The 55,437-nt window shown below is 41.3% G+C and overlaps 1 protein-coding gene across 6 annotated transcripts; it reads left to right on the forward strand.

The window, feature by feature from the left end:
• The first annotated feature begins 658 nt into the window (after positions 1–658).
• On the forward strand, positions 659–28,564 carry LOC139752938 (ras and EF-hand domain-containing protein homolog). 6 transcript variants are annotated; one of them, XM_071669022.1, is made up of 17 exons: positions 659–772; positions 6,225–6,526; positions 7,002–7,200; positions 7,590–7,724; positions 12,985–13,137; positions 14,152–14,338; positions 14,973–15,172; positions 15,380–15,448; positions 17,146–17,289; positions 19,646–19,737; positions 20,448–20,539; positions 21,335–21,549; positions 23,575–23,744; positions 24,610–24,681; positions 26,652–26,776; positions 27,105–27,301; positions 27,935–28,564. In XM_071669022.1, the coding sequence occupies exons 2-17, from the start codon at positions 6,448–6,450 to the stop codon at positions 28,035–28,037; spliced, it is 2,232 nt and encodes a 743-aa protein (XP_071525123.1). In that variant the 5' UTR covers positions 659–772; positions 6,225–6,447; the 3' UTR covers positions 28,038–28,564. The 6 variants fall into 6 exon arrangements, with proteins under 6 accessions (XP_071525123.1, XP_071525121.1, XP_071525126.1 ...); XM_071669020.1 differs by having other exon boundaries at positions 672–842; XM_071669025.1 differs by having other exon boundaries at positions 672–842; positions 20,472–20,539.
• The last annotated feature ends 26,873 nt before the right edge of the window (positions 28,565–55,437 follow it).

Here is a 55,437-nt window from a genome sequence, read left to right on the forward strand (position 1 = left end):
GCAAGAATGATCCTGGTTGCAAATCTCACAAGATTAGGAAAACCTTTGAGGAATTTTTACTGCACAGAAGAATCATTACTTCACGAATATCGTCGAATCTCAGTGGAGAGTATTACACCAATTGTGAAACACCTGAAGTACGTAAATCAAACGCTTCTTGCACGATAGCAAAACAAAGCATAGATTCCACGGTTTCCGTCCAGTTCCACTTCACCACTTAACATTCATCAGAACCACTATACTCCTTACCTATCCAGGTGGTGGTTCTTCACCCATCTTCAAACCCTCCAGTAACTCACCAATCCATCAGTCTTATCCACCCTTATCAACCCTCTTCTCCATCTATATCCACTCCAACAGTATAAGATTTTTGTTTTCCCTACATCCCCCTACATCCATATTTTACCACATCTCCATCAACTCGCACCTCCTCTTCCTTCCCCCTATTCTTTCTTTCCTTCTTACGAGCTAACTCCACCTCAGTCATCGGTTCCCTTTCCACAACCCATCCCTAACTCCTCCTCCTCCTCCTCCTCCTCCTCCTTCCCTTCCACCCCTTCCGCCAGAGCACCTGGGGCGCCACCTGTGCACCTACGTCACCTCCCACCTGTTATTGAGCAACGCCTCACCTGTCGAACCCAGGGCGACTCCCTCCGCCAGTATCGCTCCGTCGAGCGCGTGTACAAGTTGCAATTTGTGGCGCCATCGCGCGTTCTACTTCGCCAACACTGTGCCTTCCCGACCCACTGCGGATATAGACAGTGGCATATGTGTGTGTGTGTGTGTGTCTATGTATGTACGACGCTGTGGCAGGAAGTGGACCAGACATTTCTACCATACAGGTTTTCATTAAGTGGTTCATTCTCATTGGTTAAATGTTACAGGGAAGTCGTCAAAATTTAAAGTCAAGTGTTCACCGACTTAGATCATAATGAACAAGAGGAATATTGAACACAGAAGCATCTAAATCAGAAACATCTGTACATTCATGACTAAGACAGGATCTGTGAACAAGATGAACGTCATACATCTTGTTCTTAATGACCTGTAGTGAACAGTTATAACAATATCGGACATGATGAACGGTAAGTCGGACGCGTTGGTGTAAAAAAATGGGAATACTTGATATTTGGACCGTTTTCTGAAATAGAAAAAAAAAAAGAAGTATGGATAATGAAGACAAACTGTAAATTGTAAACGAGAAGGCTTTGATAAGACTTTAGAACATGCTTTACGAGAAATGAATGAAAAAAGAGTAATATGAATAAGACCAATGGCAAAACCTGTTTCAGAGGAACAAGAAGTTTGACATATGTGAAAACAGTGAAACAAAATGTAAACGCGATATAAGAACTGTAAAAGAAAGTCAACAGGAGTTGCTACAGTGTCTGAACAGTGAAATGATGAGTTGCAACGGTGAAGGTTTTGACTCATAAGTGAGCCACAGGGTACAGTGCCTTTGTGGGGATTGGCTCTGAGGTTATCACTCAAAAGTGACAGTATCAAAAACCTATGATTCATAATGTGATAAGGATGTGTGTGTGTGTGTGTGTGTGTGTGTGTGTGTGTGTGTGTGTGTGTGTGTGTTATTGTAACTATGCCATGTGGGGTCCCATCTCTTGAACAGTCTCTGCTTTCATACATCCTTTCATACTTCTCTTCCTTGTCCGCTTTACCAAGTCCTCGGTGGATTTCTTCCATTCGTCCACCATATACTTTAAGTATATCACTTTATATCATTTTTTTAAGCGATTCTGGCTCAAAGCCACGGTTGCTCTATCCTCAGTATCTTCCGAAGAAGTGTTCATCGTCTACGTCATCAAATTGGTTTAAGAGAAATTTCTCTTTGTAGTATCCCCTGATGATGTGATCATTGGAGAAATACTTCTGGTCGTGATGTGATCATGATCGCTGTCACTTTTGTTGTTGTTATCTTTCATATGATAACAAAAAAATGGGACTGAGGTCGTCTCGATCACCGGCGACCCTGATTCAGTGGTCGAGTGGGAGATATATAGAGAGAAAAAGCTGGTAAAACGAAGGTATTTTCTTTACAGCAAAGCTTCCATTTTTACAGTAATTAAATCACTTTTGGAGATTATTTTAGGATTATACTTTTTCAGGGAACACCCACACACACACACCCACACACACACACACACACACACACATACACTCACACACACAGGAGATGGGGCCCCACCGTAGAAATAGGTAATTACATATAGGTAATTACACTGATACCGGTGCTGTAAAGGTGACATGTTCATAGATTCTCACACTGTAAAAAAAAAATAAATGCCACGTGTATGTGTTTTGCCACGTGTATATGTGTGACACCATTTGATAAATAATTATCTCGTTCGACATATGAACGACTTTGATGCTTACAAAAAAAGATATATATATATATATATATATATATATATATATATATATATATATATATATATATATATATATATATATATATATATCCCCCACGGTCCTCGTCGCCTCATGACGAGTGATGGACATCATCGTCCTTGCTGTGCATGGCAGCCAGACATGAACTAACATCAGTGCTGAAATTCGTCATAGTTTCGAAAAGAAAAAAAAAAGTGGGAAATGGGCAACGTTCAAGCTGTTGGTAACGCTGTCAACGTGAGGAAGTGTGGGTTGTGGTGTCAGTGTTACAAGCGTTTTAAGTGATCCTCAATTGTTTTCGCAGTCGTGCCCAAGACTCACACAGGTCGTACACAAGGGTCGTACCGTCGTGTACAAGGGTCTTAACGTCGTACACAAGGGTCGTACCATCATACCCAGGGTCTTAACGTCGTACTCAGGGGTCGTACCGTCATAACCAGGGTCTTAACGTCGTACACAAGGGTCGTACCGTCACCCTCAGGGTCTTCAGGTCGTACTCAGGGGTCGTGCGTGGTGGTGGTGGTAGCAGGTGTGGGAGTGTTGCGTCATGCAAATTGGGGGGCCAGCATGCACACGACCCGCATGCCGCTACCACAGGCGTTTCTCTTTGTGTTTGTCTGTCTTCTTGTTAGACACACACACACACACACACACACACACACACACACACACATACTATTCATATTAGTACTCTCAATATATAAACAAATATACACTTAAACATATCTCTCTCTCTCTCTCTCTCTCTCTCTCTCTCTCTCTCTCTCTCTCTCTCTCTCTCTCTCTCTCCCAAATGTTCGTATGTATGAATCTGTCTATCTATATATCTACCTATCTATTCATATATATACCCTTTTTTTTCTTTCTCCAAAAATTATGTCTGTAGTTCTTATTCTTTCTCTTATCCACGTTCCCATTTTCTCATCATTCACACGCTTGAACCTTTACTAACTGTTGCTCGAACTGCTTATCATGCTACTTGGTGCTTTGCATGATCAATGAGGCAAGATAATGAGTGGTACAAGCACTGCAAAGCATAATACAATAAGCCGTTCAATCCCCAAGTTTTAATCGTAGAACAGCATTGTTATATACAAGTTTGGGGTAAATCATTATATCTGAATTATCTTTCAGCATTGGGTTATTTTTGGATTATTTTCTAATTACCTTTCTAGTAATGGGTTATTTTTGGATTATTTTAGAATACTTTTTAATCATTTTTGTTTTTTTTTCATGATTCCTCAACATTTTCATTTGCATGTGATTTTTCTATGACTATGAGCTTGTGATAAAATATTTTTCTAATGGAAATTGAATAGGTCATAGAAAATAGTATATAAGAAAGGGGGACGAAGAGACATGCCTCACAGATGAAGAGAAAAAAGAAAGACACTGGAATATTTAAGAAATAAAAAGAATCGAAGACAAATTTTAAGACAGAAAACTAACCCTAAATTGGGAAGTAGAAAAATGAATTCAACTAAGACTTAATACTTGAAAATGACAAACCATTGAATCTCTTCTATGATCACCAGGCTTTTTTTACAAAACATCATTCTTTTTTTTTTTCGTAATATCAGCTCATTCACTGTAAATTATAAGGATTTTGCATCTATTGCTTCTTAAAAGTATAGATATATTGAGATGTCTTAGAAACAGGAGCTGAGAAGATTTAGATAGAAATCTATATAGTAATTTTGCATCTATATTTTTTCTGCAATGCGACCTATGCTATATTTCTTATATTACTCTAAATTTGAAGGATTGTAACAGAAGCTGTTGTAAATCAATGCTGAATCTTAGTTCATGTCTGATAACTCTATATCTACAGTGAATCATGACGATCCAGCTTATCCTTTAGTAAATCACAGTAAATATTGGAATGATATAACGTTTGTGTTTACAAGTGAATATCACTCGCAGTGAGAGAGAGAGAGAGACTCATTTACATGCGAGTGTACCACTGTAAATGTTGCAAAATATAATTTTCAGACCACGGAACCTTGAGAATACTTCTAGCATCGACTCAACAAGGCTTTTGCGCACTACAGTTCAAGAAATACACAAGTTCGTGATTTTACCACACAAAACGATGGAGAAAGATGTTTGATGATTGAACTAACAATCCACACTTACAGATTCTGGAAGACCCGTTAGTCATGCCAACAAGACACTAGACCTACATAACATATAGGAGGTAAAAATAAATAGGATTTTTATTTTTTTTTCAGAAAATAGCCATCTAATCGCCAACAATGCAGGGGGAAATGTAATGAAACCCGACCAGTGAAAATTATGGTCACATTTCACTCTCCCAAAACGGGATTATTCCCTGCAACCTCCAGATGTGGCTGCCATCACCACTTTTTTCCCCCGCTAATGCCATATTTTTTCCCCTCCCCTCCTCGCCATTTCTGCCTCGGAACGCGAGATAGATAAATATACATTCATATGTATTTGTAACCCAGCGCAAACCTTTATAGGAAAAAGACATATATATCTCGGAGATTCTTCGTGTAATATAGGATTTATCCTCACTGTGTGAGTCATAGAAACATATGACTTTGTTCGAGGTATTTACCTCTGTATATAGCTCTCTGACAGCGACCCATATACTATATGTAACGAGGTCACATATGACTTTGTTGAGCAATGGCTAGAATGACGCTGTCTCGCTTCCACACACACACACACACACACACACACACACACACACACAGAAGCAAAAACGAACAGCTTCTTGATGATTAGCTTGTTATAAGCTCGTTGTGTGTGTGTGTGTGTGTGCGCGCGCGCGTGTGTGTGAGCGTGTGTGTGTTGTGTGTGTGTGTGTGTGTGTGTGTCCACTGACTTAGGAAACAATGTGTTGCAACATCTCGCGTCGTTGCAAAGCTCAGGTGGTGACGTGTGAAGTGGCTCGGCCTTTGATTCCGTGACAAAAGTTTGTAAATACTGATTGACGTGGTTGATTGTGGATTCTCTCTCTCTCTCTCTCTCTCTCTCTCTCTCTCTCTCTCTCTCTCTCTCTCTGGCTGGTCTTTTCAACTCTCTCTTTACAACAAAACTTACTACAAATTTGTGTTAAATTGCTTCACGAAAGTTGTGGTCCAATCGTGTGTCAGAACCCCACCTTCAGGCCCCCTCCTTCAGGCCCCCTCCTTCAGACCCCACCTTCAGGCCCCCACCTTCAGGCCCCACCTTCATGACCCCACCTTCAGAACCCCACCTTCAGAACCCCACCTTCAGAACACCACCTTCAGGCCCCCTCCTTCAGGCCCCCTCCTTGGCGTGTTCCCGACTCACCTGGTGACCTCACCTGTTCCTGGTTTAATTACCTGAACACGCAAGTGTTCCACGAGGTGTCACGTGACAGTGGTACTGTGTTCTTCTCTCCCTCACACACACACACACACACACACACACACACACACACACACACCACTCTCCCAGTCACTCTCACTCTGGCGCAAAAATGAAACACTTGTTCATATCTCACGGATCTCTCTCTCTCTCTCTCTCTCTCTCTCTCTCTCTCTCTCTCTCTCTCTCTCTCTCTCTCTCTCTCTCTCTCTCTCTCTCTCTCTCAACACCGTCATACACTTTGACGTTATGACATGGTAAGGCTGATGATATCTGCTCTAGCTGCTAATACTGACCCATATTGCATCTGTGTGTGTGTGTGTGTGTGTGTGTGTGTGTGTGTGTATGTGTGTGTGTGTGTGTGTGTATGTGTGTGTGTATGTCTTTATCGTATAACAACAAGTGTTTCAACATTAACCTGATTAATTATAACGTCAGTGTATTTCTTAACAATACAGATGATGAAAATGACCGTAAAAGCAAATATCACTTAGTCATATTACACCAAGTGATAACAGAAAGATAAACAAGGATATATGTATATACATATATACATACCAGACATGAATATCCCGTATACACTTTACGTTGAAGGGAATTCAAATTGAGTGTAAAACCCTGCGCGTGTGATGTAGACATTGGGAAATATATGAGAGGCGAAGACCAGAAGACGAAGATAATATGAGTGCAGTTACAGTCACTCGCCAGAACGGAGGAAGTAGCCAGTTACAGCAGCTCTTCAGCGCATGTGATAAAAATGGTAAGTTACAGTTACAAAAAAAATAATTCAAGTATCGCTTATGGCGAGAGTATGATCAGTGAGTGAGATGAGGAATAATGAGTCACTTTGAGTGAGAAGGCAGGAGGGTAACATGACGGGTTAAATAGATTCACATGTTTTGTGGATGTTTGATTAATTCATCAACAGATAAAGATAAGGGGATTTATGGAGACAGATACACGTATAACACACACACACACACACACACACACACACACACATATGTATGTGTGGGTGTGGGTGTGTGCGTGTGTCTGTGTGTATGCATGTTTATATAAATATGAATCTTAGTTATATTCCTGAAATGTATCTAAAGTATAGATCCTATGAGAGACGCAGAGAATATAGTAATCCCCCTTTTACCATCTCTGAACTACATACAAATGTCACATTTCCAACATGGCAATATACAGTAGTGATGATCCTAACTGTCTGATTCCGTGCGTGGGCTCAGGCAAGGGCTACATCGTCGCCGATGAGCTACGAGAGCTTTGTCTGACACTTGGCATCTCAGCAGAGGATTCGGACGTCATATACAATGACCTCGACCAAGATAAGGACGGAAAGATTAGCTATTCCGACTTCTCGAAGGGCTTTGTTGAGTTCCTGAGTCCCGAAGCCGAAGCCCAGACCAGCAAGAGGTTCTCGACAGGGTGAGAATTTCATTCGGATATTCTTTAGATTGGCTGAATCATGATTCATTTCAGTGTAGGATCTCAGTCTTCTATTTTTCCAGTGTTTACAAACCGTATCCTAATAGTCTGACAAGAGCTCCAGGTATTCCTGTACCTCGAGGTATTGTGTGAATGATGATTTAAGAGAAACTAACGACTTTTATTAATTCTCGTATATTTCCTAATCATTTAGATAACCTTTTAGCTCATTCTGAAGCTATGATATGTGTACAGATCACATCACCCTTCTCGTCTTCATGGTTTTAAGCTGTGACTCTAATGAATCTATCTTTATCTCTAGTTTTAAAGGAAATTTATAGTATTTTCATGTCTTTTAAGAGACTATAGATTGAGTCTGAACATTGCAGGAACAACGGTGAAGATGAGACGAGGACTGGCCTGGGGGAGAAGGAGCTGAAGAGGAGGGAAAGTGTGTATCAAGCTTGGACCCACCTGACCTCCAGCCTGTCCGAGCTTACCAGAACATCCCTGGGAGCTGAGAGGTGAGGGAGAGGCGAGGGAGAGTAGGGAGAGAGTGTAGAAGGGAGTGGGTAGGGAGGAGGGAGAGGAGAGGTGAGGGAGAGTAGGGAGAGAGTGTAGAAGGGAGTGGGGAGGGAGGAGGGAGAGGAGAGGTGAGGGAGAGTAGGGAGAGAGTGTAGAAGGGAGTGGGGAGGGAGGAGGGAGAGGAGAGGTGAGGGAGAGTAGGGAGAGAGTCTAGAAGGGAGCAGGGAGGGAGTAAGAAAAAGAGGTGAGAGAGGAAATAGAATTATCGGTAAAGATGCAAGATCAATTGTATGAAACAGTCGACTTACTATGAATCACTAGTCATAACTACCTTTAACAACGTGGTAAATGATTTAGTAATATTCATGATTATTGATTACAACTTAATGTGATTTGTCGATGATGATTACACGCTGAGGGAACTGTGTAAACTTTGATACGTGTCTACATCTACCACATTAACAGTCACATGTACACAACTCTGCCTGCAATCATGTGTTTGATACTTGTAAAACTTTCGCCCCCGTAACGTGCATGTGTTTGATACTTGTAAAACTTTCGCCCCCGTAACGTGCATGTAGCAATCATGATAGTAATTACACACACACACACACACACACACACACACACCCAAACACATACCACAAGCCTACACACATATACCACACCACATCCAAACACACATTTACCACACACCCTACACATATGCCATACTTCCACGCAGACACCGCGCCGCTACATATGCAACACAGACCACACAACATTAATACCACATACACACACACACACACACACACACACACATAACGCACCCCCCACACACACGCACATACCGCACCCCCACACACACGCACATACCGCACCCCCACACACACATACTGCGCTCCCACACACACACATACCACGCCCCCCTACACACATATACACCATACTCCCCACACACACATACCACGCCCCCGCACACACACATACACCATACTCCCCACACACACACACCACGCCCCCACACACACATACCACGCCCCCACACACACATGCTACTCCCCCTCCCCCACACACACACCACGCGCCCACGCATACCATCCCACAACCACTTCACTTGGCAAGACCTGGGCAGTGAAGTCCTTCGAACCGCACACGAGGGCGGGAACCAATATGTCACAGGTGGTCACGCGAACCACGGATAAATCTGGTCGTGTCTGAAACCTGTAGAGGTTGACAGACGTGGACTGGGGCAGACAGGCGGGCAGACAAACTGACAGACAGACAGACGAAAGGAAAGACAAACGACCACACGGATGCTGTAAAACCAATCAAGTAAAGTATTAGATACAGACACACGAACTGAGATGGGTGCATGGAAGAGGATTCGAGGAGCGAAATCAATTCACAGACAGATAGACAGACAAAAAGACAGACGTTTGAGCAAGGTCACACGATCGATGAAGGAAAGAGGCACTCAAAGATTTCTTTCTCTTTTTTTTTTTTCTCTCTCTCTAGCTTTCTTCAGCTGACTTGAGCGGACTCGCGTTCACTTTGGCTGCAAAGGCTATTCACTTGACGAATGTACGAATGGAATGTTCAAATCACAGGAATACCTTCGCTTCCCGGCTGGAACGTATTTGGAATCGTAAAGTTTGCTGTATCGCTTCACACACTTCATCTGGTAAAGAAATACCACTAATGGACTAGCGAATAATCTATGGTTTGTGAGTCGGTGTGTGATATTGACGGCATCTTCCTGATGTTATCAATAAGACATAAGGACATAGAACACCTCGAGAGATGATAAGAAAGACCCTATCTAATATTCCAATTACAAATCACCATCAGAGATAAACCCAAACTCTATATATATGATTTGTTGGCATAAAAATCAGAGGACAAGAGTTAATATGAACAAATCAATGTTGAAGTTGGACTTGAATGATTTTCTTCAATTTTTACACCATCAGCAAATAAAAAAAACTTGGTATCTGAGTACGAAAGCAACAAGTGTGACCCGATTATTGTGGTGTCTTTGACATCAAAATATGTTAATGGTGTGTGTGTGTGTGTGTGTGTGTGTGTGTGTGTGTGTGTGTGTGACTGTGTCACATGTGCGTTGAAACGTGTGGTGTGGATTAGGTAAAGATGTATTGGCTAATGGTGAGGGGGCGTTGGAGAGAGAGAGAGAGAGAGAGAGAGAGAGAGAGAGAGAGAGAGAGAGAGAGAGAGAGAGAGAGAGAGAGAGAGAGAGAGTTTCAAGTTCCTTCTAGAGTAATATTTTCTCACAGACATTGATCGCCAGTTCCGTGAGATTTCTTATGTCTTAGATTCATTGTGATTTGTACCTCGATTTCTATCTATCTATTCATCTATGTACCTATCGATCTGCCTCACCGTCTATCTATCTATCGACCATCATCGACGATAGATGTAAATCATCTTACGAGGATCCTGTGCAGGATCCTTGTGATGGATACATGTATATGTAAATGAAGGACATCCAGACGAGAAGGATTCCCTCTCTTGGTATCCAGGGAGAATATTGAGGCCAGGTATAGCTATATTTAAGACTATAGAGGGCGGGTATAGCTATATTTAAGATTATAGAGGGCGGGTATAGCTATATTTAAGACTATAGAGGGCGGGTATAGCTATATTTAAGACTATAGAGGGCGGGTATAGCTATATTTAAGATTATAGAGGGCGGGTATAGCTATATTTAAGATTATAGAGGGCGGGTATAGCTATATTTAAGACTATAGAGGGCGGGTATAGCTATATTTAAGATTATAGAGGGCGGGTATAGCTATATTTAAGATTATAGAGGGCGGGTATAGCTATATTTAAGATTATAGAGGGCGGGTATAGCTATATCTAAGATTATAGAGGGCGGGTATAGCTATATTTAAGACTATAGAGGGCGGGTATAGCTATATTTAAGACTATAGAGGGCGGGTATAGCTATATTTAAGACTATAGAGGGCGGGTATAGCTATATTTAAGATTATAGAGGGCGGGTATAGCTATATCTAAGATTATAGAGGGCGGGTATAGCTATATTTAAGACTATAGAGGGCGGGTATAGCTATATTTAAGACTATAGAGGGCGGGTATAGCTATATTTAAGACTATAGAGGGCGGGTATAGCTATATTTACGATAGATGTTGCAAGTTGTCTTTCGTGTGATATTAGAAGTCTAAAGGTTTGCCAGCGTTACCAATGAAGGGCAACAGTTTACAACGTCTGAGGGTTCTGTAGTCAAGAGAGAGAGAGAGAGAGAGAGAGAGAGTTATCTCTCTCTCTCTCTCTCTCTCTCTCTCAACAAACATTCATCCCAACCCCACATCTCCTCTCTCTTCCGTTCTGTACTCCAGCTAACCCCTCATGCAACCCCAGGTCATCCCTTCCCCCACCCACCCCCGCACCTTTCCCCCCACTAAATACTCAAACACCCCCTCTCTCCCCCCCCCTCCCCCTCCCCCCCACCTTACTCACACCTGTGCTCTGAATGAGTCACCCACATCATGCACCACACATGTGATCACAAATTTCGATGATGTGTTCAGACTTCCACGGTGAATTACCTTGAATTGGTAAACTGCTGATTCCCCTCTGAAATGTTCCTTGGAAATTAAACATACACAAGTAATATTGATTTCCTGGATGTGCATTCGCACCATAGGAAACTTTCAGACGAAATTCTCTTCTGTTTCTTTTAAGATTACGATTCCTATGTCCACATTGCTGTGGTCATATGTGTATAGACAGTTTCCTAAACGGGGAAATGCAAGACGAGAAGAAATTCAGCCTTGATTGAACGAGTCTTATGATTTCAACCAGACTTATGTGAGTCTTGAGGTTCAACCAGGCTTGTGTCAGACTTAAGGCTTCAACAAGAGAGTTTCAGAAACCTCAACATGTTTTTCCCTGGGGAGGGGGGGGGGGGGGAGGAGGGAGGGGGGGAGGTGGGGTTGTTCCTTCCTTGCTTTCCCATAGCGGACAGGTGAAGGCTTCCACAACAACCTGGAAATAAAAACAGGTAATGTTCCATCGCTGAAGATCGGAGCAAGAGGGACTCAACCCCCCCAGCGAGGAATGACTCAACGGAAGCGACCTTGTGCCAGATGGACGCAAGGGCGTTTATATGCCCTTCGTACTTGTCTTCCTGTTTTCCATTCTGTTTTGTTTTATTCGTAATTTTTGGATTTGTTCTTCTTGATTTTCTTTAATGCCTCTTCCTCCCTTACTTTATTTTCTTGTTAAATTTTATTCTTGTCTGTCTGTCTGTCTGTGTAATTGCCTGATTGTAATGTCCAATGACGGAATTTCATACTCGTGTGTATGTATGTGTATGTATTTTCATGTATTTATAAACACATGCATATAACATACATACATACATACATATACACGTACGTATACATACATAGAGCATACATACATAAATACATACATACATACGCACGTACATACGTGCATACATACACACAAACTAATTACGCACCACTTAACATCAGCCCACATCTTGGTTGTTTATCCTAGAATTAAAACTGGTCATGAAGGATCACATCCAGTACAATCCCGTCCTATATAGCCACGCCCTTGACATGGATACAGCAGTAAGAACAACATTTGTTTGACCTACATAACACCTGCGACACAGCTGTTGGCCAGCAATTGTGCGTAGTTCCCCCCTAACACACATATTGAAGAGGGAATATATATATATTTTGTGTATACGGGGAACACCTGCTGCCAGCCAGTATCGATGTCTCACCAGCCAACCAGAGCGCCCCATCCGTGACGTCACGCACTGAAAGCTCGCTGATTGGTTTAAAGTGTGAGTATATATATATATATATATATATATATATATATATATATATATATATATATATATATATATATATATATATATCGGAAGAGATCACAAATGCGCGCGTCACCAAATAAATTCTGTCCTTACCACAGGGAAATACAACACGGTATGTTCCCAAGTGCACTATCGTGAAATGATCACATCATCAGGGAGGGATACAGGAAAGAAATATGACAGGCAGTTAATATACAGCGAAGAGACGTAGCTAGAACGCCATTTGACAAACAAATATATATACATATATAAATATATATATATATATATATATATATATATATATATATATATATATATATATATATATATATATATATATATATATATATATATTCCTAGCCCACACCTCAGCGTAGGAATTGAACTCGAAGGATTGACATTTCTTCTTCTCCAGCGGAGCCCAGATTCGGGAGCTCCTTCAGGACCTGGAAAGTACTTCAGCGCCTCCTGACGTAGCCGCGCGGGTCAGCACGGTCCTGGCGACGCTGCTGAAGGAGATCCAACAGTTGCAGTCCCACCAGCAGAGCCTGGAGAGCCTCTACAAGAAGTAGGTAGCAGGCTACCCGCGTCCCGTGCTCTTCTTTTCCCCCATTCCCCGTTCTCTCTTTACCTTGTATCTTTTTTTATGGTTCCCTTTTTTCTTTCTTTTCTGCCCATATAAACTCTCAGATTTGTTTAGATATTTTCTGTTTACATCATGCCTTCACTATGGGTATTTCTTGTATGAGACATTCCGTTTGTTTGTTTGCGTATTTGTATGTGTGTATTCTTTATCATATATTTCTTTTCCTCCTTATTTCTGCACCATATTAGCAGTGTATCTTTTCTCCACGCTTTAGTATAGTTCACTACCGATATATTTCGCCGTTGCTGGATCTATATCCTTCCTCTGGTATTTGATTTTTCTAACATAATCTTTTCCTTTCTTGTATATCTCTTTCGGTCTTCTCATTCATACTGTGTAGTTTGTTTCTCCCATTAGATCTTTTTTTTTTTTGTATATGTAATTCACGTATGTCCTATTTCTCATTTTTTTTTCTTTGTATATCTGCTATACAAGTTTTGACCTTGTGTGGTGTGTGTATGAGTGTGTGTGTGTGTGTGTGTGTGTGTGTGTGTGTGTGTGTGTGTGTGTGTGTGTGTGTGTGTGTGTGTGTGTGTGTTTTATACTATTATTGTGTATTTCTCTGACCTTCTTGGTGCATTGGATCTTATCTTTATCAGTTCAGTTAAGATGTATCATGATTTTTAATCTTTTCTATATTCATCGTTCATGAATCTTAATATTACGAAAGATTAACTGTGGACGATAAGGCTCCTTATCCATCTTTCATCCCACGAATATGAACTGAACTGACTTCTTATCTTTTTAAAACACCTTTAATCCAAAATAATTGGGACATTATCAATGTCATTGACAAAGCACATGAAAATATCTTTATTTTTATATGGATCAGCACGGGAATCGAACCACTGTTCTTCAGATACTATAGCTGTGGTTTGAGACCATCTTACCACAACACCCACCTTCCACTGACTTCCCCCTTTCCCACCCTGGCAGGGAGCGGGAACACCACGCCACGGCCCTCAAGTCCCTCGAGAATGAGCTGGAGGACCAGGTGGCCAAGGTCGAGGAGAAAGCCAAGCAGCAAGCGAGGCAGGAGAGCGAGGAAGAGAAGCGACAGCTGCAGGACCAGATGGAACAGGAGATGGCAGAGTTGCAGACCCACCTGAAGATCTTCCAGAAGGTGAGGTGGTGGGAGGGGAGACACAGGGTTAAGATGGGATGGTAAGGGAGGAAGAGGATGGGAAAGATGATGACAAGGAAAGATACGGAATGGTGTAACTTACGATGGTCTACAGGGATAGAGGGAGAAGGACTAAGGATTAGGGATTAGTGATAAGGAATGAAAGTTTGGTAACAAGAGGAAGAGTTAGCATCGTGTCCGGGGTATAGACTAGCTATAAAGGGGTCTGTAAGGTGGTCAGAGGTAGGTAGTGTGGCGTGACGGTGGAAGCTGAAGAGCTGGTTTAAGCTCAGAGGTGAGATAGCTTATCATGCGGTGTGAAAATTAAGGCACAGTTCTGTCTCTGGTCCGCTTCATACCTCTGTTCTTCTTTGAGATGTTTCCGGTCACTGAGGCTCGCTTTAGTCATACCAGGAGTGATCTTGGTCCTGAAGAAAGGCCCTCCCGTTCCTCCTGCAGTAGGTCTGGAAGGAACAGAAATGGTAAATGGGGAGTCTTATGATCCTACGACCTCCTGAAGCTGTATCCAGCTGCGGGAGAGGGTGAGGAAGACGAAGACGTGACGAGTAGAAGGAGGAACAACTTGACGAAGAATGACGGCGTGGTTTTACTTCTCTCTCCTCTTCTTCTGCAGGTGGATTCGTGGCTGAAGAAGGAGGAGGGCGATGGAGGAGACAGGATCCAGGAGGTGAAGAGGAAGCTTGAGGAAGCCTACCATGATAACCGCACCTTGAACATGACCCTTCACGAGACGACTGCCAACCTGGGTCTCATGCGCTCTGACCTGGCCCAGATGAGGCTACAGTACGAGGAGAAGTGTCGCGAACTACACAAGTGGGTCTTCATCTTCCGTTTTCTCCCTCTCCTGGCCGTTTTCTTCCCTTCATGCCTCCCTCTTATAACAACCCCTCCTGCAACACAGCTAAACCCTAAATGAAATGACTGATCATTACAATGTTATTCCTCCTCTTGTTGCCTTGTTATGTAAACAAACTGTAACCCATTTCTAAGTCGTGTCTCTCGTTTTCTTTTCCCCCACAGTGAACGGGAGACTGTGTTAGAATACATGCATCAGTATGACCATATGAAGAGACAATTGGAGCTATTGCAGTGAGTATGGCACTTCGGTCTACCATATCCTTGAATTTGTTTAGGAAAGAACTGAATATATAATGAAGTTATAGATGAAGAAATATGTTACTTATGCCATTTTGTTATGAATTTAGAGAGAGAGGAGAGAGAGAGAGAGAGAGAGAGAGAGAGAGAGAGAGAGAGAGAGAGAGAGAGAGAGAGGCGGTTGGAATACAGGCAAGAGTCTTTGTTGGGTAGAGAGAGCCTGTGCTTTTAATCGTAGCGTATCAATTCTTTTATTTTTTTTACCTGACTTGTAAAGATAAAAACCATAGAAAAATATTTCATTGTTACCTTATATTAAGGAAAACACGAAGCAAAGTGAAACTGTGTCAGTGCATAACATTTCAACCGCAGTCGCGTGCGTTCGTATGTTCGTACATTTGCATTTCATATTCCCAAAAATGACGCAGAAACCCAGTCTACCACAACCATATTTTCAAGAGTTTATTCACACCGTCCATATGCAGTTTTCCTTCCACGTGAATACAGACGCCCGGATGTAAGTGCAATTGAACGCATACAAGCTCTCGCACGCGCGTGTGTGACCGTGTATTGCGTGAGCAGGTATTGATATTCTGTCTTTGTGGTTCGTTTTGTCAACGAAGCAAACGATGAATGTATTGATCTGGCCATCACTGCTTCACGAACCTCCTCGGAAATTCGTTCATTGAATCGCTGGGACTGGGGTAAGTGAATCACTCGGAAGTCCAGTGAAGAATTCATCCAATCGCTGGATTATGTGGGTTATAGACCGAGGGATTCGTTTGCTCAGTGATTCATTTAGTGTTCCAGCGAGGGTTTCGATTACCCGCTGAAATATTTGGGATTCGTTTGAGGGTTTTATTGACTCGGTGAATCATTTAGGAATCTCGTTTCCTCAGGGGAAACATTCAGGACTCGAACGAGGGTATCACTTTCCCAATGAATCATCTGGGATTCGATGGAGGCTTTCGTGTCCGCAGCAAATCAATGGGATTCTGAGAGACGTTCTATAAAACAAGATTCAAACTTTGAAAGTTTATTTGAGATTTTGTCGAGCCATGGTTCCAACTTTTGCAGTTTACTCGATCAAAATATCGTAAATTCAACCAAATGATTGACACTGCAAGGTTCCAGTCACCGGAACCAAGTATGGAATTCTTATAGCCAGTTCCTGGAATCGATGACGCCTTTGAAGCATGACTTGTAAACAGACGTCTTGAAGTTCAGTGTTCACAGTCGAAGGTTTGGTGCTTTATACAACTAGTACTGAATCAGAAACTAACATCATACACTCAAAGATTTGGGTATCGTATGAATTTTGATAATAAAGGGATTAGAGTGTATCTGTAGGTATCAATAAAGAATAGATGATATTTGTATAAATATCCTTAGTTTAGATAATGAGATGAAGCAGATGTTTTCATATATATACAGTCATATCTGGTTAATTGCATGAGTGTCTAGTGTATAGATTTCAAACTGGTACACATAGACAAAATCGATGATTGTAAATCAGGAATGTAAACTTAGTAGAGAGAGAGAGAGAGAGAGAGAGAGAGAGAGAGAGAGAGAGAGAGAGAGAGAGAGAGAGAGAGAGTTAATCAATGTAGGACGAGTGTGACGAGCAGTGAGAGCTGATCTGTGCAGTAGTGTGAGCAGTGTGAGGTAATAATGTGTCGCCTCCCGAGCAGTGAAGCCAACAAGCGACTGCAGGATACTAACGACAGCATGAGGGACGCAATGGAGTACGAGTGGAGGAGGTCCCCCGTGGGCTCCAAGTGTTCCAGTACGAGGTCCTCCTTACACAGGTCCAAGGAACGAAGGAGGAGTCACAGGTGAGACGGAGAGGAGGGTCGAGAGACGCGGGAAGGGGACAAAGGGTAAGAAGGAACGAGGAACATGATGAAGGATGAGAGAGAGAGAGAGAGAGAGAGAGAGAGAGAGAGAGAGAGAGAGAGAGAGAGAGAGAGAGAGACAGACAGACAGACAGACAGACAGACAGACAGACAGAGATGAAGAAGAGACAGACACGAGGAACAGAGAGACAGGGAAGGAAAGATGAAAGAAATATCAAAATCAGAGAGGTATACAGGTGAAGAAAGAAGGGGAAGGAATAAACATAGAGAGATGGAACTTGATCAATTTCGAAGACCTTGTCTTATACCTCACAAGAGAGATCCCTTGATTTGTGGCGAGATCAGGAGACGCATGAGAGAGATTAGCGACTGAGGGTGGTTGAGAACCAGCGAGGAAGTGAAGAATGGCTATTAGACTTTATGAGAAAGAGAAAGAATGATGCCTTGAAGAAGCACTTGTTATTAGAGAACTTGTCTTATACCTCACAAGAGAGATCCCTTGATTTGTGGCGAGATCAGGAGACGCATGAGAGAGATTAGCGACTGAGGGTGGTTGAGGACCAGCGAGGAAGTGAAGAATGGCTATTAGACTTTGTGAGAAAGAGAAAGAATGATGCCTTGAAGAAGCACTTGTTATTAGAGAACTTGAAACGTGGTAGCTTCAGAGTTGAACCATGATGTCATATGTGGTCTCTCATCTTTAGATGTTTGTAGTTTTGCTCTCATATCCTCTAGTTAGTCTCTTGCTCTGTTTGAGATCCTTGCAACAATCGAAATCATTCTTTCCCTTCGTTCTCGTCACATATATTCGCTGCTTTGATCTATGAGTTTGTTCCTACATTTCCAACCCATGATGAATACCCACAATTTTTCATTCAGTTACTCAGCCAGGGCCTCCACCTGCCTCAAAGAGACTGGCACAACCGCCAATTCATTGACTCAGTCAAGGTGACTTACAACCTAGTCAGAGATACATGCTCGCCCTCTTGCCTTATTAGTAAGAGCCTCTGAAACGTCTGTTCAAAGTCATTTTCTACAAGTCCCACCGATCCTCCTTGTTCTTACAATTTCCATTATCTTCCTCAGGTCTTACTCTATCTCCAGTTGTAACTCAAGGTGAGGATATATATATATATATATATATATATATATAATATATATATATATATATATATATATATATATATATATATATATATATATATATATATATATATATATATAATGTTTATTCATATTCTGCTTCAGTTGAACAGTGATGTAGGATTAATAGTCGTCTGTTCATCATTGATAAACACTAGTCCAAGTATATGATCAACAAGATTATAAGGAGTTTTATCAGTACAGTGTTATACTGTTAACAATCGTGATCAGTGGAGCTGAATGCTGAAGAATTTCAGCTCACAGCTCAGAGCATTTAAGACAGGTATTTCATTACACACACACACACACACACACACACACACACACACACACACACACACACACACTAGTGGGAAGTTCTTCAAAGTTTACAAAGGATCTAACAGCCAGAGGCCATTACATGAAATTTAAGCAAGAACGTGAGAGAAAGTATATAAAGAAATACTTTTTACTATATGAAAATAGTGGATGAACGTGATGAACTGATTGGTGAAAATATGTTGATAGAATGAAAAAGTTTTAACAGAAGTATGATAAAGTTTAAGAGATGGGGCCCTACGAGTGTAGAACTCCTTCCCTCTACAGTACAAATATGTAATTACAAAATCCTCAATTTGAAAATGAGGTTAACAAATTCTCAGTAAATCCAAATTGCTGTTTAAGGTTAGGAACTACACCACTTAGTGCCAGCTCATGTATTAACACATCTCTTAGCTATAACATATATATGATCCAACGCAAATTGGCTGATCTTAACCACTCAAGAGCTGTGTTTTTCATGCTACATAGATACTTTTGTAAAACTCATATTTCTGAACACAGACTTGATTATATATTCATAAACCAATAACAAAAAGAAAAGGATTATGTCATTGCAATTGTAGTCTCATTCATGCCATTGTAGTCTCTGAAATACAATTCTTTCAGAACTCACACACTACGACCTGCATTACAATTACTTTTAACTCACAGCTATATATCTGTATCTTACATTCACATGGAAATATTTCAAATATAATTGTCTTTTAAAACCATGTATCACTTTTTATGTGTGATACTTTCAGTCCTCTATCTACATCACCATGATTACAATATTATCAAAATATTCGCCCCACACTCTAGTATACCCGACCTGTCTTTAGCAAGCACCCATAAGCCATGGTTCCCCTCTAATATTCCCGTTTTCTCTCAGCCGTTCCCGTTCTCCTCATCCACCCATTCTCTCGTCCTATGACGGTGATGGGGGACTCAAGTTTGGCATCAGACGCCTCATGGATGACCTCGGTAGGCCCACAGACGTATTATCTTCACTGTATAATCAAATACAACTTTCGTATTTTCTTGTCATCTTAATGAAGAAAACTGTAGTGTTTTATCATGATATAAAACTTGTAGGTTTTCTTTGTATATGTCTCTACTGAAGACATGATGACATGCCCAATGAATATTCCAATATGCATAAAAAAAAATAATGTGCCTTTTGTAGTCTCTTTAAGTTGCTTTTCTCTTTTTGCTCTTTTGAATTAAAGGGTCTCTGTTTTCCCATACGACTGAGATTCATAAAATCCAAGTTCCTTAATGAGACTTTCATCATAATGTCTAATGGTTCCATAATTGACCAAAACATTCAGAAATTAATAGTGCCTTTGCTCATGGGAAAATAAAGCAGTTGATTTATGAAGTAAACTGGTAGAAATCTATAGTAACTTTTATATGCTTCCTATCCCACAGCTGAGAGGAAATCCCAAACAAAATCAGAAGCTAAGCTTAATTTCCTGGTAATTTTGAAAATATTCAACTCCCCATAAAAGTAAAAAGAATATGTATGACAATATATTTTTTTCTACTCAACGTGCAGATCGCAACCAGCCTTGATATACTTCTTGATATATTTAGTCATAGTGACCTAGTATACTGTAGTTAACCCGTGCTATGATGATATTGTCCCCTTCCTTATAGTCGTAAAAAAAAGTACAAAATAGTGCATCCTACAGACTCCGGGTTGTCGACGCTGCCAGATACGAACGAGGAGGGTTGTACAACCCAGGACGAACTGAAACTCTCTGAGAACGAAGGACCAACCTCGGTAAGCCACCAGTGTTGGAGGAGGAGGAGGAGGAGATAAGTGAACTTTAAGACGAAAGTTGCAAATACTGAAGGACAAATGACTCTTGCATGAGGATATAAACAGGAGGGTTGAACGTATGGTATTAGTTCTACACCTCAGGGGTAAATTGATGTAGATAGAACGTGATATAGTGTTGGAAATTCTTAATCAGTTTGGAATTGATAAATTGTTCTATGTGTAAGTTGTTCTACAGGGTGGGTAATATGCAATAGACGAGCAGTATTGAATGTCGGGATCCATAATGGCATAAGAAGTTGGTATTAGTATGGAAGGCTGTTGTGTGTTGAGGTGTTGGAAGGGATAAGGCTATGGAACAATACCAGTATTTATGGTGTCAAATGTTGGACTCCAAATGAATGCTGCAGATGGTGTCTTTTGATATGAGAAATGTCTTACGACGTCTCAGGTTGAGACTGTTAATGGTGTAGGTAAATAGCCGCGTCCTCTTGTGAGTAAGAAAGACACTGACAGATATCAAGGTCTCAAAAAAAGAACTCGCACCCAAACCAAGAGAATCTTTCACCTTCCTTGAGAAGTAGTGAGGTAATGCAACAACACTGTATATTAAGAGGATGTTGCTGTCTATCTTAGAGAGGAATACAAGCTGAATGATTTCAGTGCAAGGAAATTAGAATGGTTGTATTAGCTCACTAGAACAGTATTCACCTTATTTAAAGTTGTCCTTTTCCATGAATTCCCATTGTGAACCTTCGCCTTCTTTCGTTCTCGACTTCCATGCTATGTCTCCGCCAGCTGGAGGAGGAGCTACTGAGTCTGGAGTCCCACTCGTCCCCGACGAGGACGACGAAGCAGCATGTGGCAGAGGTGGCCACCCAGCGACCAGCCGACCCGCTCTCCCCGAAGTCCAGCCCAGGGTCGCCCACACGATCGCCCACCCTGACAGTCGCTACGCCACCCTTAAAGCCCCGTAGGGTCACTCAGCTCGCCTCGAACTCCAATAGTGCCAGGTGAGGAGGTGCTCCTGGTCAAGATATGGAGAGAGAGAGAGAGAGAGAGAGAGAGAGAGAGAGAGAGAGAGAGAGAGAGAGAGAGAGAGAGAGAGAGAGAGAGAGAGAGAGAGAGATTCAGACAGTAGTAGTACTGGTCCCTCCCATGACCTTTGACTAATTGATAAGACCTGCCTCTTTTACTGCTCACAGCACCAACATTTGTGGTCTTTCTTCTGTTGAACACCATCAGTGTAGCATCTTTCCGAATATATTTTACTTTTTTCTCAGTACCAATTGTTTAAGGATGTCCTCACTATCCTCTTTTTCATATCCAGTTATAATCTCAACTCACGATTCCGACTGAGATGTTGTGTTTGTGGTTATTCCAACATCAACACACCCGTTGCACGCCTCAAGGACTTTGAAACCCCAGACTCTAATGTTATCTGGCATAGTGTCTGTCTCTAAGCTCCCACACTTTTCCTTTGTTTCGCTTTCTGCTCTGCTATTTCTCTTTTCTTTTATGTCTTTCTTCGCCTGTCTAGACTCCTTCCACAAGACTGTGGCATCCTCTTGCCCACAAGCCGAGATCCCTTACTCAGGGGATTTCAACATTATCAGCAGCAGAGGTGTCAATCAAGGTCCTGTCATGTCTTCTACGCTTTTACTTCTTTCTATCAACGATCTCCTTTCTTCCACAAATAACTAAGTGCACTCATACGCTGGCGACTCCACACTGCATTCCTCCCACATCCTTCCAATTCGTATCTTCTTCTCTGACTCGATCTGCATCTCGGCTCGACACAACGTCCTCAGAAAACTCAGATGTGTTGAGGACATCTCAGCGAGGTAGATGAAATCTCGTGAAGTTTGATAATTCCAAGATCCAGTTCCTGCTCATCTCCCTATCGACAGTTCCTCATGCCTTTTCTCTCTCTCATCTGAAGTTTCTGTCATTCAGTTTCTTGACTCAATGAAGATACCTGGTAGTACTGTAACATCCACCCTATCTGGGAAACCCCACATGACGGAAATAGCTCAGTTGCTGCGTTTATGTAAAGTATTGCTCTGTCCTTGTATGGAGTATTGCTCTTACATCTGGGGCGGTTCTAGCTCTGCATCCTTACTTGACAAGGTCGAAAAAGCGGTCCAACATATAAACACTTCCAGGTTAACTTCAGAACTTGACCGGCTTGCCCTATGCCGCGATGTTGGCTCACTTTCCCTCTTCTGTAGCTATTACTTTGGATTTAACTCCCGAGAGCTGGCTGTCTGTGTGCCCCCACCACTAGCTAGACCACACACTACTGTGCAAATTACTGCGTTCCATGATTTCTGTGTGTCCATTGGCAACTAAAGGGTAGTCCGTTTTGATAACTGTTTCTTTCCTTGCTCCTTGAAGCTTTGGAACTCTCTACCTTCTCATGTCTTTCCCAATAACTGTGACCTAACACATTGTAACAGACAGGCTTTTCACTTCCTCCAAAATTCGTAAATGCTTTCCTTTGTCTTCTTTCTTTTTATGATTCAATTAAGGCCAGGCCTTGATGTGGATTTTCATCGGTTACTGAAGGTTCCAACGTAAACAAAGAAAATATACTATGGACATATCTTGCAGGTACGCCGTGGAATATTGCGGTATAACTAGGGAAGGAAATCTCTTTTTATATCCGGACTGTTTGTTGATCACGACAGACAACCAACATGTAGCAGAATAAAGTACTGTAGATCCTATTTATTAGGATTCAATCCTCCGCTCTTAGCCCCCATAAGTTCCACAGCTTCTAACATGGAATTTTTCAGTCTGCCTTATTAAGGGTTTCCATTCTCATCCACTCCTGTCTTCCTCGTTTAACCCATACACTTCCGAATAGTCTGCTCCCACGCAACGTTCTTAGTCCATATTGAACGGATTTTTTAATCATATGGCAACTCAGTTTTCTATCTCGTCTTGCCACTGCATTATCCAGTCATCCTTATCTTCTCCCGTTCTCTTCCTTTCGTCCATAATTGATCCTTCGTCTGTCTTTCCCCCCCCTTCAGTCCCCAGTTCCAGCCTCACGTGGGTGCCCTCCCTGGAAACTTCGAGGCTGCCGGACCTCCTGAGAGAACGTATAAGGTGGTGTTCGCCGGCGATGCTGCAGTCGGCAAGTCGACCTTCATCGTGAGGCTCTGCAAGGGCTACTTCGTCAACAACATCGCCTCCACACTGGGTAGGTCCTCGACCGATACTGCAGGAGTTACCTGGTTAAGAGCATCCACTTCACAGTCGCAAAGCCCTCGTTCAACACACCCTGCAGGAGTTACCTTAAGAAACATCGTCTACGTAGTCGCTAAGGACGTCTTCCAAGTTCTGCGTCTTGAATGAAACCTGGGGACGAAGTAGGAAGCTATGAATGATCTATGACGAGAAGTCAGGATGAGATAAGGAGAGAAATGTAGGAGGAAGGAAGGAAGCTGAGAGGAGATCTTTGGTTTAGCTAGTGGTAAGGAGGAGTTTCGTCGGATTCTTGAGGATCTTAGTATAGACGTGAAGACAATGGAAGAATGAGGATAGAATAAGGTGAGAGGGGAAAGGGAAGAGAGGAAAATGTTGGGGAGTGTAGGGAGGATGAGTCTGAAAACAAACTTTCTATGGAAGAATAAATTAAAAGAAGAATTTATGAGAAGGCCAGAAAGATGTAGATGAAACAGAATAATCTAAGAAGACAGAAGAGAAGGAGAGAGATAGGGAGACATCTAAGAGACGGCAGGAGAAGGGAGGAGAGTAATTCTTAGCAAGTGAGGGAGACGGTCATTACAGGTTCCCAAGGGAGAAGTATACAGGAGCCACATGGTGGCCTTGGCGTAGGTCCAGGAGGGAGAGAATGGTTTATACTCCCTCCTGGGTAAGGGAAGGGAGCTCTCACTGGCACCTCCTTCAAGGGAGTGTGCCATGATCAACCCGGGTAAAACATGTGAGGGATTATATATGTGAGGAAATAAAGACAGTGAGTACTTTCGTTTATTACATAGAATGAATTAGATTGTCCAATCCTCTAATATCTCGGGACATGATGATGCAATTCTCTCTTGCAGGTGTGGACTATAAGGTGAAAACCCTTAGGGTTGACGAGAAGAATGTGGCCATACAGCTATGGGATACTGCAGGTGAGTGTGTGTGTGTGTGTGTGTGTGTGTGTGTGTGTGTGTGTGTGTGTGTGTGTGTGTGTGTGTATGTGTGTGTGTGTACTTGATTTAGTACTTTAGTACCTTCGACGAGATTTTTGCCAAAAGGCTTGGCGTGGATGGGCGCGTAGTGCTTACCACAGGAAAAAAACTAGAGTTACGAGGAACCAGCCGTGTGTGTTGCTTGTTACGTGTGAGATGTTTGTTCACTGAGAGCCAGCAGCCCACGTGTGGGGTGAGGCAGAAGGAGACACGGCAGCCACCTGGATCAAAGGAGTGAAACTTGACAGTCGCACAAAGCGCTAGCTCGCTGCTCAGGCGTCGCTCGCAATTATGATAGCCAGGCGGGTAGTCCCGGCAACAGAGTACCTTCCTGGGGTCGGTGGCTGGAGAGAGAGAGAGAGAGAGAGAGAGAGAGAGAGAGAGTTATGCACACACGGACAATCATTTCCTCTGATGGTTTCAAAGGGGGCGCCTCACCTTCCCTAGTTGTGGTGTAAACGTTCAATTAGATGGAATGAGTTACCTGGAGTCACTTGCCTCACGTTCGTCTTCCACACATCCATCCTCTTCCTCCTCCCTCCTTCCTCCTCCCTCCTTCCTCCTCCCTCCTTCCTCCTCCCTCCTCCTACGTGGGAATCACCGACCCATCATCTCCTGTCTCTCCTTTCTCCTTAACCTAAGCCGTGCCTTCCCTGGAGACGCCTATCTGTGGGAGAGGAAATGGAATCCCTTTTATTCTAAAAGCCATCTCTCTTCTCTTCCTCCTCCTCCTCCTCCACCCTAACCCATCCACACCTCCCTACCCCCCTGATGTGGTCCCCCAGACATATAGCCAGGTTCTGGCCTTTCCCATGAAGGGATCCTCTTTAAAAGAGAGAGAGAGAGAGAGAGAGAGAGAGAGAGAGAGAGAGAGAGAGAGAGAGAGAGAGAGAGTGTGTGTGTGTGTGTGTGTGTGTGTGTCTATAACCAGATTCTTGTAAATTCACATCCTGAGGGCACCTTTCGATGCAGAGTCTTGTGCTCCTGAAAACTTCAATTCTTTCCTCTCGCCTCTGAATGAAATGTTTGTTGGATCCTTCTTTTTCTTTTTCTTCTCATTGAGAATCTTCTAAATCATCTTTACTGATGAAGGAAGAGCATTTTATGTCATAAGTGTTCATGTTATTCTATGTATCTTACAAATTTGGCTATTTGATCCCTGTGGCAAAAGAAAACATTAAAAAGCAATTCTTATATTATTGTTCGATTCTTTCGAAAATTTAGATGTTCCCATTTTCAGGTTTGCTAAGGAGATCATTTATTTTTGCTGGTCCCTGATACTAAGAAAATGGAAATCAGAAGAAAGTCGTAACAATATATATATATATATATATATATATATATATATATATATATATATATATATATATATATATATATATGTATATATATATATATTGCCTTTTCTAAAGGAGGAAAACACCATTTGATCAAAAGAGAGGAACTGACTTACTCAGAGAGGAAGAGTACTTGGAGTATTAATAAGTTTTCGACAAGAAATTACCAGCCAATCAAGTTTCATTAACTACTCGGTAATTAAAAGGACTTGGTTAAAGTCGGCGAGGCTAGATATATCTATTGGTGGACTCAGCGTCAATATGCGAGTAATGATAAATAAAGTTACAAGCTGAGGGTTCATAGTTAGAGCCAGGATGACAAGATGACAATCAAAGCTTTAAGCTGACAGTGATTGATATGAGGCAAGGTTACCATTGGTTATTTATGGTGGCATCAAAGTACATATATTCTTCGAGATCCGTTTCAATCTCTCTCTCTCTCTCTCTCTCTCTCTCTCTCTCTCTCTCTCTCTCTCTCTCTCTCTCTCTCTCTCTCTGCTCCTTGGTGAAAAAAAATTTCTTTTATTCAAAAAAAAAAATCACGCTCCTCGTTTCCCTCGTTTCTCTCGCCAGGCCAGGAGCGCTTCCGGTCCATCACCAAGACGTACTTCCGGCGAGCGGATGGCGTCTTCCTTCTGTATGACGTCACGAGCGAAAGATCCTTCCTCAACGTCCGACAATGGATCCAGAGCATTGACGTAGGTGTAGTCTAGACGTGTCTGTCTGTCTGTCTTGTCTGTCTGTCTTATTTGCATCAAATATGTCTACGAGGTTCCTTGCTTATGGGGTCAATTTGTCGACGAATATTCAAGATCATTTATAATGTGTTAGATGATTATTTCATTGGGGTTAAGTTTACACGTAGTATACCACAGGGTTGATATATTCAGTCATGTATACCATGTAACCTCGCTTTAGTTTACATCTAGAACGCAAGAGTCTCTATGTATATTCAATGTATACTACATAGATTTACTTTTAGTTTACATATAGTTGTGACCACAGCCCTTTGGTTCTCTCGTGTAGGAGGCGTGCGAGAAACGCGTACCGCTGGTGCTCTGTGGCAACAAGGCGGACCTGCGCGACAGCGCGGAGGGCGAGGGAAGAACAACGGTCACCTGCGCAGACGGCGAGCGTCTGGCGAGGGACTGCGCAGCCTACTTCACCGAGACCTCTTGCAAGACGGGCACAGGCGTCCTCGAAGCCCTCGTACAGCTGGCGAGGTGCGTATGATGTCAGTGCTAACGCCGAATTTGCGTATGGGATTCAAGGATACTCCCACTGAACCCACTGGGTGAAGTGGGTGGTTGTTAGTGGGTGTATTATGGATTGGTGGGTGGGTGTGCGAGGTTGGTTGTTGGGTGTAGGTGGTGAAGAAGTTAGTAGGTAAGGTTGTTGAGTGGTTAATGAATGTTATAATCAGAATGGCTAGTGATGATCTCTGGAGGGTTTTTTTTAGCGAGCGTCTGAAGACATTTACTTTTCTAGGTGGTTATATAATGAAGAAAATGGATGTAGGGTTGATGCTGCGAGTAGAAAACGGAATGAGGGTCAATCAATGTTTTTTGTGGTTAGTTAAGAGACAGTAGGTTCGTTGAAGCAGTTCTGAGCGTGGATGTGATTAATTGAATGTCTTAGATAAACTTTGAATTAACTAAGTTAAATGACAATCAATTTGCCTCTATGTGTCTAACCTGGCCTGTGGTGAGGGGTTCTTTGGTTCAGGTTCTGGTCTCCTAAACCCTGGTCTCCTACCTCCTAGTCTCCCATCTTCTAATCTCCTACCCCCCCTGGCCTCCTACCCCCCCCCTGGCCTCCTACCTCCCTGGCCTCCTACAGCTGCTCTTCCTCCACAGGGAAATGGTGACCACGGAGGACGTGGAAGTGCACACCTCCGCCCTCAGGGTGTGCTCCACCGACCAGAAGAGATCCTGCTGCGGCAGCAAGAAGGAGAACTGAGTGATGGAGAAGTGTTGGAGATGGAAGAGGAGGATGGAGAACTGTTGGAGATGGAAGGGGAAGATGGAGAAGCGTTGGAGATGGAAGAGTAGGATGGAGAACTGTTGGAGATGGAAGAGGAAGATGGAGAAGTGTTGGAGATGGAAGAGGAGGCTGGAGAAGTGTTGGAGGTGGAAGAGAAGGATGGAGAACTGTTGGAGGTGGAAGAGGAGGATGGAGAAGCGTTGGAGATGGAGGAAATATGTAGGAGCAGCCCTAAAGACGACAGAGAAGAGAAGAATAAAATAAAGAATAAAGACAAAGAAGAAAATAGTGTAAAGAAAACGACTTATTAAATAAAGAAGACGTAAGATATGATTAAGAAATGATTGTCGCATAATGAAGGAAATGAATAGATCTAATTGTAATTAGGAGTAACTTAGTAGCATTTAAGTAAAATTACCTAATAAGATAAAAACGAAATTAGGAACACAGTAGTTAAGTGTGTGAGCATTAGACAACCAGAAACCGCAAAAAAAAAGAAAATATATATATTACCTAATAAGATAAAAACGAAATTAGGAACACAGTAGTTAAGTGTGTGAGCATTAGACAACCAGAAACCGCAAAAAAAAGAAATATATATATATATATATATATATATATATATATATATATATATATATATATATATATATATATATATATATATATATATATATATCATAACCTCACACAGGGTAAGTCATATGATGAAATATGGAAATGTTTCGTAATAATAATGTTTAGTTACATTTCACCCACCTGTAAATACACTATAGAAAAGAGGCACAGAAATCAAAATATTACATATATATATATATATATATATATATATATATATATATATATATATATATATATATATATATATATATATATATATATATATATATATTCAAGATCAAGAATGAACGTAGAACAGAATGGCACTGATATGAATATCATACCTGTAGATTTTGATTTGTGGATATTGTAAGTGTCATTGTTGAACATATATGTTAAAATCTTTTGCTTTTAGTGTCATTTAACGGAATTTTTATAGTCTTAACAAACACGACATATATATACATTTGTTATACATTTCATTGAATCTAGTTTCCCATGTCCAGTTAAGTTAACATTGAAAGTTCTCTATGTAAACTGTTAGAAAATGGGGTGTGTAACTCTATGTCAACAGATCAAGAGTGTAGTCAGAATTTAACTCCATATTAACCTTTCTATAAAGAGAAGTTTATATCAAACGGTAGGAAATACTGATACAACTCTCTGTAGGAGATGAAAGAAGTTTAAGGCGACTTAAAGGAAGGAAAATGTAAACGTCTACTTTCACATTCAAACGATTACTTGTGTTGGTCCACCAATTTCCATCACAGATGGTACATCCTGTTTTCTTTTACTTTGTAATTTCAATGTGGCTTTACCACTTTGACATTGATGCCATCCCAGTGGGTATTTATAGCAGGGGAAGTGGATTTCTGTGGCTCCAAGGGAATATAGAAAGGTACTGCTGGCCATTACTGATGGTAAAGAGAATCATATATGACATCAAATCTGTTCTTCAGTTTCATGTATGATGTTCTTATTTTTCAAATATCCGTCTAACACCTTTGTAAGTTGCCTCCCTTTTCTTTTCCATGCGTGATGATTTTCATTTGTAGAATTTTTCGTTCAATACTAATGTAACATTTTAGTTGTGGTGTTTCTCCTGTTCTTAAAGTGAAATCATAAATTTATGGAAATTGCCATACAAGTTTTATTGCTCTCTCTCTCTCTCTCTCTCTCTCTCTCTCTCTCTCTCTCTCTCTCTCTCTCTCTCTCTCTCTCTCTCTCTCTCTCTCTCTCTCTCCATGGTGATGAGGGCTGCCTCTCTCAACATGTCTTAGAGATAACGCAGGGAAAAAAGTTAGCTCATTAGCTCGAGAGCGAACCAGATGAAGGAGAGGGAAAGGTTGGTCAGCATTGATGTTTAGAGTTCATTCAACTTTGTTTAAGTGTGGCCAAAGCATTTTCTAATCCTGGTAACTCAACTTGGCTGATGTTCTCCACGTTAAGTGTTTAGCCTTGGGAAAGTACATGTACTTCAGTGACATACACCATCGTCATACTACGGTCGATATCGTATTCAATTGATCAAGGAAAGACGACATTGTTTACCTGCAAGTATAGCTTTATTCTAAAAGCTCTTTCATCGTGTGTCATCATTTCTGTTTTATTTCGCCAGCATCTATTTCTACCTCATGAAGGGGCATGGCAACATGGTTGTTCACCCGATCTCATTCTAGTTATACAGTGTCATATTTGGCCGTTAATATTTCAATTGTTTTATTTACGTTCATATTCCGTCTCCTGTATTTATGAGGTAATGGTAATGGAGTCTAGCCCTGTGTGTGTGTGTGTCTGTGTGTCTGTGTGTGTATGTGTGTGTGTGTGCGTGTGTGTGTGTGTGTGTGTGTGTGTGTGTGTGTGTTTGTGTGACTACTATTTTGCACGGTAGAGGAATGAGAGTTCTACACTCGTGAGGTCTCATTTCATCTCACTAATTTTCTGGATTTTTTGTATCTACCACGATAAAAACATTTTCAAAAGTTGTTATTCATTCCTCGTATTATTTTCACATCATCACCTACAACTCTTCCCTCTACTGAATCCCTTATCCTACTCACCTGCTCTTTGATTGACAGTTCATCACTGATGAAACAATGGAAAAGTCTTTACTTCTTTTTTTCCTTACCTCGTCAATAACATTGTCTTCAGAGTTCCTCTCTTTCTCCTCCTCCTCCTCCTCCTCCTCCTCTCATCCTGGCGTAGTTGTATATCACTGTCTTACACCATACCAACGCTGGCTGGCAGTAGTACCAACTGTCTTCGACACGAGCGCATCTCTTTCGCCTTTCGACATTGTTTAGTGCGCCGTTTCTCTCTCATTTTAACGTCTTCTCTGCGTCTGGAACCCAAAGGTACCCACGTTCTTACTCATTAACATTATAAACTTCACACACAACCCTCAACAACAACAACAACAACAACAACAACAACAAAGACCTGCATCATATCCCTAATTGCCATCACCAGATTTATGTTACCATAGAAATTGTTGATCTGTGTGGCTTGCGTTATAGCATCTCTCTCTCTCTCTCGTGTGTGTGTGTATATGTGTGTGTGTGTGTGTGTGTGTGTGTGTGTGTGTGTGTTAAACCACACAGTACTTGAGTGTGTTTGCATTAGAGAACCAGAAACGGCAAAAATTTAATATATATATATATATATATATATATATATATATATATATATATATATATATATATATATATATATATATATATAGAAGAGTAAGAATGAACGTAGAACAGAATGGCACAGATACCTTTTCTTATAATAGTAACACTGTGAGCAACTTGTAATATTCTTCTATAAACCCGATCTCTTCTATCCATTCTTTCACCTTCTGTCGTAAACAAAATCTTTATAACTTTACAAGCAATATCGTGTCGAACATGATCAAAGCTCATGTCCCAAAAAGAAAGAACAAAAAATAATATCCGTCTATGAATGTTGACTCGTTAGATTTCTCTACATTGTTTCTTTTTTTATTTTGTGAATCATAACAGAATTTCGCAAGACAACGGATGGATGTTCGCGCAATACTTGGCTGGTGTTGAGCAACTCAGACGACCAACCAAGTTGTCTGGTCGAGCACAAACAAGAGTAACAATCCCCTTACAATACATCCACTGTGTTATGACGTCACTTGAAAGAAAACGGAGAACGGCGGTGGCCCACTTCACATGTTCTACCATTCTCCGTACAACCGACAAGGAAGGTACAGGATGGTAACAATATCCAACTCTGTCATGTTGAGAGATATGGAAGAAGAAATATCTGAATTTCCATTTGGCCAGAATGCTATTAGATGTGTGTGGAGGATGAGAGGGAAGGAAATTATGTGACACATTGTACATAGGAATATGTATGGTACAGACACAAAAGAGCACACACACACACACACAAAAAAAAAAATGATCGTTGGCATGAATGATCGCCCGCCCCTCTCGTCGCTCTACCGCCAATGAAAATATTTCTTCCTCCAACACCGTAAAACGTTTACAAACACCACAAGCTTCAGGCTCGGTGTAAGGTCCTCGAATTCACAGATTTACGCGACAACTTAGATCTCAGATCCCGATAACCCGATCAGCCTTATCGGCGGATATACGATCGCGTACATCACTTGCTACAGAGGGAGTGGTATCGGGGCCGGGGTGGAGGGAGGGAGGGGGCGCTGGGAGAGGTCGTGTTGGCCATTCATAGAGGAATTGGAAGATCCTGAGGAAGGGATTAGCGAGGGAGGAGGGGACGGTGGTCCTGCTGTGGACGTGGGAGGACTAATCGTACCTCCTACTCTCTCTCTCTCTCTCTCTCTCTCTCTCTCTCTCTCTCTCTCTCTCTCTCTCTTCTATGGTTGGAGTTCTGTCTCTATTATCATAGAATCAATATAGCTATAGCTAAGACGGTCTAGTGTCTCCTCCCCGTATAGATTTTGACGACGTTCTTGCATGGATCATTTCGCCTCTTCTCGCCGGGGAGGTTAGCGTGGGAGGCTGTTATGGCATCAGAGTCTCCCTGCGTGGGCGTTCAATCGCTTACACTGAACCTGCTAATGTACTGCCACACTAAGTTATAGGGACAGGTTATGGGCTGACTCGACCCTCTCAGAAAAATATTTTTCGTGCAATTTTTATGTATATATACACCGGTGATGTGAGGGTCTAATGATCGGTTGCATTTCGTGGTATATACGTCCGTGTAGGTGGTGGGCGTGGGGAGTGGTGGGCGTGGGGAGTGGTGGGCGTGAGGAGAGAACCTATCGTGGGATGTGTGCGTGTGTGTGTGTGTGTGTGTGTGTGTGTGTGTGGGTATCATGCGAAACATCATCCTGTTTGTGTTGGCAAAGTAAGTGGAGAATTTGATCTGTTTTGTTATATCTGTTTATATAAGATGTCCTGAAATATATACATACCTTGATATATATATATATATATATATATATATATATATATATATATATATATATATATATATATATATATATATATATATATATATATATATATATATATATGCTGATTGACAAAGATCTGAAAATCACTGACAGTATGATTTTCCAATGAAAAATTTCGAGAATTCAGCTAACATATGAATGCTATATATAAACTGCAGTTTCAAAGCCAACACCATCTACAAAAGATGTGAACAAATTCAAAATTTCTCTTAACATTAGAAACCCATATAGATTAAGGCCATACTATGTAAACCCATACAAAGCTAACACATACGAGGAAGACCCACGCAATAGAAACCATTAAAGGCGAAACTTACACAATAGAAACCTATCAAATAATGACCCATACAATAGAAACCTATCCAATAATAACCCATACAATAGAAACCTCTCTAACAAAAGTTCATATGATACTAAACGATACACTGGAGACCTCTTTAATCGAAACCCATACATTAGAAACCCAAAAGCCTGCCAGCCATGCGAAAGTAAACCACAACAAAAATTGGAAACCGGTAAACTATTCACGTCTGCAAGGAAGTTTTCCACGTATGTTTTGCGAAGTTGTTAAGAGTTCGAGATTATACGACTGAGAGGCTCTTTTGAGGCGAGACTTGTTTGCTTTCGCTTTTGTGAGGTGGAGGAAACGAGAGGTTTACCTCATTATGAGGTGGAGGTTTGGGAGAGGTTAGCCTCATTGTGAGGTGGAGGTAACGAGAGGTTTTGCAAGTGGAATCCAGTAACATCAGATAGACAGACAGCCAGAGACAGACAGACAGCCAGAGACAGACAGACAGACAGACAGACAGACCGACGGGGTTAGAATTCTACCGTTAAATGACGCCTGGCTCTCCCACCGAGGTATGAGAGCTATTAATGCGCTCGGTGGTGATGGGTGGAGGATGAGGAACGTATCACTGGGTGATGATGGGTGGAGGATGAGGAACGTATCACTGGGTGATGATGGGTGGAGGATGAGGAACGTATCACTGGGGGATGATGGGTGGAGGATGAGGAACGTATCACTGGGGGATGGTGATGGGTGGAGGATGAGGGACGTATCACTGGGGGGTGATGATGGGTGGAGGATGAGGAACGTATCACTGGGGGGATGGTTATGATGGGTGGAGGATGAGGAACGTATCACTGGGGGGATGGTGATGATGGGTGGAGGATGAGGAACGTATCACTGGGGGGGGATGATGGGTGGAGGATGAGGAACCTATCACTGGAGGATGGTGATGGGTGGAGGATGAGGAACGTATCACTGGGGGGATGGTGATGGGTGGAGGATGAGGAACCTATCACTGGAGGATGGTGATGGGTGGAGGATGAGGAACGTATCACTGGGGGGTGGTGATGGGTGGAGGATGAGGAACGTATCACTGGGGGGATGGTGATGGGTGGAGGATGAGGAACGTATCACTGGGGGGATGGTGATGGGTGGAGGATGAGGAACCTATCACTGGAGGATGGTGATGGGTGGAGGATGAGGAACGTATCACTGGGGGATGGTGATGGGTGGAGGATGAGGGACGTATCACTGGGGGGTGGTGATGATGGGTGGAGGATGAGGAACGTATCACTGGGGGGATGGTGATGGGTGGAGGATGAGGAACGTATCACTGGGTGATGGTGATGATGGGTGGAGGATGAGGAACGTATCACTGGGGGATGGTGATGATGGGTGGAGGATGAGGAACGTATCACTGGAGGATGGTGATGGGTGGAGGATGAGGAACGTATCACTGGGGGGTGATGATGGGTGGAGGATGAGGAACGTATCACTGGGGGATGATGGGTGGAGGATGAGGAACGTATCACTGGGGGGATGGTGATGGGTGGAGGATGAGGGACGTATCACTGGGGGGTGGTGATGGGTGGAGGATGAGGAACGTATCACTGGGGGGATGGTGATGGGTGGAGGATGAGGGACGTATCACTGGGGGGTGATGATGGGTGGAGGATGAGGAACGTATCACTGGGGGATGGTGATGATGGGTGGAGGATGAGGAACGTATCACTGGGGGATGGTGATGATGGGTGGAGGATGAGGAACGTATCACTGGAGGATGGTGATGGGTGGAGGATGAGGAACGTATCACTGGGGGATGGTGATGGGTGGAGGATGAGGAACGTATCACTGGGTGATGATGATGATGGGTGGAGGATGAGGAACGTATCATTCTTATCTGCTGAGAGATACGTTTGGTTCCTCAGCGTTGGATTAGCGGTGCTGCTGAGAGAACCATAGCTATTGTGGATATATCCTCCCCCTCGCTACGTTTTCCTCTGGGCTTCTGAGGAAATTTTGTGATAAATGATAGAAAACGGCGTTTCATTCTGCTCGTTGTGTAGATTGTGGTAATGTAGGAAGATGGGTAGATTTTTGTCTTAGATAGTTAGGCCCAGTTCATCGTCTTGACTTATACGTATTGGAAAACAGTTACCTCGGGTCATTCATGTTATGAGCAGATTTAAAAACTCGATAGATATCTCAGGAAAGGCAATTTACCACTGACAGTATAGAAAACCTGCAACACTTTATCTATATTTTAAAAGTTAGTGTGCTTGCGTGCGTGTGTGTGTGTGTGTGTGTGTGTGTGTGTGTGTTGTAGGTACAACCCTGCGAATAGCTCAAGGTTGTGGTTCTAAGCTGGTTGTAAGCCGGTCCTGAGCACGTTTTCTTTATCTGAAATTTGAAATCACAAGATGGAGGTCACACCTTTCTATGTATATATATATATATATATATATATATATATATATATATATATATATATACATATATCCCTAGATAGGCCTAGGAAGATTCATGTGGTTAGGTTAGCTGAGAATATTTACCGAAGCTGCTGGTATCCATTGCTTGTTTACTCACAGTCAAAGCCCATGTAGTTAATAGAAGACGTATGTATACCTCTACTTATCCCCTATGTATCACTGCTGCTCCCATGTATACTTTACTTATCCTATGTATCACTACTGCTCCCATGTATACTTCCCTTACCCTCTGCAGGCGGTCCAGCCTCTGAGTATAACCTTAAAAGACAATTCATTCTTAAAAGAAACAAGAAAAAGAAATACATTCCCATCTGGTGTGAATGAGCCATGACTCCTCCTCTCGCTCCACCAAGTGGGTACAACACCACCGAACAACTGTTGTAGAAAAAACCACTTGGGCGAGACGTATTGGCTGGGAGTCATTAATCGCGGCCAACTGGGAGAAATACGTCCTCGAGAACAGAAACCGAATCACCAGTGAGGTGAAAAATGACATCAAGGCCTTCCTCACTCACACGGAAAGCGAGTCGAAAACTTCCCCCCTTTTAAACATCGTTGTCTAGCTGGCACAGATGTGTGAGCCGTTCATTTGTTATATATAGCTTTTATGGCAAAAAAAAAAATAGACGGCGAAATAAAAGAATGGATTACGATTCCTAATCAAAAGCTGCAGGAGGAAGGTGTCTCAGGATAAAGATGTTGACGAAGTTGTGGCAGGGAAGGAGGTGGTCGTGGTTCACTTGATTCCGTCAGCTGTTCAGGCGCCTCGTTATTCACTGCCTCACACTAGGGCGAGGCAGTTTAATCCCAGAGTAGATTCAGTGGTCTTAAGTTTCACTGGAATCTTTCCAGGTGTGAGAAGGCGACACCAGCTCGCTCGCTATCCAGGATCTGTCATGTTTCTTTACGTTTTTTAATAAACTTTTTTTTATTCAAGAATCATTATGTAATTATCAATATGTAATTACTTATGTCCAGTAATTAATTACTTTGTCAGAAATAATCTCTATTGTGGCCCCACGACTGTAGAATTCCTTCACTGTACAATATAGATAGATAGATACATAGATAGATAGATAGATAGATCGGTAGATAGATTATTTACTCATCAATAAATTGAGGCATTGGGGTAATGATAACAGTACTTGGATAATCATTAAGAATGCAATGAATTTTCTAGTTAATGCAGTGGGTGAGGGGAAAATAAAATTACGAGATGAATAATGATAATGATAATGATATTATTATCATCATCATTATCATAAGAATAAGAATAATTATTATCATTATCATTATTATTATTATTATTATTATTATTATTATTATTATTATTATTATTATTATTATAATTATCATCATCTTCATAATAATAATGATAATAATAATAATGATAATAATAGTAATAATGATAATAATAATAATAATAATAATAATAATAATAATAATAATAATAATAATAATAATAAATTCACCGATAGATATCGTAACCGTTCTTTCCTCATTCTCCTTCGTAAGTTACTAACGTACCAGTAAGTTGGTGTCACTGGCAACTACTGACAACTCATTCAGGACACAGGTAATGTGGAGGAGTTTCACTTCTGTATTACATTCCCTTCATGGTTCCTCTTGGTCCAGCTTGGCTTCAGTACGCCCACATCACCGGCAAGTTAGAGTCGTACTATCGTGATTGTGTTTATATACAAGTGTTTTTTAACCCGTTTCGCGGCAGTGTTTCATTTGTGTTGTGTTATGGCGACTGTTTAGATGCTAGTGAATATGAGAACAATGGGTGATGACCGTAAAGGATTTACATCGGGTGTAAAAGACATTTAAAATGACGTAAACAATCAGTTGATGATTATGTGATCACAATCGTTTGTCAGCAAGACGCAGACAACGTGGACCACAGAATAGTATTGGTGTTGTGCATTTGCATAGTGATGACGTCAGAAGACCTTGATGTGGTGGGTAAGTAAATGATGTTTACATTTACGTCTGAGTTGTAAATACGTCTTATGCTTGATGTAAATCACTGAGCCAGACAACGAGTCCCAGGAAGCTAGTAAGTGTAGCTGTTTTCAGTGTTTGTCTCCTCGTGTCTCTTCATGTATCCTCATGTATCTTCATGTATCTTCGTGTATCCTCATGTATCTTCATGTGTCCTGTATCTTTATGTATTCTCATGTATCCTCATTGAACCACATGTATCCTCATAGCTTTATACATGTTATAATCCTAATTAAATTTATAGATAGTAGAACCCATTATCTGTTTCGTAGTGTACGAGCTGTACGTTTATAGATGTATATGTGTTTTCTATAAGATATTTGCTGCTAACTATAAATTCTCAGGTATACGTGTTCAAGATTTCTCTTTTTTCGCGTCATGAATCGTGTAGAAATTATTGCAAATTGGAATGTTTTTTACTTTGTGATTCATGCAAAAGTATTTTTTTTTTCTTTTCATTTAGATTCGTATACAATTTTTATTTCCTCGTGATTCATATAGATTTTTACGTGATTCGTATAGAAATATGTTTCACACAGTGATTCGTATAGAAATATACTTTCCACGTGATTCGTATGGAAATATCTTTTTTAAATCGTGGTTCATATGGATCACTTTTTAACGGCGTAATATATTCTTACCAATGATTCATATCGACATTTTTCCACGTGATTTCGAATTTTTGTCATAAATGTTTATTTAAAAGAAATCATTTAAAGGGTCATTTTTGGAGAGAAAAAAATATACATTTCTATTGTAGTTAGAACGAATGTCAACACGACAGTGGTGTTTGGCGCAGGCGTAAAGCACACTGCCCCCCCCCCCCCCCCCCCCCCCCACCCCCACCCCCACCCCCTCCCTAGATCAGAGGAGGGAAGGAGAGAACCATCAGTACATGTTTGAACAGTTTGATAGTTACTCTAAGAGAGAGAGAGAGAGGGGGGGGGGGGAAAGTTAGTGTGAGAAATAGAGGAAAAAGAAAAGGAATGAATGATAGAAAGAGAAAATGAGAATGAGTGAAGGAGACGAAACGAGAATCAAATTTATGTAAATTTTCCATATTATGCTAAAGTTATCCCCCACACCCCCACCCCACCCCCACCCCAACCCCAAGAATAGCTTCTAGTGGACCAGACGTTCGTTCTGAGAATATTCTCTATCGCGAAGATCTTCTGGATTGAGAATATTTCATGATATTCGAGAATAACATGAATATTATCGAATATCTATATCTGAAATTATGAGCAGGGTCTTGGATATATATATATATATATATATATATATATATATATATATATATATATATATATATATATATATATATATATATGTGTGTGTGTGTGTTGTTCAACGTGTTGTGGTATATTAAACTGCTTAGATCAATGATGTATCCCATTAACAGACTTACCAAAACCCATTTCACTGGCCATTCGTTCTTTTAAACGCTGTGTGGGGAATGACCACCTCGGCTCTCGTAGAATCAAAGACGTATTTACGTACGACTCAGAATAATGAACTGTGATTATAAAGTCTTTAACCCAGATTGGGCAGATGACTGACGACGCCTGAGGTGTTCGCGGTGGCGTGTTGCTGAAGGTGGCGACAATGGAGCAAGTGTAGAATGGAGTGGGAGCGTCGGTGGAGGGAGGGAGGGAGGGAGGGATGGAGGAATGGAGGGAGGGAGGAAGGGAGAGAGGAAGGGAGGGAGGGAGGGATGGAGGGAGGGAGGAAGGGAGGGATGGAGGAAGGCAGTGAGGGAAGGAGGGAGGGAGGATGTAAGTATGAAGAGGTGAGGAAGAAAATACTTGAGGAGACGTGAACTAATTTTCTCCCTTGAGATTGACTTGGCGGGAGAAGAATTCAATTAGAGTTGAGGGAGGTGGAGTTGGGGTGCGGGGAGGGGGAATGGATGAGAATGGAAAGTTGAAAAGTAGTTAGACTGATATTTCACACACACACATGGGTGTGTGTGTGTGTGTGTGTAAGGTAAGGTTACATTTTTTTTTAAGATGTTCATCTGTGACTGGAATTATCGACGTGAAAATAAGAGTAGATAAAATAGACTTATGTACGGCCCGTATTAATACACGTCACATTCATTAATACATTCATTTAACGAGTTAATATAGATACGCCATATATTGACTGGCAACCATGTGCAGGAGAAATTAACATTGTTATAAAACGCTCAAAAAAACGCACAAAAGTAGTGATGAAAGTTGACCACAAGCGCCAAAAAAAAAGTGTTTTTTGAAAAAACTTTCTGGAGTGAAGCGTTGGTTGGAACACCTGTGTATATTGACGTACGAGACAGGATGATGGGAGAGGGGGGGTGTGCCTTTACCCCCCCCCCCAGTGCCACCTACACAACAGTGCCACTTGCCCCACAGTGCCACCTACACAACAGTGCCACCCGCCTCACAGTGCCACCTACACCTCAAAGCCACCCGCCCCACAGTGCCACTTGCCTCAGTGCCACTTGCCCCACAGTCACCTGGCCCCAGTACCACCTGCCACCTGCCCCTGACGCCACCCAGTAGAGGCCCCACCTGGTGAATAACTAGGGAGGCGCTCCCTCGTATTCTGGGAAATTTTCCTTCTATTCTTACCTATCCTTTAGCGACGGACGGACGAGGCTGGGGATAGGGAAATTCCTAGATATCCCCAGGAAGTTCTTCTCTTCCTCCTCCTCCTCCTCTTCCTCTTCTCTTCTTCTTCTTCTTTATCTCCTCCTTCATCCTCGTCTTCTTCTTCTTCTTCTTCGATCTTCGTTGCAATCTTAATTCCTCATAATCATTACTTCATCTCTGAGAAGTGAGTCTTCACATTTTTATGCACCTCCTTCTTTGTTCCTTCATTGTTATCACTATTTGTTTGTTGTGGGCGTCAGAATTCGTTGGAGGCGTATACATGACTAACGCTGCGTGTGTGCGTATATATGTGTGTGTGTGTGTTAGGGGAGCTAACGAGGTGATGTGTTCGGTTAGGACAACATGGGCGAATGGAAGTAATGGTTGAATATGGACATAATGGGTGAACTGGGAGGCAGTGAACGACCAACCTCTCGTTAGTGTAAAAACTTAGGCTAAACAAAAAATGACGGTGAGGGTACACTGGGTGGAGGAGCTTCGCACAGACAGATGGCACAACTGCAGGTGAACCATTCCCATAACAGTTATTGTGATGGTGGAAGGGATGGAATGGGTTCTGCGGGAAGGGGAGGCGATTTCTCCATTTTGTTATACGTAATGATCATAATGTATGTGTACGTTTGTTAGGAGAAAAGATATTGATTAGAAATCACGTAAGGGTCACGGGTTCGATCCTGGCTGCTGGAGACTTGCATATGTGGAAGTGCGTGTTCATATGCACTATATTCGTATATATATATATATATATATATATATATATATATATATATATATATATATATATATATATATATATGCAGTGTTTTGAAACCAAATGACTACTTACTGATATGTATAGAAGTATAGATTTCCTACTATATTTCAGCGTAGACTCTTATCATGAGCTCCAATTCCTTAATCGATAACTAATAGTATTACTCGCCAGCCTGATTAGCCTTCTTATGAGATCGAAGTATTCGTAAAGGATTCCAAGAAGACGATCGAGAAATCTGTTCGCCTTAACTGAAGCTGTGGGGAGGATATAGAGTGTTTATGATGTTACGTAAGTACCATGGAGAATATATTACAAAGACGAAAGAAAATCTTTGGTTAAAGACGTAAAAATCCTAACCTCGTTACCGTAAGGGAGAGAGAGAGAGAGAGAGAGAGAGAGAGAGAGAGAGAGAGAGAGAGGTTAAGAAGATATGACATTAATAATGACTTGATTATCCTAAGATTACACTCATTGTTCCATAGAACTTTATTGAGTGCCATAGTTTGAAAATAAAAAGAAATCACATCTATTGTCTTTAAAAGTACCTGAAATATAATCAACTTCGTAGAAGGCTAAATGGTATATAGATAAATACAGCCTAAGTTTGGCGAACTCCCTTTGGCGCGCCACAAAGGCATTACTTCTTTTTTTTTTTATTGAGAACTTTAAGTGAAGAAGAACGAGAGGAAAAAAAAACGGATGAAACTAGCTCTTGGGAGAAAGTTTGAGAGCGTAACCCAAGTTTTAGGTACAAAGTTCCTTTGTTAGCTTTTGATGGGGGATATACAGACTTGCTCTCCGATCAGGAGTGGGGGAAGGGAGGAGGTTTTACAGGCCGTCGTACGGTGACCTGATTGGCCTAAGCGGTTATCGCTTCTTTGGAATGATTAGGGATTCAGGAGAGGTCATACTCGATCGAATCAGGTGGTCACGTGATGAAGGTCAGGTCATTGAGGCTTAAGGGTCGTGCCGTTGTACTCAAGGGTCGTACCGTTATGTACAAGGGTCGTACCGTTATGTACAAGGGTCGTACCGTCATGTACAGGGGTCGTACCATCACCTTCAATGGTCGTGCCGTCACAAATGGACGAAAATCCTTACTCTTGTCGTTGCCTTTGATTCATTGTGTAAGGAGTCCAGCGTGCGGCTCCTCGTTAATATGTATCATGCGTTGTTATTCAGACTCAGTATATATACACACAGAGGGTCAGGCTTGTTAACTGGTTGGTTGGCTGGTTGGTTTGGGCTTACCAACCACGTTAACCTATATCCATCAAACGAAGCATTTCGAACACTTTCTTCAAGTGTTAAGGATGAATCTAAGACCACATACACCCTCACTGTGTGTATGCTCCATCAGTAGTGGGTATGATAACAGCCCTTTTCCATCAAGAAGTTGAACACTCCATCAAGGAGGAAAGTGATCATGTCGATATGATATCTGTAATACTTTGTCCTTACGTAACGAAAACATCGAATCTTACTTTTTAAGTCAAGAAATTGACATGTGATTCTATCGAGTGTTTTTGTGTGTGATCAGACGTTTCCTTGAGGAAAATATGGAGATAAAAACTGTGGTTGAGGCACATGGCTGAAGTTCAGGAGAAAAGATAAAATGATGATCATAGCTCCAACCCCCGAGAGTCGTCTCTCTCTCTCTCTCTCTCTCTCTCTCTCTCTCTCTCTCTCTCTCTCTCTCTCTCTCTCTCAAGACCGAGGAACCGCCCACCTGCTCAGAAAATCGACTTGAGGTGTTGTTTGGGAACGCAGTTGTGCAATTCTAATGAGCTTTATGCTCTAGGTATTGTAAACAACTGAGTGTTACTGGCCCCCTATTGTGTCATGGTAGATCTTGTTGCTGTAGTTTTCGAAACTTTGCAAACTGGATCAGACTCTTTTCATGAATTAGGATTATTATAGTCCTTTGAATCAACATTGTGACTGTGCACATAACAACATAAGATTAGCGCTGGGAACAGACGTAAAAAAATCTTTATTTGCTTATGAATATTTTCTATCTGTTACGTGTAGTGCACTGACACCATAACCCAGTATCTACAATGTGTGTGTGTGTGTGTGTGTATGTAGGTAGCGTGCATATAGAGCCATCATTTACCAGGTAAGTATCCATGACTACGATTAACTCCTGCAGGTCAGCATAATATGAAGGCAAACTGAAAAATGATTGTCATCTTTATGTGACACGCAGTGGCCAGCTTCATGAAACTCTGATTACCTGAAGTCAGACCCGGGGTAATTTTGACCTAAGTTGCTTCATTTATTCATACGTGAAGGAGAAAATCGTACATAGCCATAATGTTAGTGTGAAAAAGATAGGACCTTTACAGTAATGTGTATGTGTATGTTGTATGATATTTGATAAACATGATTGCATTGTCGTATGTGTATGTTGTATGATACTTGATAGATAAACATGATTGTATCATGATGGTATGATACTTAATAGATGAACACGATTCATGAATCAGATGTTAGCATTGTAGGGAAGGAAAATGAAAACTGATGTTGTATCAGTTACCGCACCTTCTATACGGCACCTTCTATACCGCACCTTCTATACGGCACCTTCTATACCGCACCTTCTATACCTAAGGCTGATCTTAATAAAAGAGGTGACGTGAGGCGTAGTGTTCATGTCGTGAGGTAGGGCTGACACGTAGTGCTCACTGTATGAGGCAAAGAGAGAGAGAGAGAGAGAGAGAGAGAGAGAGAGAGAGAGAGAGAGAGAGAGAGAGAGAGAGAGAGCGGGAAAGGATATTTTCCATCCTAAAATCTGGGAGGATTATTTCGCCTTCGGTACATTGGCTAATGGCTGGGTCAGGGAACACGTCACGCCCGTACACCATGTTTGGTCTGTAAACATTATGGCCAGCATGGCGCCCAGGATAATACCATTTTTTTGTTTCAAAGGTGTGTGTGTGTGTGTGTGCACAACACACACACGCGCACACACACACACACACACACACACACACACACACACACACACACACATGCAAACAGTTCTACATTTGTCTATTTAACACTTCTAACGTACCAGATTTAAGAGATGTGAATTACCGGGAAAGATCCGTGGCCTTGAATCTATCCACCATGGGAGGGGGAGAAAAAAGAGTAAGGGGTGACCTGAGCATAAGATTTTAAACCAGTTTCGTGTCACAATTTTGTTTTTTTCGAGTGATTTTAGGGGTTAGAACAGCCAGAGGACACAACACGAAAACAAGCAAAAGAATGATTAAAATTTACGTAGAGCTGTGCATTGATAATGTGAGTCTGGTGGATGAATGGAATAAACTAAGGTAAGAGACCGTGGAAAATGTGGTCAACACACACACACACACACACACACATACATACACACACACACACACAAGTTTATAAAGTTGTTTGATAAAACGTTGAAGTGATGGTGGGTGGGGGGGTGAGGGCACCACAAGAGTAGAGCTGGCTCCATCTACTGTGCAAATAAGAAATTGAAATACACACAGACACACACACACACACACACACACACACAGGCCACTTCCCCTGATCTGAGCTGTAAGTATTTTTAACAAACTCACTTCCATTCGCTATTGTGTGCGCGAAAAAAAAAAATACCTTCAGTCCACCACCCTCCCCTACCCAGGAAAAATAACGAAGCCAGCCTCCCGTGAAAGGAATGTCGTTACGACGTATAGGAAATTGTGCAAATTGATGTCCAGCCTTTTTTTTTTTTCCTAGGGTGGGTTGAAGCGAAGCTTATATAGCTCCTATGACGTGACAGGAACCCTAGACTGTTGGCATTCTGGCACTGTGACACTGTACCGTCAGTGCCACGCGTGGTCATAGGAAGCTACGACATGGCACTGCTAGGATTCACCTGTGATCAGCAGTATTTCGTTACTTCCTTCTTGTATCTCCCCTGATGATGTGATCATTGCACGAAAGTGCACTTGGGAACTTATCGTGTTCCATTTCCCCGCGAACAGAAAGGAATATATATATATATATATATATATATATATATATATATATATATATATATATATATATATATATATATATATATATATATACATATATATATATATATATATATATATATATATATATATATATATATATATATATATATATATATATAATATAAGGGTGATGGTGATGGAGCAAGGGTGATGGAGCTATGGTGATGGAGCAAGGGTGATGGAGCAAGGGTGATGGAGGAAGGTTGATGGAGCAAGGGTGATGGAGCTATGGTGATGGAGCTGTAGGCCGGAGTGACACCGTGACTGTGGGATGTATAGTCGGCTCTTAGCAGGAAATAGGTCCATTACCCGTGGTACCTGGTCCGTGTGAGCTGCGGCCATGATGGCCAATCTGGTGCCTCATCCCGGTGAATACATCCTTCCCCTCTACGTCATCAGGATCCTGTGGTCTATCTACACTTCCGAAGGGATCCTAAGGGTAAAGAAATATCCTGCAAATATCTCCTGTCGAATATCCGCGTCATGGTGGATATTCCACTCCTCACCTGATCTTACGGTCTTCGGGACTGTGAATATTTTGAATCTTCGCAGACATAATGTTGGGATGAGAATCAAAATTCCTGTTCTGCAAATTTGGTGAAAATCATGGTGATATATAGCACCCAGTGCACCCTAAATGGTGCATATCCGCCGCGGGGCAATAAAGTGCTTTCCCCCCCTCCCGGGAGGTGGGAGACCTGAATATTTGAATATCTGAATTGAGCTGAGTTCACCTCACGTCTGTATTCCAAGGCGGACGCTTGGTCAATATGAATATTTAGTAATGCTTTTCCTGGATCATTGAAGTCAGACTGCGGGAAGACTTAATTATAGTCCAGTCTGCGTGAATATTCGATCTGGATCCCGCCCGGACATCTGGATATTCGTACAGAATCTTGATCTTCCGTATATATGTCAGGGAATGGATCACATGGCAGACCTACTCATACGAATATTCAGTCGTCATACACGCACTGTGAATATCTGGTGTACAAATGATGAATATCCTGAATATAAGAACACACGATAGAGATATATTTACTGCGAATATTTACAGTATCAGTATTAGAGAGAGATCCCTGGTGCTTGAATATCCAAGAGGGTTACGTTCCTACGGTGAATATTCGGTGTATGTATTCTCATGGAAGATCCCGATCATGCAAATTCTCGCTCGGATATCTAGTGTAGAGTCTGGTCATGCAGTGTGACGGGAATAGAGAGTTTCGAGTGTGTGACGGGAGGTGACGGTGTGTGACGGGGAGGGAGTGGTAAGAGTAGTGATCAGGTGACGGTATGTGACGGGGTTGTATCGGTCCACAGCGACTCGCTATGGCTTCCCTTAACTCATTGATATGTATTACCTGGTGTGTGTGTGTGTGTGTGTGTGTGTGTGTGTGTGTGTTTGTATGCACGTTATTGTTACTCTTTATCTGTCTGTCTTTGTTCAGTTATTTACTTTATTGTTCATTTTGTAATACATATTGATTTCATTATTTACTATTAACCCTTTATGAAATCCTTCCCTTTGGTTTTTTTTTTCTAATTTTCCAAAAGAAGGGACAGAGAAGGGGGCCAGGTGAGGATATTCCCTCAAAGGCCCAGTCCTCTGTTCTTAACGCTACCTCGCTATTGCGGGAAATGGCGAATAGTATAAAAAAGAATATATATATATATATATATATATATATATATATATATATATATATATATATATATATATATATATATATATATAACTTCCTCAGGTTTTGTAAGTAAATTCCTTTCCTTCTCCCCTTCTCTTGATCACTTTATAAACAGCAGTTTACCAGTTGATATTGTGTCATATTATACTTTAAAAATATATACAAGACCGTACAGGGCAATACGTCCTTCCATAAGCTCTCTGTCACACTTCCCTATTTCAGGCCTAATTTTGCACATTCTCTCTCTCTCTCTCTCTCTCTCTCTCTCTCTCTCTCTCTCTCTCTCTCTCTCTCTCTCTCTCGCTGATTCTTCTCGAGAGTCACCCATGACAGGAGGAGCTAATTTATTCTGGAATACGGGAATAAACTGGTTTCGTTCGGGCAGGTCCTCTGTGATAGAAGACTCTCAAACTCATGATTGGACATTACGTCACGTTAAGACTCCACCTTCCCCTCGTCACACGTCACACAGGGGCTGATTACAACGCGTCACTAACGAAGTAGGTTACGTGACGCCCTTGCCAGGGCTGGTTCCTCGCCTGGGAAATGAAAGAAAGAGGAAAGAAATTTCATGGGGCTTTTTTTTGGCGCGATAATGCAAAATCGTTTTCTATATTTCTTTTATTCGATTTTGATATACATCCAAGTCACTTTACAGAATAGGTATTTCTTCACTTTGATCAATGGTCCATTCTACACAGAATTAGTACCATAATTACATGATAATTCTCTCTATTTTTTAGTGTAATCATAGTAATGATACTTGTTTGAGCCGACCTAATGGGTCAAGATTAAGTACCAGCTCTTAATGATATTAGAATTATCTCATAAGTTGTTTTTGATATCATTTTTGTACGTATGAAATGATATGTTAATATCTACCTCAAGATGTGTCGTACGTAGTGTATAAGAAATAGTGTAGCGGTCAGGTCATTGAGCATAGACAGAATGCACGACCAGAAGTGAGAAAGAATCCATCTTAAGATGAAATAATGAAAAATACAATGCAGGAATATGTTGCACCTGTAGTAGATTGACCTGGATGCATTAGGTTGACCTGGATGCATTAGGTTGACCTGGATGTATTAGGTTGACCTGGGTGTATTGGGTTGACCTGGATGTATTAGGTTGACCTGGGTGTATCAGGTTGACCTGGGTGTATCAGGCTGACCTGGGTATATTAGGTTGACCAGGTTACACTAAACAAAGTTGACTGTTTTGACTGTACATGAAACAAGAAGTCCATCCTTTGCTTCACTGAGATCCAATAAAGAGATTGAGCGAATGAATGAGAAACTAATAAGAAAGTCCAGGACGAATAAGAACAGAGGAAAGCAAAAAGTGTTGAAAATGAGGACAGAAAAGTAATTAAAAAAAATATAGAATGACAGGTAATTACTTCAGTCTCGCGTCATTCATAACAAGCTAATTGTAGATATTCATGTGCTCCGTGAAGGCGTCGTCATTAGCTGAGTGTGTAATGGGTCCGGTAATCAGTAATTACCATGAGGCAATTACCCTGAATGACGTTTTTACCTCCAAATTGTTTTACATTTACGTCTTACTTCAAGGTCGACCAACTACTTTTATCACTTCATACTTGATCGCCGTTTCCTGCGTTAGCGAGTTAGCACCAGGAGCAAATGGAGAAAGGTTACATCGGCTCACATGCATTTTCTATCTGTCGTGTGTAATGCACCGAAACCACAGCTCCCTATCGACATCCAGGCCCCACAGACCTTTCCATGGTTTACCCTAGACGCTTCACATCCCCTGGTTCAGTCCAGTGACAGCACGTCGACCCCGGTGTACCACATCGTTCCAATTCGCTTTATCCCGTGCTAACCTTTCATCCTCCTGGTTGTTAGGCCCCAATCGCTGAATCTTTTCACTCCATCCTTCCATCTCCAGTTTGATCTCCCAGTTCTCCTTCTTCCCTCCACTTCTGACGTATATCCTTTTTGTCAACTTTTCCTCACTCATTCTTTTCATATGTCCAAACCATCTCAGCACATCCTCTTCTGCTCTCTCAACCACACTCTTGTTATTACCACACATATCTCTTACCCTATCATTACTTACCCGATCAGACCACCTCGCCACAAAATGTTCTCAAACATTTCATTTCCAACACATCCACCCTCCGCTTTTCAATTTCTAAAAGAGGGAACTGTTACTTCAATTTCTACTCTCATCACCACCACCACCACTACTACTACTACTACTACTACTACTACTACTTTCACTACCATTCTGCGATCATTACTACCATCACTACTACTACTACTATCTCCCTGGCCCAGCTAGGCATACCTCAGGAACTAATTACTGTTTGTGTCAGGTGAGGGCAGCAGGTGTGGGCGTTGATATGGCCAGCATGTGGCTTAGCCTCCTCTTGGTGCGGTTGGGGAGAGAGAGAGAGAGAGAGAGAGAGAGAGAGAGAGAGAGAGAGAGAGAGAGAGAGAGAGAGAGAGAAGTGTGTGTATGTATATGTGTAAACGCGAGTGAGAGGAGGCTTGTAAGGGTGGATGAGTGGGCATTGAGTGGGCATATTGAGGACGTGAGTGGGTTTGACATTTGAAAAACAAAACACTTTTTATTCTACTGTAAAACGTTCAAACCTAAACTTTAAAAAGATTTTCAAAAACCATCACCGACACTGATCATTACATTAACAAAGTACATTAACTAATAATGAAATTCAAGACATCAAATGCTTGGATATTGTCCCATCATACTAATTATAGACTCGAAAGAATATCATTAATACTTTTATGGGTACACAAAAAGGGTTTCTTGGACGCGAGATATGAACCAATAAACAAATGAATATATAGACAATGTAAATAAACAGGTAAATATACAGACGACAGTGGGAGTACTATTAGCATCTCTGTGGTGACTACACCTTCATCAACACCTTAAACAGAATGGAATTGAAAGCCGTCCACCTCAGACTGTCTGAGGGAAACAGACAGACAGAGACAGAGTCAGAGGATAAGGGACAGAACGAGACAGAACGACAAGCAGATAGATAGATAGATGAATAGATAGATTAATTGATTGATTGATTGACTGATAGAAAGACGGGCGATATAACGTAAAATAATGAGTAGATACAAGCTCCAATTCCCCACTCAAACTAACCTTTAAAATCAATCACAAAAAGAAAAGTGATACACGACAAGTGAGATATGTCATAATCCTGACGTCAACCATTTCTTTCTTTCCTGGAAATATAACCCGGACGTAAGAAGCCGAAGGAGTCACGTTCCCTTATATGTAATCGTATGAAGTATTTTCTCGAGGGGAAAATTCTACCGTTGTTGTGATGCAACCTCACATGTATGGGTGACGTATTCTATAATGATGCCTATAGGGTGTTCTGAAGTTAGAGAGGTAAGATATATATATATATATATATATATATATATATATATATATATATATATATATATATATATATATATATATATATATCTTTCTTTCATACTATTCGCCATTTCCCGCGTTAGCGAGGTAGCATTCAGAACAGAGGACTGGGCCTTTGAGGGAATATCCTCATCTGGCCCCCTTCTCTGTTCCTTTTTTGGGAAAAAAAAACAAGAGGGGAGGATTTCCAGCCCCCCAGGTCCCTCCCCTTTTAGTCGCCTTCTACGACACGCAGGGAATACGTGGGAAGTATTCTTTCTCCCCTATCCCCAGGGAATATATATATATATATATATATATATATATATATATATATATATATATATATATATATATATATATATCAATCCTCAAGTACTTCACCATGATCCATACAGATGTTGACAATCCTCACCTAACCAATCAATAACACAGCCACCCCCTATCTTAAGCAACATCTATATACATAACTTCTAAATCTTGGCCATATTGACACTAGACGGACAGATGTCAATAGTTATATTTGTCCAGGCCGACGTTCTGTGAGTTTCTCCTTTTGACGTCACGTATTTGAGACAGATGAAAAGAAAAAAGTTTCGACACCTCAACACAGATGTTGAGGAGGTAAAGAGAATCATAAAGATGTCAAAACAAACACCTGGTAAGAGTGTCAATTACTGTCTTTTTATATAAGTTTTCCGCACTTATATCCATGTTTGAATATCACTTTATTCATTTCTTCTCAGTAAATCGAGCAAGCCGAAAAATTTTCCGATTTTTTTTTTCTTTTCGTTTACGAAAATGCAAAAATAAAAAGGTACGATTTTTTTTATTTTTCGAAAAAGGAAAAAAAAGTGCATAAATCATCGCCACTAACCACACAGATATGGAAAAACAATTTGGATTTAGGAGTTCTCGTCCGGCTACCCCATCAATCTCTTCTCTTTCCATGAATACCTGAGGAAAGAGAGGAAAAAAAAATTACGGAAAATAAAAAAAATAGCGAGCGAGATTGGCTTCTCCTGAGTTGCTATGTCACATTTTTACGACCCACAGAGCCGAAATTCCATTACAAACTGTTGTTTAAAGCAAAAAAGAAATGCCTGAAGGGTTAGTTATTTACCTGGCAAGGTGGTGGAAGCATTGTAGAATATGATACTGAATTAAATGAACCAATAAAAGCCAGATTATCTAAAGTAGCAATATAGTCTTTTGAATAACCAGTGATAGAGTTCATTTCGATTCGTGTCATATGTATTTCTTCCCTATAAAAGTCTTTGTTTGATGATATATATATATATATATATATATATATATATGTATATATATATATATATATATATATATATATATATATATATATATATATATAAAACGAGGTCTCAGGTCTCAGTTTCTACTTTCGTCACCAAGTTTGTCATATAAGATGAGACAGATTCCATTCCACTGTGGCCTTCACCGAAGAAACCCCCTTCGTTCACAGACCCATGAGATGTTGTGATTATAAAAAAAATCTGTATCACAGAGGCAGGATCTCGTAGGAAAGGTGTGTTCCATATCCTATTGAGGCTGTCAAAGTCTCCTACATGTCGTTTTTTGTATATTATCTATTTTCATGTGTCTACTCTGTTCACTGAAGTGTTAACAGACTCGGCAAAAATACGTTTTATCATTATTATAATGCTTATTCAATTATTATCACTATTGTATTATCATTATCATTATCATCATTATTATTATTATCATTATTATCATTATTATCATTATTATTGTTGTTGCTGTTATTGGTTTGGATCACTTTAGGGGTCAGGTGAAAAAGGCCATCTTCACTATACTATTAACTTCATCAGACCCGTGTCTGCGCCACATTCTTACACTCGCAAAGCTTTATCTTTACCAGGTTAGCTTCTCATGAACGTCATGTGAATCACTCTTCCACACTATCCTCTTCTTCACTACACCCTCATCTTCACAATACCCTTATCTTCACTACAGTAAGTCTAAGACCGTTTCGAAAAAGCATTATAGCCACAATGTTGACATGGAACACACACATTCTAAGTATATGCTCCTTCATTTTACAAAATCATCTATCTATATGTCCATCTATCTATCGACCTATCTCTCTATCTATCTATCTAACTGTCTACCTCTCTATGGAATGAGTTATAAGTGACAACAAATATTCTTTCTGAAGCCTTTATTTTCATGGGAGTTTACCACAACGTCTTTCCACCGCTAACTGACGAGAAGAGGTATTTGGACAACTCTAAAGGCTACAGAGTGAATTAATCCTTGACTGTATGAGGACCACTTGGAAGGGGTCTGAAATCGCCTGTGTCAAGTAGGCAAAGGTTAAAGGGTCAAAGGTTGACGGGCGGGGCGGTAACGCATGCTAATTAATGGATCTGTCGAGGATGAGTGGGAATGGGAGTGGTGTCGTGGATGAGTGGGAGTGGCGTCGTGGATGAGTGGGAGTGGAATGGAAGGCATGAAAAGAGAGAGAACTACTGAGAGAAGGAATGAGCTGACGGGGATAGAAGGAGAGGGAATGGATAAGAGATGATGGTATGATTGGAAGGGAGAGAAGAAAGGAGAGAAGGACATAGATGACAGAGATAGAAGGAGGAGAGAGAGGGAATAAATAAGACAAGATGATGTGATAAACAGAGGGAATGTGTGAAAAGAGAGCTTGGCCACAAATAGGTGAAGACAATAGGTATACCCTGCTGAAGTTCATTGGTACAGCAGCATGAAGGACATGGGCATACCTGGGATTAAGAAAATGGGTATATCTCGCCGATGAATAGAGCTGTGCCAAGGTGGAAAAAAAAATAGATTGACAGTAGATGAAGGAAATGGGTATAATAAGACTAAGTTGAGTAGTATACTCTTGTGAAGGAATTAGGTATACCAGTCTAACGAACTTACTGCACCAAGGAGAAGAAAATAGGTTAGACCATGAGTGAAGAAAATTGTTATAATGGGATGAAACAAACTGATGTAATAGGGAGAGAAAAACTGTATACCGAGCAAAGTCAATAATAGGTATGCCATGCACGGGTAGCTTGCCCTTTTTAAATCAGTGAATGTTATATAAACATCACTAAATGTTTACATCACCTCGGAGATAAGGATGATAAACTGATAGCGAGTATCTCAGGATTCTCAAATGCTAGATAAGAAAAAATCATTTATTCACAAATACGGTTTGGTGCAGTGATTATTTTCTTCCTTGTAGAAACTTGTTAACGTCCACTGGAGCAGGTTAAATTTCTGTAAGATCCATTGGTGAATTTTCTTCATTATTTTCTGAGTTTCTGGTTGAGAGAGAGAGAGAGAGAGAGAGAGAGAGAGAGAGAGAGAGAGAGAGAGAGAGAGAGAGAGAGAGGAGTGCCCATTCAAGTGTACCCAATTATTCCATGAGACAGGGCTAACGCAAATGAGAAAGAATGAGCTTGTGTGTCTGTGTGTGTTTGGGTGTAAATGTGTGTTTGTGTGTGTATATGTGGCTGCCTGTGTGTGTGGGTGTGTGTGTGTGTGTGTGTGTGTGTCTGTCTGTCTGTCTGTCTGTCTGTGTATGTGTATGTGTGTGTGTGTGTATGAGTTCGTGTGCGTGTGTGTGTGTATGAGTTCGTGTGTGTGTGTGTGTGACGGCGTCACTGAAATGGATCTTTAATTACCCCTCTCAAAAGGTCAACATTCCACTGGGAATCTGAACCTCGACAAACACTTCCATTCCATTCCTCTCCCAGCTGGAATCTTCACAACAACAACAACAAGGTCTTTTACCCCTACTGGCAAATACGTCCCACACTCACTCATACACCAAGTACATCCCACACTCACTCATACACCAAGTACATCCCACACTCACTCATACACCAAGTACGTCCCACACTCACTCATACATCAAGTACATCCCACACTCACTCATACACCAAGTACATCCCACACTCACTCATACACCAAGTACATCCCACACTCACTCATACACCAAGTACATCCCACTCACTCATACACCAAATATCCAGCTCTCTCATCAACCACTCCTGTACTTACACACACACACACACACAAACCCCATCTCCACACTAACCTCCACACGTAACAGCTCTGCAATCTCACAAACCTCAATACAACTGCGACTCTGTTATCTCAATTACAAAATAGACAACCAGCCCCACAAAAACCATCACAAAAACCTCTGACCGTCAACATACAGCGGACTCCCCTGCCACGCTATTTACCTCCTGCTCACAACACAACACAACCAGACAATAGACGCGTTGGAGTTAAGGTGACCCACTGTAATAATCTTGAACTCCGAAAGGGATCTAAGACTACTAAGAGAAAATAGATATCAATGAAAATCCTTAAGACTTATGATTTTAGTCAGATGGTTTCGGATCTTCTGGCGAAATTATAGAGTGAGAAATGGTTTTCAGAGTTTTGAAAGAATACCAAGTTTGACGTTGGATCTGTTTTTAAAAGTTTGGGAACATATTGTTATTACAGCTGGCTGGTTCTGTCGGCTGGACTGAAACACCAATTAGTTTTTCTTTAAAAGCATATATAAAAGGAAAATTTATAAATATATATATATATATATATATATATATATATATATATATATATATATATATATATATATACATATATACATATACATTCGTGAGTTGTCTGTACTGTCTGCACATATTCCCACTCCCACAGTTTGAGACCCATGACATGTGTTTAGCTGCTGCTTCCCACATATAACCTCTCGTCCCTCCAGAGCCAGTTCTACAGAACACCTGCGGGGACCTAATTAATCTTCTAGTTTCTTTTCCTTCTACTTTTTTTTTCCTTTCATTCGAAATGGCTTTAGTTGGTGTCTGTTTGGTTCGCGCCATGTTGGTCGCTATATGTGAAAAGAAAGCACTTACCCCGTACCGTTTTCTAAGAAGGGGCTCTATTGTTGCCCAGGATCTTTTCCCACAAGCTGTGCTAACCCTCCACCT

The sequence above is a fragment of the Panulirus ornatus genome, chromosome 13, assembly GCF_036320965.1.
Source record: "Panulirus ornatus isolate Po-2019 chromosome 13, ASM3632096v1, whole genome shotgun sequence".
Classification (NCBI taxonomy): domain Eukaryota; kingdom Metazoa; phylum Arthropoda; class Malacostraca; order Decapoda; family Palinuridae; genus Panulirus; species Panulirus ornatus.

Bases quoted from the DNA above. Each gene is read 5' to 3' on its own strand.
- LOC139752938 (XM_071669022.1), top strand. From the start codon at position 6,448: ATGAGTGCAGTTACAGTCACTCGCCAGAACGGAGGAAGTAGCCAGTTA. The intron at 17,290-19,645 runs GTGAGACGGAGA...GTTTTCTCTCAG, and splicing joins GAACGAAGGAGGAGTCACAG to CCGTTCCCGTTCTCCTCATC. The intron at 23,745-24,609 runs GTAGGTCCTCGA...TCTCTCTTGCAG, and splicing joins CAACATCGCCTCCACACTGG to GTGTGGACTATAAGGTGAAA.